Consider the following 71,485-nt stretch of genomic DNA (forward strand, 5'->3'; position numbering starts at 1 on the left):
TGCCAACACTTGTAAATCTCTCTCTTTCCCCCCTACAATTTTTTTTTTTTATAGTAGTCATCCTATGGATGTGGGGTGGTAGCTGATTATAGTTTTAATTTGCATTTCCTTAATTAGTAATGTTGAATATCTTTTCATATGCTTATTGGTCATTTGTAGATCTTTTTTGAAGAAATATTTATTAAATCCTTTGTCCATTTTTGAATCAGTTTTTTTGCTTGTGGTTGTTGTTTATAGGTGTTCTTTATATATTCTGGATTTTAATACCTGATCAGATATATGATTTACAAAGATTTGATCCTATTTTTATTTATTTTTTTAAAAAAGATTTTATTTATTTATTTATTTGACACAGAGAGAGAAAGACCACAAGTAGGCAGAGGCAGGCAGGGAAGAGGGGGGATGCAGGCTCCCTGCTGAGCAGAGAGCCTGATGCGGGGCTCGATCCCAGGACCCTGAGATCACGACCTGAGCCAAAGGCAGAGGCTTAACCCACTGAGCCACCCAGGCATCCCTGATCCCATTTTTTTAAAGGATTTTATTTATTTGAGAGAGAGCACAAGTGGGAGGAGGGGCAGAGGGAGAAGCACACTCCCCACTGAGCAGGGAAGCCTGATGTGGGGCTCCATCCCAGGACCCTGGGATCATGACCTGAGCCAAAGGCAACCATTTAATGGACTGAGCCACTGAGACACCCCAGACTAATAATTTTTTTTTTAATGCATTAGTCTCTTAAATTGTGTAGAAAGCAAAAAGCTAGAGTTACAAACCAAAGTTACAGTAAGTTTTAAGAATTAAATTATTATTTATTTATTTTTAGAATTCCAGTAGAGTTAACATACAGTGTTATACTAGTTTCAAGCAGACAATATAGTGATTCAACAAATCTATACATTACTCAATGCTTATATGGTAAATACACTCTTAATCCTCTTCATCTATTTTACCCATCCCTCTTCCCCTTGACTCCCTCTCTAGTAACCATCAGTTTATTCTCTATATTTAATAGTCTATTTCTTTTAAAAGATTTTATTTATTTGACGGACAGAGATCACAAGTAGGCAGAGAGGCAGGCAGAGCTAGAGGAGGAAGCAGGCTCCTTCCTGAGCAGAGAGCCCAATGTGGGGCTCAATCCCAGGACCCTGAGATCATGACCTGAGCCAAAGGCAGAAGCTTAACCCACTGAGCCACCGAGGCACCCTGTTTTTTGGTTTGTCTCTTTTTTTTCTTTGTTCATTTTTGTTTTGTTCCTTAAATTCCACATGAGTGAAATCTTACAGTATTTGATTTGTCGTTTTCTGACTCATTTCACTTTGTATTACATTCTCTAGACCCATCCATGTTGTTGCAAACGCTTACTTGCCATCTATATACTCTCCAGGGAAATATCTGTCAATGTCTTTTGCTCGTTTTCTAACTGGGTTATTTCTTTTTTTACTGTTTTGTTTTGGGAGTTAAAAAAATATATATGTATTCTAGCACAGTGACATCAACAAGATGGTGGAAAAGGAGTTTCCTTGTTCATCTTGCCCTTCAGCAGCAATAACTTGGCAGCCACTCATAGATAAAAATACTTTGTGGGAATCTGGAATCCAGGTAAGAGACTGTGAAACCTCAGTGGAGTCAAGACCAAGGAGGTCCATTTTGAGAATGTTGGTCCATGCCCAGTGGCTGACTCACCAAACATGGTCCTGTCTACACACCTGGTAACAGTTCTGCACCCCTGTTTGGCCTTGATTTTACAATCACACCATATATCAAGGAACCTGAGAGGAGTCATTTGTGCTTATGTCTCAGGCAACAGGCCCACAGACCTTGGCCCTAGTTGTGACCCTGAAGTGGCCTGTGACCCAGCTCTGGCCCCTCTCAGCCACAGCCTGGGAGCCCCTGGAGCAAAGCCTGTTAAACTTGTTCTGACACAGATCCTGAAATGGCTCTTAGCTCAAGCTCCTCCCCACAGCAGTCTGTAAGCAATCCCGGCAGCCCAGGGGTCCAGTGGGAAACAAGCCCCTCTGAACCCCAGGACATCCTGAAATGGCCCTGTAGTTTGGTTCTAGTTCCTCCCAACTTCAGTCCCTAGGATATCTTGCCAGCCTAGGGGCCCACTGGGAGAAATGTCTGTAAGTGCCCCCTGGAAACAGGGTAGTCAACTTTGGTATGACAGCAGATCCATGAAATGGCTCTGTGACTTGGTTATAGCCCATCCCAGTCAGAATTCAAGAGTAGTCCTGCCCACCCAGAGACCAACTAGAAGACACAGCCATCTGCCTTCAGAGCCAGGCTTGCAGACCTCAATCTTGGCTATGAACAACTGAAGCAGCCTTGGGAATCAGTTCCAGCCCTCTCAGCCATGGTCTGGGCCTAGTTCTGCCTGTCCAGGGCATACCCAGTATTCTGGCACAAGCCTTCTTAGAGGGACCTGGAGGGAGCCACACTCATCCATATACCTGGTAATCAGGCCTGTGGTCTGCTGACCCAGCTGTGGACCTGAAGTGGACACTTGTCTCCACAGCATCCCTACTGAACTAGGTCCCAAAGGCAAGCATGTCCATGCAGGGATCAGATAGAATCTATGCCTGTCCAGGTCTCTGACAACAGATCCAACAGTGAACCCTGCTGTGGACCTGGCAAAGGCCACATGACTCAGCTCCAACCCAGCTTGACTGTGATTCTGAAGGTAATCCCACCAGCCTGAGGAACCAACAAAGTCTTTACCTGCCAAAAACAGTCTGTAAAGAGTAGAAGAGGTGTTTGGTCCTTTAAATGCACAGACACCAACACAAGGCTATACACATTAAGAAGAATCAGGCAAACATGATACCAACAAAGGAAACTAATAATGTTCCAATAAGTGAGCCCAAAGAAATGGAGGTCTGCAATTGCCTTACAATTCAAAGAAATTACCTTAAAGACACTGAATGAGGGGCGCCTGGGTGATTCAGTCATTAAGCATCTGCCTTCTCCTCAGGTCATGATTTTGGGGTCCTGGGATCTAGCCCTGCATCGGGCTCCCTGCTGGGTGGGAAGCCTGCTTCTCCCTCTCCGGCTCCCCAGCTTGTGTTCCCTCTCTTGCTGTCTCTCTCTCTGTCAAATAAATAAATAAAATCTTAGAAAAAAAAAAAAAAAGGAAGTTGAATGAAACGCAAGAGAACACAAACAACTAGCCAAAATCAGGAAAACAATGAACAAAATCAGAAGTTTAGGAAATAGAAACCATAAAAAAGAAACAAACAAATCCTAGAGCTATGGAATACAATGGAAGACTGAAAATCTATAGAAAACTTCAACGGTAGACTTGATCACATGAAGAAAGAATCAGGGAACTCAAAGACAGTGGAGTTAGCCATTTAGAGAAACAAAGAGAAAAAAGGAATGAAAAAGACTGAAGAACGCCTATATGAAAAATAAAATTCCATTAACTAAACAAATATACACATCATAAAATTCCCAGAAAAAGAGAAGGGGAAGGGGCAAGAAGCTTATTTAAAGAAATAATAGCTGAAAACTCCCTTTATTTTGGGAGAGATATGGACATCAAGGTATCTGAAGCTCAAAAAACCCCAAGCAAGATCAATGCAAAAAATACTACTATGAGATACATTATAATCAAATTGTTAAAAGTCAAAGAAAGTGGCATCTGGGTGGCTCAGTTGGTTAAGTATCTGTCTTTGGTTCAGGTTATGATCTTAGGGTCCTGGGATTGAGCCCCACATCAGGCTCCCTACTCAGCAGGGAATCTGCTTCTCCTTTCCCTGTCTACTCTGCTTGTGCTCTCTCACATGCTCTCTCTCAAATAAATAAGTAAAATCTAAAAAAAAAAAAAAAAAAAAATCAAGTGGCTCCTGGGTGGCTCAGTCAGTTAAGCATCTGCCTTTGGCTTAGGTCATGATCTTAGGGTCCTGGGATTGAGCCCCACATCAGGCTTCTGGCTCAGCAGGGAGCCTGCTCCTTTCTTCTTCTCCTTCTCTTCCTCCCTCCTCCTCCTCCTTCTTCTTCTTTTTAAAGATTTTATTTATTGATTTGAGAGAGAGAGAGAGATCACAAGTAGTCAGAGAGGCAGGCAGGGGGTGGGTGGAAGCAGGCTCCCTGCTGAGCAGAAAGCCCAATGCTGGGCTTGATCCCAGGACCCCGGGATCATGACCTGAGCCAAAGGCAGAGGCTTTAACCCACGGAGCCACCCAGGCGCCCCCCTCCCTCTCCTTCTGCCTGCCTTCTTGTACTCTCTCTCTCTCTGTGTCAAAAAAATAATAAAAATCTTTTTTTTAAAGTCTAAGACAGAGAAAAATTTGAAAGCAACAGACTAAAAGCAACTTGTCACATAGAAGGGGACACCCCCTCCCCCCCCAAAAAAAAACCACAGACAAAGGTTATCAGTGGATATCTCAGCAAAAATCTTGCGGGTCAGGAAGGAATGGGATGATATTGTCAAAATGCTGAAAGAAAAAACTGCCAACCAAGAATACTACAACAATGATGTCCTTCAGATTAAAGGAGAGATCAAGGTGAGATAAAGAAAAGCTGAAGGACTTCATCACCACTAGATCAGCCTTACAAGAAATGCTAAAGGGAGTCTTCAAGTTGAAATGAAAGAACGCTAAGAAACAACGTGAAAACGTGGGGTGGGAAAACATTGAGACTGGGTGGCTCAACTGTTTGAGCATCTGACTCTTGATTTCAGCTCAGGTCATGATCTCAGGGTTATGAGATCTAACCCTGTGTCAATCTCCATTTTGCTTAAGATTCTCTCTCTTCCTCTCCCCCTGCCCACCGCACCCCCTGCCCCCCGCCTCCAAAACAACATGAGAACATATAAAAGTATACAACTCACTGGTAAAATTAAATACACAGTCAAAGTCAGAATATCCTAATCTTGTAATAGCGGTGTATAAATCAGTTTTAATTAAAAGATGGTTGCCAGAGGGGAGGGTGTGGGGATTAGAGGGATGGGCAAAATGGATGGAGGGGAATGGGAGATACAGGCTTCCAGTTATGGAATGATGAAGTCATGGGAATAAAAGGTACAAAATAGGGAATATAGTCAGGTGGTATTGTAATAGTGTTATACGGTAACAGATGGTAACTACACTTGTGGTGAACATAGCACAATGTAACTGTTGTTGAATAACTGTTGTGTACCTGAAACTAATGTAACATCATGTTTCAACTATATTCAATCTTATAAAAAACAAACAAGGGACTGTGGAAAAAAGACAATAGTGATAAAATATAGCTATAATAATTTGTTAATGGATGCACAATATAAAAAGATGTAAAATGTGATATAAAATGTGGGGGAAAGAAAAGTAGAAGCGTAGAGTTTTTGTATGCAATTGAAGGTAAGTTGTCAATATCCTAAAATAGATTGTTGTAAGTATAAGATGTTTTATGTAAGCCTCATTGTAACCACACAGACACACAAAAACCCTCTAATGGATACACAAAAAATAGAGAAATGAGTTAAAATATGCCATTACAGGGGTGCCTGGGTGGCTCAGTGGGTTAAAGCCTCTGCCTTCGGCTCGGGTCATGATCCCAGGGTCCTGGGATTGAGCCCCGCATTGGGCTCTCTGCTCGACAGGAAGCCTGCTTCCCTTCCTCTCTCTACCTGCCTCTCTGCCTATTTGTGATCTCTGTCTGTCAAATAAATAAAATCTTAAAAAAAAAAAAAGATTTAAAATATGTCATTACAAAAAATAAATCATAAAGACAGCAATAAAGAATTAAAGGAACCAAGGACTACAACGAAACAGTCAGAAAACAATTAACATAATGACAATAGTAAGTCCTTCTCTATGGACAATTATTTTAAATGTAAATGGACTCAATTCTCACTTCAAAAGGCACTCAGAAAGGATTTTTAAAAAGCAAGATCAAAATAAGCTGCCTACAAGAGATTCACTTAAGCTTTAAGAACACATATAGGCTGAAAGTGAAGAGATGTAAAAAGATAGTCCATGCAAATGATAACCCAAAAAAATCTAATGGGGCTATTTATTTTTAAATCAGAGAAAATACACTTTTATTCAAAATCAATCACAAGTGAGATGCCTAGGTGGCTCAGTCAGTTAGGTGTCTGACTCATTTTTTTTTTTTAAAGATTTTATTTATTTATTTATTTGACAGAGAGAGATCACAAGTAGGCAGAGAGGCAGGCAGAGAGAGAAGGAAGCAGGTTCCCTGCTGAGCAGAGAGCCTGATATGGGACTCTATCCCAGGACCCTGAGATCATGACGTGAGCCAAAGGCAGCAGCTTTAGCCACTGAGCCACCCAGGCACCCCAGGTGTCTGACTCTTGATCTCAGCTCAGGTCTTGATCTCAGGATCATGAGTTCAAATCCTACATTGTGGCTCCATGTCTCATGTTGGGCTCCATGTCTAGTTGTGGAGACTACTTTAAAAAATCAGTCACATGTTAAAGGTCACTATATAGAGGTAAAGGAGTCAATTCATCAAGAGGTTATAACATTTGTAAATTGATATATGCCAGGGCACCTAAATATTCAGAGCAAAAAATTTTTTTAAGATTTTATTTACTTGAGAGAGACAGACAGTGACAGAGATAGTGAGAGAGAGCACAAGTGGAGAGGAGAAAGAGAAGCAGGCTCCCACTGAGCAAGGAGCCCAATATGGGTCTTGACCCCAGGACCACAGGATCATGACCTGAGCTAAAGGTAGACATCTAACCAACTGATCCATCCAGGTGCCTCTAGAGCAAATCTTAACAGAGGTGAAAGGAGAATCAGATGGCAATACAATAAAAATAGAGGACTTCAAACTCCATTTTGAACAAAATATAGATCATCTAGACAAAAAACCAATAAGGAAATAATGGACTTGAATAACACTATAGATTAAATGGACTTAATAGATATATCCACAACATTCCATCCAATGACACCAGAAAAACATTCTTCTCAAGCACACATGAGACATTCTCCAGGATAGATCACATGTTAGGTCTCAAAAAAAAGTCTTGGAAATTTTAAGAAGATTGAGGCCATACAAAGTATCTTTTCTGACCACAATGGCATGATGCTAGAAATCAATAAAAAGAAGAAATTGAAAATTTCACAAGTATTAGAAATTAAACAACATGCTACTGAACAATCAATGGGCCAAAGAAATAAAAATGGAAATCAAAGTATCTTGAGACAAATAAAAATGAAAATACAACATACCAAAATTTGTGGGATGCAGCAAAAGCTGTTCTAAGAGGGAAGTTTATAGTGGAATGTCTACATTAAGAAAAAAAGAGAGCTCTCAAATAACCTAACTTTATACCTTAAAAAAAACAAGAAAAAGAAGAACAAAGGCCAAAGAGAGAAAATATATTAGAGCAGAAATAAATGAAATAGAGAATAGTATGATAATAGAAAAAAAATCAATTAACCCAGAGTTGTTGTTTTTTTTTAAGATTTTTATTTATTTGACAGACAGACCACAAGTAGGCAGAGAGGCAGGCAGAAAGAGAGAGGAGGAGGAGGCAGGCTCCCTGCTGAGCAGAGAGACCAATGTGAGGCTTGATCCCAGGACCCTGGGATCATGACCCGAGCCGAAGGCAGAGGCTTTAACCATTGAGCCACCCAGGCGTCCCCAGAGTTATTTTTTTTAAAAGATAAACAATTTTGACACACCTTTAGCTAGACTAAACGAGAAAAAGAGAGGCTTCAAATAAATAAAATTACAAAAGAGTGTATATTACAACTGATACTACAGAAAACCAGAGGATTGTAAGAGATTACTATAAACAGCTGTACATAAACTGATTGGATAGCTTTGAAAATGGGTAAGCTCCTAGAAACATACAACCTATTATGACTGAATCATGATGAAATAGAAAATCTCAGCAGATCAATGAGTGAGATTGAAGCAGTAATTCAAAAAAAATCTCCCCAAATAGAAAAGCCAAAACCATATACTTGATGAAACCATACACTTGATGGGTGAATTCTTTTTTCTTTTTTAAAAGATTTATTTATTTATTTATTTGACAGACAGAGACCACAAGTAGGCAGAGAGGCAGGCAGAGAGAGGAAGGGGAGCAGGGAGCTGATGCGGATGCTGGGCTCAATCCCAGGACCTTGGGATCATGACCCAAGCTGAAGGCAGAGGCTTTAACCCACTGAGCCCCCCAGGCACCCCTTGATGGGTGAATTCTACCAACCATTTAAAGCCAATTCTTTTCAATTGTTTCCAATCATTGCCAATACTAATGTCAAGCAGTTTTCCCTCCTATGCTTCCTTCTTGAAGTTTACAGTTTCAGGTCTTATGTTTAGGTCTTTAATCCATTTTGAGTTTATTTTTGTATATGGTATAAGATGAAAGTCCAATTTCATTCTTTTGCATGTGGATATCCAGTTTTCCCATTATTTATTGAAGACACCATTCTTTACCTATTGTGTATTCCTGGCTCCCTTGTCAAACATTGACCATACATGTGTGGGTTTATTACTGGGCTCTTTATTCTGTCCCATCAGTCTATGTGTCTGTTTTTATCTCAGTATCATATTTTTCTGAGAACTACTGTTTTGTAATATCAGTTGAAATTAGGAATATGATACCTCCAGTTTTGTTTTATTTTTTTCTCAAGATTACATTGGCTATTCAGGATTGTTCATGGCTAGATACAAATTTTAGATTGTATTTTCTATTTCTGTGAAAAAATCCCATTGGAATTATGATAGGGATTGCATTGACTCTATAGATCACTTTGTGTAGTGTGAACATTTTAATAATATTAACTCTTCTTTACCATGAACAGGACATAGGTTTCCATTTATTTGTCTCTTCTTCAGTTTCTTTCATCAGGAAGGTAAATAAGGCCTGCTTACAACAGCAGATGATAAATTGGTGGGTTCTGCTGCTACTGTTTCTGAGGACAACTTGGGCACTGCCGCTGGCCAATTTGGGTTGTGAAGAGGGTAGATAAGCCTGGGTTCCACTGCTATGGACAGATCATGCCTGCTGCTACCAGTGGGTATAGAGCATGGGATGGATTGACCCATCTGGGTACTGGTGTCATTACTGCAGTCAGTTTAGCCTGTCATTGCTATGACATATGGGTCTCCCTGCATAGTTTCTTCTGGGCTACCCTTCCTTTGGCCATAGCAGGATTTTCTTGTTTTTGTTTCGTTTTCCCTATACATGTTAGTGGTTCTTGATTGCAGATATTTCTGGTTTCCTGTCTGAGATATATGGTAGACAAAAAGATAACTGAGGGAATTCATCATGGTGTACATTTTAAAATCATGAGGTTTCTAGCTTATCCCCACTTTCTTCTTTCCATATTTAGAGTCCTTTTATGATTGTCTATTGAATTATTTTCAGACTATTTAGTTTGTATTTAGAGGGGAGGAGAAGGGAAAAGGGAGTTGACACCATCTTGTGCCAGAATGAGAAGCTCTTATATCTAGGTTTTTAACCAAAGAAAGTGCAAAACTTAGATTCACACAAGTATACATAGCAGATTCATTTGTAATCACCAAAAACTGCAAATAACTCCAAGATCCTTCAACGGTCAACCAAGAATACTATACCTAGGCAATGATGTCCTTTTAACATCCATACAGTGGATTGTTACCCAGCAATAAAAAAAAAAAAAATGAATACTTACAACACCATATAGAGTTCTCAAACCAGTTTCAAAAGGCAACAAACTATTATTAATTCTATATGAAATTCTGGAAAAGGTAAAATAATAGAGGCAGAGTAGAGATCTGTGGTTGCTAGGGTCTGGTGGTGGAGTAGTGGTTGATTACAATGGGGCACAGGGGAATTATGCTTTATGTATTTTGAAGCTCAGTTATAGGGTGCATATACATAGTCTACAGTATTAAGGTATTAGTGTGAATGTTGAAAGAAGTAATAGTGAGGTTATTATTTTTTTACAAAGTTCTCATTTATTAAATATATATTAAAGTATTTATGGAGTAAATTGTAAGATTTTTGTTGTTTGCCTTTTTACAAAAGTATGTATTCTAATAAGGAAGTAGTAGTTAACTTTGTAGCCTGATGTAGAGAGGATGCATAAGGTAAAAACAGAGAAAAAATCATTGGATTTGGCCAGCTGGAATATTGATAATGTTGATCAGTGCAGTCCCTGTGGAGTGAGAATGATAGAGAAGACTGGCTGGAAATGGTTGAAGAGAAAATAGTAGGAAGAGAAGTGGAAATGGCAACAACATAAAATATTAGGAAGAGAAGTGGAAATAGCAACATGTTTTGCTATGTATGAAGAGAAGCAAAAATCTGAATAGAAATTGACCAAGAGCATATTTGTTAAGGATGGAAGAGGTAGACACTGATAATTTAGATAGTGAGGTTTGGATGCAGGGTAAAATACCTTGAGATGGTAACAGGGTAGTGGAGGGGTTGAGCTTTGATGGGATCAAAGACCATTTATTTCAGCTGAAGGGAAGGCAACAATTATGGTCCAGATGGCGCTGGGATGGATAATGTGGTGGTGTGAAGATGGAGGTCCAGTCTGTTCTCATTTCTTCAGTTAAGTGTGTGGTGACATAATCAAGTTTAAGGGTAGAAAAAGTAGAGTTGGACATTTGGAAAGGAGGTGATATGGATATTCAACTCAGAAAATGGAAATGCAAGCAGGTCAGAGAAATGTATCAGGAAATTTGTCCAGTAGATATCTACAGTCATGCATATAAAATGATGCCATGCCTCAGGGTTGTTTGTTTTGCTCCAGTCATGCTCACTTTTCTGTAGGCACAGAGCAAGTAGATGGTTGAGTTCACCCCACATGCTGTTTGCACGGAGAGCACTAAGAGGACTCAAGTTGTGCAGGGCAGAGGTTACAATGATTACCCATAGAGTCTGAACTGGGTAAAGAAAGATGCAAGGACATGATGGGGATGATGGCTGTAAAAACTAAAAAAGTAGGGTTAATAGATTAGAAGACATTCTCACCTGAAGAAACATTCTATTGGGTGTATTTAAAGGGTTAACTGGAAGGATAGAATAAAGTAATCAGAAAATGGGACACTAGAAAAAGCAATTTGGGCCAGAGAAGAATTACTCGTACTGGTGAGGTCTAAAAACACACTGTCCAATGGAATAGCCATTACCCACATGTGCCCATTTAAACTTAGATTAAATTAAAGACTGAATTCTGGGGCACCTGGGTGGCTCAGTGGGTTAAGCCTCTGCCTTCGGCTCAGGTCATGGTCTCAGGGTCCTGGGATCGAGCCCCACATCGGGCTCTCTGCTCAGTGGGGAGCCTGCTTCCCCCCTCTCTCTCTGCCTGCCTTTGCCTACTTGTGATCTCTCTCGCTCTGTCAAATAAACAAATAAAATCTTAAAAAAAAAAAATTAAAGATTGAATTCTTTAAAGTTGCACCAGGCACATTTCAAGGGCTTCACAACCATATGTGGCTAGTGACTACCACATTGGGCTGCACAGATACAGCACTTCTATCATCACAGAAAGTTCTATTGAATCGTGTTGCTTTATATGACTATGGGAGTGAGTGGTTGAGGATGGGAGCAAAAATAATTAGAGGCAAGGAGATTGATAGGACCATCTGGCCACTGGTAAAATCACCAGTGGAGATCAGAGTAGGGATGGGATAATATCAGAGAGAGCTCTGTTTGTATCTCAGCCCTTAGAGAAAAGGATTCAGGTAAGGATATTGTGGAGATAGAGTTGTAGTACCATGAACTCCTGTTTTCCATTAACCCCCAGGGTCATACTGTTAGGTTCCATGATCAAAGGAAGAAGACTGATACAAAGCGAAGGTCAAGCAAAGCTTTATTTCGCGCCAAGCATCAAGAATCAAACTGACCGGTCAGGGCTGTCTCTTACGAAAAGGTGACGATGACGACCCCTGCAAGACCACTACCAACGTGGCCACTCTGGACAAGGCCGTTCCCTGACGGGGCTGCTCCAGACGAGGCCTCTCCCCAGACGATGCTGCTCCTGACTGGGCGGCTCACCGAGGAGGCCTCACGTTGAGGAAGCCACTCCCGAAATGAAGCTTCTCCCCGCAATGACACTGCTCCAGCAAGGCTGCTCAACGAGGCTGCGGCTTGGGTTGGTGGGGCCACTGGCTGCTCTCAGGGCTCTGACAGAGCTGTCAGCTCTGTGGGCTCTGACAGCTCTTACAGCCCTGGCGGCTCTGACGGCTCTGACGGCTCTCCCGGCTCTCCCGACTCTCCTAGTCCTCCAACGGCTCTCCTACTCCTCCTCCTCAGCCCGGCAAACGAACCTTTATAGGGGTGGTTGAGCCCTGCCCACACACAGGTGGCCAATGGGATTTAAACTCACCTCAGTAAATATATGCGTGCCCCACTGATTGGATGTCTTCACCTGGCCTGACCCACCCTTGTATCTAGGCTTTGCAAGTAAGTTCCTCTGGGAGGGGCAGGGCCAATCTAAGTTCACTGCATAGGGTCAATCTAAGTTCACTGCAACAAAATGGCTCCCTCTGGCCAACCAGGCCCTTACATTACCAGCTCATCAGCCTGCCCAGCCGTACCTATCACTAAGACCAGCTTCTTGTCCATCACCTGGAGCTGCACTGCAGTGTTCCAAAAGAGTCAGGCAAATGTTGGCATTTTCTCTAAGGGCTTGTCAAAAATAACTTGTCTGAGGTATCCCCACCAACCTCAACCCCAGGCAGACAGAGAACACTCTAAGGTCTCTACCATATGCAGAGGTACTCAGAATCTTCAGGAAGAAGCAGCCCAGCTATTTTCAGATTCCCAGGTGAGAAGAAAGGAATGGGGCTGGGAATAGGAACTGAGACTCCTGGCTCTGTCATATATCAGGACAGTCTAGGACCCAGTTTCTGTTTTGACAATTGAATAAATAGCATCTGGTCATCGTGAGTCCAGAATGGGGTTCATGGGCACACAGGGAAAACCTCACTGAAGTTCTTTCCCAGGAAGAAGAGGTGGTAGCATGGCCCAAGACCCAACATTTCCATTAGCTGGGGGAGACCATGAGACATACCAGAACCGATTAGATCTTTACTGGGAACAGGAGACCCAGTGCCCCTTCTTGCCAGCCCTTAGGGGTTGATGATCTCAATGTGGAACTGTAGGTGAGTGGCTGTGACTACACAGTGGCCCCGGAGGAGAGCACAGGTATAACAGTTTTGGCATTCCCAGTGGCATTGGATGACACGGATGGCATTGAGCACCTGACAGTATCGCCAATGGATACGCCACATACGGACCAAAGACTGGATCTTGACCACCGCTCTCACTGTATTTGCGTAGGTAACCAGGGCTTCCCTTCGTTTCTTCTGCAGCAGGTTCACCAAGGTCTGCCTCCACCAGCGCTGAATGATCCAGGCCCTGAGGGCTGCATGCAGCAATGTCCGGCGTACCAGGGTGCCACGCCACCAGGCCTGAATCTCTGTGGCTGCTTTTGTTTTTTTTTTTAAACTTTTCTAGGTGGAGATAAGAGAGACCACTCAGGGAACTTCCTGCCATCAACTTCCAAGATCTTCCTGGAAGGGGCCCAGATTCTCTTAACCATCATCGCTCCTTTGAAGTGTTTAGGGGAGTTAGGACACTGCCTGGGAGCCAGAAGACCTGGGTGGTGAGCCCTCCTCTGTCACTATGGGCAGATCACTCTGCTCTCAGAATTACACCATCCTCCTGATGGTCTCACAGTTGTATGGATAAAGGGAAAACCATTAGTAGCTAGAAGGGTGCATTATGAATATGAGGGACCTTGTTAGTCATTCTCTACCTCTTCAGTGCTTATTGGGTTTGGGAGGTTTGACCTCATAATGCCTTTGCCTGGTAGTCTTTGCTAATTCCAGTCCCAACCATCATTGATTGATTTCTCACTGCCACAACAATGTAGTTCAATACGGTGGTGGGTTTTCAGCACCCTCATTCCACTTTCGACTCCAGCCCATATTTTGAACATTATACTCTCTAATTCAGAGTCCTCACATTCTCATTTCCCAGATCCATTTGTTCCTTGATGGCTTTCATTCTCTCCATTCACTTTTCATGCCATAGTCTAACCGAGATCCAGAGAGTCCATGCAGAGAAGGGAGTGGAGGAAAAAATGAGCCAATATTGAGTTGACACCTGATTTTTTTAGACTCTGGATCCATAAAAAGCACATTTCCACACCCTCATGACACAGACATAAATGTGCTGGATATCTCCTAACTAAATGGCAATTTTACCCACCTCGAGGTTCTGCTTCTTCTTCCTCTTCAGTTCAATTACTTCATCAGCATCTTCAACTACAATTAGAACTAAATTGCCATGAGTCTGTCATCAGAATTAAATGGGAAATGAATGGATGAGTTAAGACTGTTGTTGACTCTTTATGGCTCTGTATTCAGATACCCCGTGCTTCAACATCCCTTCTTTTCCCAAGACCTGTGAAGTCCCTGGTGATTTCCACCCCCTTCTAGCTTGCCTAGTAAATCTGGCAACCGTCTCTTACACAAAATTGGATCCCCATGGCTTGTCTTTAGATGGTTCATTAGCCTTGATTTCTCTACTTCCCAAAGTCTGGCATGAGTAAAATGAGGGGGACAGCTGAGTTCACAACTGCATTATGACATAAGGATTAGGATATCTACCACAGAGTTGAGTCTTCTTCAGAACAAGCTCCGTGGGAATTTTTATTCCCTGTCTACTTTCCTCTTGTCACAGATGTACCAGGGCTCAGAATGGAAAGATATGGCAATTGAGAAACCAGGGCTCTCCTCCAGTGAGGCCCATCCACATCCCTCCTCATTATCAGCCACACAGGAGAGTAGGAGGGACCACTCTCCTGTATCTCCATATAGCTCTCTAGTGTCTTCTCAGACTTAGCATTTCCTGTCTTCCCCTGACTGAAATTTCAGTGCCTCAATATACCATAGGAAACTAGAAAGAAAGAGAACAGATGAATCTAGAAAGTGGTAAAGTAAAAACAAAAATGTAAATTAAATAGAAAACAAAAATGGGTGGTGGAAAGTAAATTTAAAAGGTGGTATTTTTGAAAAGACCAGTATTAAAGATAAATGCTCCATGAACTTAGGTAATGGATAAAGAGAACAAAAATGAAACAAGAAAGGCAAGACAATCACAAGGAGATTTAAATAAATATAAGAATATCATGGTAATAACGGGGCACCTGGGCAGCTCAGTAGGTTAAAGCCTCTGCCTTCAGCTCAGGTCATGATCTCATGGTCTCAGGGTCCTGGGATTGAGCCCCACATCAGGCTCTCTGCTCAGCAGGGAGCCTGCTTCCTCCTCTCTCTCTCCGCCTGCCTCTCTGCCTACTTGTGATCTCTCTCTGTCAAATAAATAAATAAATAAATATAATAATAACAACTTTGACAACTAAGAGGAAATGTTTTCCTAACAAAATGTAAATTAAGTTAATCGAAGAAATATGTAAAACTCGATAAATTGAGAAGGATATTAAAGATCCACCATAAACAAGTCCCTAAGGTCAGGTAGATTCATATCCAAACTCTAAAAAAAAACTTTACATATTCAGGTATTTCCAATGTGACAAATATTCAAGCCTATTGAACTGAGATTTCCAACAAACATTTCATAGTGTCAGTGTTAGTTCCCTGAAAAGTCCCACTAGGATTGTTGGTTTTGGGGAGAAAGGCTACCGTGTGATATTGAGTTCCTTCTAAGACCACGGATTATTCCTCTCTTTGCTTAAGAATTCTTTAATGTCTTAAAAAAAAGAATTATTTTATGTCTTTCTAGAAGGTTTCACAATTTTTCTCTTTAAAAGTCTTTTTTTAGAAGATTTTATTTTTGAGTAATCTCTACAACCAACGTGGGGCTCAAACTCACAACCTTGAGATTAAGAGTCACATGCTCCACTGACTGAGCCAGCCAGGCACCCCTGTAAAAGTCTTTTTTTTAAGATATAATTTATATTCTATAAAGCTCACTATTTAAAACTATACAATCCAGTAGTTTTTAATATATTCACAGAGTTGTGCAACTATCACTACTATATGATTTGAGAACACTTTCGTCAGCCCCCAAATAAGCCTCATACCCATTAGCAGTCAATCTCCATTCTTCCCTAACCCAATCTCTGAATTCCACTGTTCCAATATATGTCCTTATAAATTTGCCTATTTTGTATATTTCATATGGTTTGAATCACACAATAAGTGGCTTTCTTTGTCTGGTTTCTTTTGCTTAGTATAGTGTTTTCAAGGTCCACTTACATTGTAGCATGTCAGTATTTCGTTCCTTTCTTTCTTTTTTTTTTTTTAAAGATTTTATTTTTTTATTTATTTGACAGAGAGAAATCACAAGTAGATGGAGAGGCAGGCAGAGAGAGAGAGGGAAGCAGGCTCTCCGCTGAGCAGAGAGCCCGATGCGGGACTCGATCCCAGGACTCTAAGATCATGACCTGAGCCGAAGGCAGCGGCTTAACCCACTGAGCCACCCAGGCGCCCCAGTATTTCGTTCCTTTCTATGGTCATATAATATTCCTTTGCATGCATATATTACATTTTTTAATCCATTCATCAGTTAATGGACATTTGAGTCATTTCTACTTTTTGACTATTTTGAAAAATAAAGTTATAAATATTGATATATAAGTTTTTGTATGGGCATATGTTTTCAGTTCTCTAGGGTATATACTTAGGAGTGGAATTGTTAGGTCATATGGTAAGTTATTTTTTCCCTAAAAACAAAACAAAACACATGTATTTCTCCACCTCCCCTCACTGCCTCTTGCAACCATCAATCTGTTCTCTGTATCTATGAGCTTATGTTTTGTTTTGGTTTTGGTTTTAGATTCCATATAAGAGAAAGTATGTGGCATTTTTCTTTCTTTGTCTGACTTATTTCACTTAGTATAATGCCCTTGAGGTTCATCCATAGTGTTGCAAATAGCAAGATTTCATTATTTTTTTATGGTTGAGTAACATTCCATTGAATACACCACAATTTCTTTATCCATTCATCCATCGATGGACATTTAGGTTGTTTATATATCTTGGCTATTGCTGCAATGAATCTGGGGATGCATGTATCTTTTCAAATTAGTGTGTTTCCTTCAGATAAATACCCAGCAGTGGAATTGCCAGGTAGTATGAGAGTTCTATTTTTAATTTTTTTAGGAAACTCCATTCTGTTTTCCACAGTGACCAGCGCCAATTTACATGCCACCAACAGTAAATAAGTGTTCCCTTTTCTCTGCATCCTCATCAACTTCTTTCTTTCTTTTTTTTTTTTTTTTTTTTAAATCATAGCCATTCTAACCGGTGTGAAGTTATATCTCCCTGTGTGTGTGTGTGTGTGTGTGTGTGTGTGTGTTTAAAAGATTTTATTTATTTATTTATTTGAGAGGGGGATAGTGAGAGAGAGCCTGAGAAGGGAGAAGGTCTGAGGGAGAGGCAGACCCCCCGCTGAGCAGAGAGCCCGATGCAAGGCCTGGTCCCGGGACTCCAGGATCATGACCTGAGCCAAAGGCAGTTGCTTAACCAACTGAGCCACCCAGGCGCCCTCACTGTGTATTTTTTAAGTGATTTTATTTATTTATTCCAGAAAGAGAGTGAGCAAGCAAGCTGGGAGAGGAGCAGAGGGAGAAGGACAAGCAGACTCTGCATTGTGGAGGACCCTGAGATCAGGACTTGTGCCCAAACCAGAGTCTAACGTTTAACCAACTGAGCCACCTAGGCCCGACTCTTCTTGTGGTTTTGACTTACATTTTCCTGATGACTAATAATATTGAACATCTTTTCACGTACCTGTTGGCCATCTATATGTGTTCTTTGGAAAAATGTCTGTTAGGTCTTCCACCCGTTTTTAAGGATTGTTATTTTTGTTTTTGTTTTGCTATTGAGCTGTATGTGTTCTTTATATATTTTGGATATTAACCCCTTATCAGATATATGATTTGCAGTTATTTTTTCCCATTTGGTAGGTTGCCTTTTCATTTTATTGATGGTTTCCTTTGCTGTGCAGGCTTTAATTTTTAAGTAATCTCACTTATATATTTTTACTTTTGTTGCTTTTACTTTTGGTGTCATATTTTAAAAATCATCACTAAGGCCTATGTCAAGGAGGTTATCACCTATGTTTTCTTCTAGGAGCTTTATGATTTCCGGTTTTACATTCAAGTCTTTACATTTAACTCTTTGAGTTAATTTTTGTGCATGATATATAGATGGTGGGCCAGTATCATTCTTTTGTATGTGGCTAATTTTCCCAACATCATTTATTGAAGAGATTGTCCTTTCCACATCTTATAACCTTGACTCCTTTGTTGTAAATTGATTGACCATATGTATATGAGTTTATTTCTGAGATTTTTATTCTGGTACTTTGACCTTTGTGTCTCTTTTTATGACAACACCATACTGTTTTAATTACTATAGATTTGTAATATCATTTGAAATCGGCGAGTGTGATGCCTCTAGTTTTGTTCTTCTTTCTCATGACTACTTTGGCTTTTCAGAGTCTTTTGTGATTCTACACAAATTTTATGATGATTATTTTCTACTTCTGTGAAAAATACCATTGGAGTTTTGATAAGGATTGTATTGAAATCTTATATTGTTTTGGGTAGTATGGATGTTTTAAAAATATTAATTCTTCTAATCCATGGACATGAAATATATTTCCATTTATATAAATTTTCTTTATATAAGAAAATTTCTTTATATAAGAAAATTTATATAAAGAAAATTTATATTTATATATTTTCTTTATATAAAGAAAATTTCTTTCATTAATGTTGTGTAGTTTTCAATTTATAGGTCTTTCACCTCCTTGGTTAAATTTATTCCTAGGTATTTTATGTTTTTTGATACAATTGTAAATGGGATTATTTTCTTAATTTCCCTGATAGTTCATTATAAGTGTAAAGAAATACAACAGATTTTTGTATATTTATTTTGTATTCTTTAACTTTACTGAATTTGTTTATTCTAACAGTTTTTGATGGAATCCTTAGGGTTTCCTAATATAATATCATGCTATCTGTAAATAGTGATAGTTTTATTTCTTCCTTTCCAATTTTTGCTCTTTTTTTCTTTTTCTTACCTAATTTATCTGGCTAGGACTTCAGTATTCACTTTTATGGTGAATAAAAGTGGCAAGATTGGACATCCTTCTCTTGTTCTTGACCTTAGAGGAAATCTTTTAGGTTTTTACTATTAAGTACAATGCTACCTGTATTCTTGGCGTATATGGCGTTTATTATGGTTGAGGTACATTCCCTCTATAACCAATTTGTTGAGAGTTTTTATAATAAATGAACATTTAATTTTGTCAATTTTTTTTTCTGCATCTGTTGAGATGATATGATTTTTATCCTACATTTTGTTAATGTGGTATATCACATTGGCTGATTTTTGGATATTCAATCATCCTTGTATCCCTGGAATAAATCCCACTTGATCATGGTATATTATCCTTTTAATGTATTGTTGAATTCAGTTTGCTAATATTTTGTCGATGACTTCTGCAGTTACATTAATCAGGAATACTGACTTGTAATTTTCTTTTCTTACGGCATCCTTGTCTAGCTTTGGCATCAAGGTAATGTTGGCTTTATAAAATGAGTTTGAAAGAGTTTCCTTCCTCTTCTATTTTTTGAAGTTTGAGAGGGATTTGTATTAATCCTTCTTTGAATGTTTGGTAGAATTCACCAGTGAAGATGTCTGGTCCTAAACTTTTGTTTGCTGAGAGGTGGTTTTTTTTTTTTTTTTTTTTTAAGATTTATTTATTTATTTGAGAGATAGAGAGTGGGAAAGCAGGGAGAGAGGCAGAGGGAGAGTGAGAGGGGAAGCAGACTCCCTGCTGAGCATGGAGCTGGACACAGAACTTGATCTCCTGATCAGGAGATCATGACCTGAGTCAAAACCAAGAGTCAGTTGTTCAACTGATAGAGCCACCCAGGCACCCAAATAGGGTTTTTTTTTTTTTTTAAGATTTTATTTATTTATTTGACAAATAGAGATCACAAGTAGGCAGAGAGGCAGGTAGAGAGAGGAGGGGAGGAAGCAGGCTCCCTGCTGAGCAGAGAGCCCGATGCGGGGCTCGATCCCAGGACCCTGAGGTCATGACCTGAGCCTAAGGCAGAGGCTTTAACCCACTGAGCCACCCAGGCGCCCCCCAAATAGGTTTTTGACTACTAATTCAATCTCTGCTAACAATCAGTCTGTTCAGATTTTTTATTTCATCATGATCAGTCTCAGTAGGTTATATGTTTCCAGGAATTTATCAATTTCTTTCGTTTTTAAGATTATTTATTTATTTATTTGACAGAGAGGGAGATACAGCGAGAGAGGGAACACAAACAGGGGGAGTGGGAGAGGGAGAAGAAGGCTTCCCACAGAGCAGGGAGCCTGATGTGGCACTCGATCCCAGGACCCTGGGATCTTGACTTGAGCCAAAGGCAGACGCTTAACGACTGAGTTGCCCAAGCACCCTGAATTTACCAATTTCTTCAAGGTTGTATAACTGTTCAAAGTAGTTTCTTATAATCCTTTTTATTTCTGTGGTATCAGTTGTAACATCCCTTTTATTTCTGATTTTGAGTCCTTCTCACTTTTTTCTTCAGTGAATCTGGTTACGCTTATGAATTCTGTTTATTTTTTTTCAAAGAACCATCTCTCATTGATATTTTTGTTGTCTTTTTAGTCTCTATTTCATTATTTCTGCTCTTGTCTTTGTTATTTTTTTTTCTTCTACCAACTCTGGCCTCCTTTGTCCTTCTTTTTCTAGTTCACTGAGGTGCCAAGTTAAGTTCTTTATTTCATACTTTTCTTGTTTCCTGAAGTAGGCATTTATCACTATGAACTTTTTTCTTAGACCTACTGATACTGAATCTCATAAATTCTGGTATGTTATATTGTATTTTTTTCAAGGCATTTTTAAATTTCTTTTTTGATTTCTTTGGCACATTTGGGAATTTTCCAGTTTTCTTCATGTAATTAATTTCTATTAGAGTCAGAAAAGGTGCTTGATATGATATCAGTTCTCTTAAATTTATTAAGACTGGTTTTGTAGCCTAACATATGATCTATCTTGGAAAGTAGTCCATGTGCATTTGAAAAGAACATGTATTCTGTTGCTTTTGGATGGCATGAGGGATAAGAAGAGAGAACTACTGACCTAGGTTCTAGGAACAGCTCTGAACCCAGAGTCTTGCTCTCCTGGAGCTCACCCTCTACTGGGGGCAATAGAAAACAGAAAATGATGTGAGATAAGCTTGGGTAGCAACGGGGACTTTGAAAACAGGAAAGCAGGGTCAGGTACTAGAACATACAGTACAGGGTGGGGAAGTAATTTCAATAAGATGGTTGAAGAAGGTCTCCCTGAGGAGGGAGCATGGGGCAGAAACACACACGAGTGGAGGGATGCTCCACATGGAAAGTCCACCAAAGGAGAGGAGGCAGCAAGTGCAAAGTGCTGAGATGGGAATGTGGAGGCACGGGGGGGGGGGGGTGATCTGAAGAGCAGGTGGCCAGGAGGGACATGGAGAGGGTGACATGGTCAGGCCGGGACCATGCAGGCTTATGGAGACCCCAGGAGGGCTTCTGGACTTGTTCTAAATGTAATGGGAAGACAGTGAAGAATGAAGAACCCTCCGTGGGGCATAGCCACAGGGGGCACCATGTGCATGGACCGCACTGTGAAGGAGTCTCCCTGGAGTTGGCTGAGTGGGTGGCCCTGTGACCCCAACTCTCCTCCCCGTGGAATTGGGGAGGCTCATGGGTTCCAGGCCCCACCCTCTAGCACCAGAGGCTCAGAATCCTTCTCCACCAGGGACCCCAAAGGAACTCGGCCACATCCTTGGAGCAGACTGTGCCAGGCCTAGTCTCTGCCGCCATTTTCAGGGGCCGACCTGAAAGAGACCCGTTGACGCAGAGTTGGAGCAGACCTGATCCGTTCTTTATGGGAAAAGGATGCAGTCGGTAATCTGACACATCTGTGACCCCAGAGAGATCTCGAGTTCAAGTCCCAGATGGGATGCTGTGAGGTCGTAGGCGCACTGGAAAAAGCCACGGGAATGGCAGTTATGCCAGCATGAGTAGACCTGGTTGATGCAGACAGTGTGGAGCAAATTGCAGGAACGAAGGTGTATGCACCACATGTGGACGAAGGACTGCAGCTTGACCACTGCCCTTTCTTGCTGTGTTTAAGACTCTAGGGCTGTTTGTCATTTGTCCTCCAGCAGCTTGGTCAGCATCAGCTTCCACCAGTGCTGAATGACACATGCTCTGAGTGCCGCGTGCAGCAAGGTCCTGCGCACCAGGGTGCCCCGCCACCACGCCTGGATCTTTATGGCTTTCTGCTCTCGGTCAGGATGCTTCTTTTTTGGGGGGGAGAGAGGTGGCAAAGATAAACAAAGGATCCTCAGGGAACATTCCCCACCCACCTCAGCTCCAGGGCAGGCCAAGCAGGGCTTGCTCAGAAGTTCAGGAGCACTGGGCAGGGAGCCAGTAGACCAGATAGGTGTCTGGTCTCTGCGCCTCTCTCTCAATGGACCTCAGATTGCCCCCCGAGGCTCAGGCTCCTGGACTGTAGAATGGAACATTCTGGCACTAGCTATCCTGGCTGGCCTGTCTGGAAGAAGCACGCCATGCATCACGTTCCACCTGGGCCTGGGCCTGGCCACCTACCTGGGCTGCGTATTCCTTCCCCTCCACCCCACCCAGGTGGCTGGAGAAGTGGCAGTCTTTGTTTGCATTCATGCCTGACTCCATCCAGCTCAACCCACAACCTGCTGTGTCTCTCCATCAAGTCGCAGTAGTACAAGTTTCCCTGCTCCATGCAGTGTGGAGTCCTTCTCATTTATCTCTCACTTTCACTTCGTGGGGTTCTCACATCTTAAACGTCAGTTAGCACGCATACGTGCACACGTGTACACGCACACTCCCAGTTCTATACTCGGCTTTCCCTGCACGTGGCAATGCCTTCTCCAAACACAGCCTCACTGCCCCACTCCCCAGCTTGGCAGGGTCTGAGTCCCACTTGTCAGGGGTTCCCGTCCTTACGACCAAGTCTCTGTGCCTCCGTCACCCACCTTTCTCCGACCAAGAAGGAACTTGGAGGAGAGGATAACCAAGGATAAAGCGGAATGTCCCAAGCCAATCAGGATGAATGGTTGCCCTACTCATTCCAGCTCTGGGTAGGGCAACCGTTCATTTCAATTGGCCTGGACATTCTGGCTTATGCTTATTGTTCTCGAGGAATCATCAAAGCCCAACCTTGTACTCACACATGGAACCTGGTCCCGGTGACAGATTCCAGGATCATACCATGCTATGGGGCACAGAGAAGACAACCCAACACTCCTTGCAAATAAGAGTCACCCTCAACTTTGAAGGCCTCCATTGACCTGCCTTTGGTGGAGGGGATGGAGTTGGAAGTAGAGACTCTTCTTTCTCTATCTCTTTCTCTTTCTTTTTCTCTTTCCCTTTCCCTTTTTATTTTTCTTTCTCTTTCCCTTTCTCTTTTTCTTTCATCACTGTGGTTTCATCTGGGTCCTTCTTAATGATTTCATTCTTCTGTAATTAGAGTTTACAAGGGAAAAATATCAGTAAGTCTTCTCCATACAATTGTGTGGCAAGTCCACCACACACTACCGACTTGCCCAGAGATCCTAGATGTAGGACTTGCATCCTCAGTTAACTGTGGAAGTCCACCTTCCCCTGCTTGCAACTTTGGGTGGCTCTCTCTTATATGACATCCAATTCCCATGCCTTTGATATAGATGATTCATATACCTCAGGTCAGCAATCCCCTAAATTCCCCATAGTTAGGAGCTCAATTGTCCCATCGCTTTTAGGTCTGCACTCTACTTTGAGACCCATACAATTTGTTGCATGTATCAGTAGTCGGTTCCTTTTTACTGCTGAATAGTAGATGTACCACGGCTTGATTAACAATTCACCCATTTGGGTTAGGTCCACTTTTTTTTGGCTATTACTCTACTATGAAATTTTTGTAGTTGTTTTTATTTACGTTTTCAGTTTTCTTGGATATATACTTCAGAGTGGATTTGCTGGGTCTTATGGTAACTCTATATTTAGCTCTTGAGAAACCAACAGACTCTTTCCACGCCAGCCATTCCACTTTACATTCCCAAGATCAGTGTGTGTAAGGTCCAGTTTCTCCTATCTTACTATCTGCTATATTTCAGATATTACCATATTGCTGAGACACAGCCAACTGCATTTGCTGATGTAAATGGGAATGAACAGAGATAAGTAAAAGGGAGGGTTCAGAAAGGAATTTAAATCAAATAGATTTGATGGATGGTCAAGACACAAGGAGAACCAAATTTGTATAGAATCAAGAAGGTGGGGAATGAGAATCCTGTTTTTGTCACATTATCTTTGAAAGTACTGTATGTTATTTATACACAACTAATGAGTCATTGAACACTACATCAAAAACTGATGATGTGTTTTATATTGGCTAAATGAATTTAAATTAAAAAAACAAAAAGAAAGGAAAAAAAACCCATTAGACATAAAAACAATATGTCAAGTACGAAGCCATACCTTTGGTATAGAATTCAAAGGCCGTATCAGGGATAGCGATATAGATTTGAGTGTCATCAGGATATAACAGATATTTAAGACCATGTGACTGGATGATATTATCCAGGAGTACACATTAAGTGGAACTAAAAGAAGTTTTAAGACTGAACCTCTCATAGTTTAGTGGTTCATCAGCAAAGAAGCCATTGATAAAATTAAGAAGCAGCAGCCAGTGAAGAGCACCAGAAGAGTAAAGTGGAGGGGTGACTTGGGATGGGGCAAGGACAACTCATTTCTTTCTTTCTTTTTCTATTTCTTTAAGATTTTATTTATTTATTTTATTTTAGAGAGCAAGCCTAAGCGAGAGGGGGAGGGGCAGAGAGGGAGGGAGAGAATCTCAAACGGAGTCCATGCTGAGTGTGGAGCCCGACACAGGGCTCAATCTCAAGACCCTGAAATCATGCCCTGAGCTGAAACCAAGAGCCAGACACTTAACCAACTAACCTAGTTGATTAACTAGGTAGGTTAACCAACCAACCTAGGAGCCCCTATTATTCAGCTTTTAAAAGGAGGAAATTCTGACACACACTACAACGTGGATGAACCTTGGCAATATTATGCTCTGTGAAAGAAGCCAGTTACAAAATACTGAATACTGTATTGTGTCTACTTTTATGAGAAACCTAGAGTATCTACTTTCGGAGAGACAGAAAGCAGAAATGGGATTGCCGAGGGTGGTGCGGGGAGGTTTGGGAAGGTATGGAGAGATTGTTTAATGGGTGCAATGTGTCAGTTTGGGGAGACGAGAAAGTGCTTGAGACAGATAGTGATGATGGTCGTACAACAATTTGAATAGACTTAGTTACGAACCATACACTTAAACTTTAACACTTAAAATTAAAAACTAATCATTACAATGTAAGTTTCATGTTATATGTATCTTACTGCAATTTTCTTGTCCTTTACTTGTTTGTTTGTTTGTTTGTTTTTTAAAGATTTTATTTGTCAGAGAGAGAGTAAGCACAAGCAGGGGGAGAGGCAGGCAGAGGAGGCAGAGGGAGAAGCAGGCTCCCCGCCGAGCAAGGGGCCCCACGCAGGACTTGATCCCAGAACCCTGGATCATGACCTGAGCTGAAGGCAGTGGCTTACCCCATTGAGCCACCCAGATGTCCCATCCTTTTTTAAATTATTATTATTATTAATATATAATGTATTATTTGTTTGAGGGATACAGGTCTGTGATTCATTAGTCTTAGACAATTCACAGCACTCACCACAATACATACACTCCCCAGGGTCCATCACCCAGCCACCCCATCCCTCCCATGCCCTCAGTTTGTTTCCCGAGATTAAGAGACTCTTATGGTTTATCTCCCTCTCTGCTTTCTTCTTGTTTCATTTTTTCCTCTTTTCCCCTATGATCCTCTGTCTTGTTTCTCAAATTCCACATATCAGTGAGATCATATGATAATTGTCCTTCTCTGATTGACTTACTTTACTTAGCATAATAACCTCTAGTTCCATCCACATTATTGCAAATGGCAAGATTTCGTTTTTTGATGGCTGCATAATATTCCATCGTGTATATACATCACATCTTTTTTTTTTTTAAGATTTTATTTATTTATTTGAGAGAGAGAGAGAACATGAGAGGGGAGAAGGTCAGAGGTAGAAGCACACTCGCCATGGAGCTGGGAATCTGATGCGGGACTCGATCCTGAGACTCTGGACTCATGACCTGAGCTGAAAGCAGTGGCTTAACCAACTGAGACACCCAGGTGCCCCACACATCACATCTTCTTATCCATTCATCAAAGACAACTCATTTTAATTCAAGGAGAGTGCGATGTTCTGAAGTCAAAGAGAGAGTGTTTCAAGTAAGATAGAGTGGTCAACCTGTAGTCTGATGCAGAGAGAGGGAAGAGGGAAGAAAACTCACCATTGTCACGCAAGCAAGTTAGCTGGTGATTTTAGATGGTGTAGTTTTTGTTGTTTAACCAACCACCCAAAACATAAAGGCTTAAAACAATAACCATTTACATAGCTCATAGTTCTGTGGAGTGACAATGGGTTAGGCTCATCTGCGTGATTCTTTTTTTTTTTTTTATGATTTTATTTATTTATTTGACACAGAGAGAGATCACAAGTAGGCAGAGAAGTAGGCGAGAGGGAGGGAGGGAAGCAGCTCCCTGCTGAGCAGAGAGCCCGATGCGGGACTCGATCCCAGGACCCTGAGATCATGACCTGAGCTGAAGGCAGAGGCTTAACCCTCTGAGCCACCCAGGCACCCCTCATCTGGGTGTTTCTTTTCTCAGCTGGGCCCACTCAAAAATATGTGGTCAGTTGGCAGGTGTGATAGAAGCTAGTGGTGTAAGATTGGCCTTATCAGAGATGGCTCGTCTCTGTCCCATGTGGTGTCTCATGCTACAGCAGTAGTCTCCTTGTTTACATGGTGGATGGTTTTTCAAGACCTCTTGAAGTCTAGGCTTGCAACTGGCACAATATTGCTTTCACTGCATACTAGTGACCAAAGAAAGTCACAGGGAAGCCTAGATACAAAAGGAGGTTTCTTTTTTTTTTTTTAAGTATTTTATTTTATTTTATTTATTTATTTGACAGAGAGAAATCACAAGTACACTGAGAGGCAGGCAGAGAGAGAGTGGGGGAAGCAGGCTCCCTGCTGAGCAGAGAGCCCGATGCGGGACTCGATCCCAGGACCCTGAGATCATGACCTGAGCTGAAGGCAGCGGCTTAACCCACTGAACCACCCAAGCGCCCCACAAAAGGAGGTTTCTTAATTGCTAAACTCTGTTTCTTAATTGATAAAGCTACAAAATCATGCTGCAAAGGGGTATGGATACAAGAAGGGCAGTAACGTTGGTCATTTTTGCAGTCTCTCTCTCGGTCAACAATTTTGACTGGTGTAGATTCTGTGGGGGTGGGGGGAAGGGAAGTACAACTGAAGTGAGTTCAGGAGAGAATGGAGGAGTGAAAGGAGAGACAGTGAAAACATGTTTTGCTATGAGGAGATGCAAAGAACCAGAATAGGAGGTAGTCAAGAATGGTGTTTTGTTTTGTTGTTGTTGTTTTTTAAAAGATTTTATTTATTTATAGAGAGAGAGATCACAAGTGGGCAGAGAGGCAGGCAGGAAGAGGGGAAAGCAGGCTCCTCGCTGAGCAGAGAGCCCAATGTGGGGCTTGATCCCAGGACCCTGAGATCATGACCTGAGCGGAAAGCAGAGGCTCAACCCACTGAGCCACCCAGGCGCTCCAAGAATGGTGTTTTTAATGGTGGGGGACACTGTATGCTGATGGAAATGATTTGGTGAAAAGGTAGAAACTGATTTAGAGTAACAAATGAAATTACACAAAGACATCATTGCAAAGGCAAGAGTTGATAGTGGGCAAAAGGAAAAGAAGAGAACCAGAAGAATAATGTGTTGGGGTGGCTTTGGGTGGTGCAAAGACAACTCATTTCAACTCAAGGAAGGTAACAAGTGTGATAGGGATGGCACGGAGATGGGGGATGAGATGGTAAGGAGATGGGGAGGCCAGTCCATGGCCATTTTCTCAGTTAAGTGTGTAATAACATCATCATTTGAGGTCAGAAGGAAAAGAGGAAGAACTGCCCATTTGGGGAGAAAAGAAAGAGCGTGAAGTCTTCAGGTCAAAAAGCAAATTTACAGAGAATTCTGTCCATCTGTGGTCGTGACTATGAACCCCAACCATGCAATATAGTGATTTGTTCTTCATCAATGAAATTCAGCTCTTTTGGTTCAGGATGAAGTAGGTGAAGAAGGGTCGGGTTCATACAGAGCTAGAGAGAGGGCCAACGGCGGTAAAAATTGTAAGAGAATCCTCAACAAAGAATGGCATCCAAGCTGGGCACAAGGGGAGCAAAACGCTGGTAAGGTCAATCTTTGCAAAGTCCTGATTAGAACTGAAGAAACATTTGCAACGATGCAAAAGAATCAATGATTGTAGCACAGAGGTTGACAAATACTCTCTGTAAAGGGCCAGATAGTATTGTAGGATTGATGTCAATACAGTCCCTGTCACGACCACTCAACTTTAGGCCATAGTTTTCTGACTTCTGCCCTAAAGCATCGAAAGCAAAAGTTAGGGACCAAGGTGATAAAAATCAGCACTATTGTCACTGTGGTCAGTTATGACAAGAACCATGGCAATGCCACCGGAACTACGGTGAGCATTTATTACCACCAAGATTAGGTACAAAAATTGAGATGAAGCACTTAGAAATTTGTATATCAAGTTGAAATAGCAGTTTGATGTATGTTCAATCTAACCACTAAAAACAAGCTGTATACTCATATGTACACCTTTTCCATTTATTTTTCTCAGAATTCACTTTTCTTGTTTTACAGAAGAATTGGTCTATGATGGATTGAACATTTTAATAATAATGCTACTTCCTTACAGGCAGTTTGAGAAGCAGTAATACCTGGTGCAGTTAGGAGAGAGTGATTCAGGTAGGATGGAAGTGAAAATCACTGGAGGTGAGAGGCAGAGGGCTTGGGATGTCATAGACAACGTTCACGTCACTAAGAATGGTAGCCCACAGAAGGTGGCACAGAAGGAAAGCCTTGGGAGCCCTATTTGTGTTTCAGCACCCTGCAGAGGCTGGTCCTGAGGATGGAGGCAGGGATGAGGTTCCTCATCATCACGATATATGCTATTTTCCAATGAAAACAGCATCCAGATTAGCACAAAACTTGCAAAACGGCCATCACTAAGGCCAACCAGCTTTCTGTGCATTCTCCGGGCTGTCTGGCTCCCAAGAGAGCCAACCAAAGGTCTGACTTCAGTCTGGGGGCTTGCCAAATAGAGAGCCAATATCTGGGGCGTCTGGGTGGCTCAGTCGGTTAAGAGGCTGCCTTCGGCTCAGGTCATGATCCTGGGGTCCTCAGATCGAGTCCCACATCAGATCACGTTCCTAGCTGGGTGGAGAGCCTGCTTCTCCCTCTCCCTCTGCCTGCCTGCAGCTCTCCCTGCTTGTGTGCGCGCGTTCTCTCTCTGTGTCAAATAAATAAAATATTTTTTTAAAAATAGAGGGAGGGGGCACCTGGGTGTCTCAGTGGGTTAAGCCTCTGCCTTCCGCTCAGGTCATGATCTCAGGGTCCTGGGATCGAGCCCCGCTTTGAGCTCTCTGCTCAGCAGGGAGTCTGCTTTCCTCTCTCTCTGCCTGCTTCTCTATTTGTGATATCTCTCTCTCTCTCTCTCTCTCTCTCTGTCAAATAAATAAATAAATAAAGTCTTTTTAAAAAATGGAGGGAGAGAGAGCCAATGGCTGTGAGCCCCAGCTGGCCCACAATGCCAGGCTGAGAGAGCACAGATCGAGAGGCCACTCTCATAAGAGGAGGTGTCCAGAGTCTTTGGGATTATAACCCCCCCCCCCCAAAAAGCCAGCTGCAAGTTCAGGAGACAAGGATGGTTCCAGGGTGAGGAACTGGAGACTTGGCTCTGGATGTGTGACAACAGCCTCAGGTGCCAGCTTCAGATGTGGACAGAGTCAGTGGCATTCGGGCACAGTCAGCCCAAAGCAGGGGCAACAGGCACTAAAGGGTGGGAGTCGGGGGACAGACAGCTGTCTCCCTCCGCAGAAGAGGGACAGCAGGACCCTTGGGGGCTTCGTGGTGTGCGAGTCACTGAGACACACAAAACCTGGTCAGACATTTATTGGGGTGGTGGAGCCGGTTCTCCACCCTGCAGTACTTTTAGACTGATAGGATTTCGATGTGGAACTCGGGCTGCCCAGGAGGGACGTCGTACTGGTCCTGTAGATGGTCATCGGTCTGTAAGGCGAAGCAGCTTTTTGGGACCTGGAGGATGCAGAGGGCGTGCCATATGTGGCAGTAACGTCGGTGGCACTGCCACATGCGAACCCAGGACTGGAGCCTGACGGCTGCCTTCTCCTGGATGACGTAGATCTTCAGCAGGTCCTGCCGCCGCTGAAGAACCCGCCTGCACAGCACCGCCCTCCACCAGTTCTGGATCACCCAGGCCCAGAGGGCGGCCGCCAGCAGGGTGCGGCGCACCAGGGTGCCACGCCACCAGGCCTGGATTTTCCTGGCCGCCTTGATCCGGGCCTTGATCCGGGCCTTGATCCGGGCTCTGTGGCGTTTCTCGCGAAGCCGCTGACCAAGCAAAGCAGAGGACTCTGCGTGAATGCGTTGTGAAAGCCCACTAGGCTGGCGTCTGCCACGGAGGAGCTCTCATCTTCTCTCTTAGCAACCAGGCTTCCCCCTGGTGGTTCTGGGGACCCAGGAGTCCCGGGTGGGGTTTTGCCTCTACTGTCTTGTCTGTGGCCACAGACACATGGGCTCGTCCTCTGAGTCTCGGGGTCCTCATCTACACAAGGGGGAGATGCTTCCTCTCTGGTCTTCCCAGGTTCATGGAATCAGTGGAAACACTTTCTGATCCAGAAGCCCTGGCATGGGTGTGAGGGACTGAAAGTTCCTCTGACGATGACCCTTTCTGTGTTTATGGCCTGCAGCTCAGCCCCAATCCCCGCCTGGGATATCGCCTCCTGACGCTTCCACGCCATGCCATGACCTTTTGAGATCTCGCTCTTACCTCACTTCTCTTAATTTCCATTACTACCTCTCGGTCACCCCCATATCCTTCCAGCTTTCCAGTGCCCTCTGCCGTGCCCCAGCTGCCCCACCTTGCTGCTGTCTCTTCAAGCTTCACACAGCTCACGTACAACAGGGAGGGAATTTATGGGGACAAGAGAGACACACTGAAGTGACTCCTTAGCTGTGGGACCAGAGATGGCTCCTCCCCTTTTCCGGGGGCTCTGTGGCCAGATGATCAGTGATCTGTGGTTCTCTCGTACTCCTGGGCGCCACCTACCTTCAGTCTTTCTTCCTCTAGTGCATCCTCATCTGGACCAGACTTCTGCAATCAGAATATAGGGAGAAAGCATGAGTGGGGACCAGCTTCTGGGCGGAGTCCTCAAAGCCCTACCTCCCCATTTTTTCTGAGTCCTTTGAAGTCATCTGGTGTGTCCTTCTGCCATGGGCCGGCTCCCCATCCCCAGGGAGGGGGGGTGCCTGACTGTCTTACGCAGCACTTATTGCCCATGGTTTGGGGCAGTCTTTCTGGTGTTCACACCCCCTCTGGTTGCCGCTCCATTGGTCCTGCCAGAGGCAGAAAGGGTGGAAGAGGGGGAGATGACCATGATGTCACAAGGGCAACTATGACCCAGGGACCAGGTGGCCTTCTTCAGGCTCAAAGTTGTTGGATAAAGAGGAAACATCTGCCCATTTCCCTCCTGCCAGGGATGGGCTAATGTTCTTTGTGAAACCACAGCCCCCGTGAGTCTGTCCTTTCCCAAGGGTGACTTCTATTCAGCCCACCCACAGGACCTTCCTGTCATCAACCACTGAGGACAGCAGCTCACCCAATGCTGAGAAAGGCATATGGGCTCAGGCTGCTCTCTGCGTCCTGCCTTCTCTGCCACTGTGCCCTTCCTCAATGTGTGGGAATGAGGATCACTGTGAATATGGAGGCTGAACTGAAGGGGCCAAGGAAGGGTTAGGATGGAGGTACCTCAGCCAATTTCTACACCCTCCCAACTGCTGTAACCCTCTGTTCTTTTGCTGTTTGGTGCCTAATAAGCCAATATATGATTTTTTTCTTTTTTTAAAAAAATATTTTATTTATTTATTTGATAGTGTGAGACACAGGGAGAGATGGAACACCAGCAGGGAGAATGGGAGAGGGAGAAGCAGGCTTCCCACCTAGTAAGGAGCCCAATGCAGGGCTTGATGCCAGGACCCTGGAATCATGACTGAGCCAAAGGCAGATGCCCAGGCAACCCATGTTAGAAGAATCTTTAAACAGTGATGTCACTAATGTGTTCTACTCTGAGAATCCTGGTATATAATTAATCTCTGAGCTAACCATCCCATATCCCTTGTACCCAATAGGTATGTTGTTCTCAGCCTCTCTGAGATCATTGTATGAGGCATGTTAGTTTATAAAATTTGTATGACCCAACTCTGGGAAGCCTTACTGTATTGGTGTCTAAAAAATAATTTCTACCAGGATGCCCAGTTGGCTCAGTCAGTTAAGTGTCTGCCTCCAGTTCAGATCATGATCCCAAGGTTCTGGGTTGGAGCTCCACATGGGCTCCCTGCTCAATGGGGAGCCTGCTTCTCCCTCTCCCTCTGTTGCTTCCCCTGTTTATGCTATCTTGCTCTTCTTCTCTGTCAAATAAGTCAATAAAAATCTTTAAAAAAATAATAAAAGAAATAATTTTTACCTTTTAATTTTCTCAATTTAATACTTATAGAAATCCTACTAGTTCATTATTGATCGATTCTCTTATTTTCCAATATATTCTACACAATTTTGTTTTATTTATTTATTTATTTATTTATTTTTGAGAGAGAGCATGAGCAGGGGAGGAGCAGAGGGAGAGGGACAAGCAGACTCCATGCTTAGCAGGGATCCTGATGTGGGGCTTGACCCCATGACCCTGAGATCATGACCTGAGCTGAAATCAAGAGTAGCACATTTAACCAACTGTGCCTCCCAGGCACCCCTATGCTATTTTCTAACTCTGTTTTTTTGTTCTACTTTCTGGAAGATTTTCTCCATTTTTAAAAGAGTCTTAACTTTCAAGAGCTCGTTCTTGTCCTCAGACTATTCTCCTTTTGTAGCACACTATTCTTGTTTCATTGGTTTGTTATCTTTTACTAGGAATATTAGTTTTAATTGTTTGTTTGGTTTTTTAAAACTTTTTCTTGTTTCCCATATTGTCTCTATTTAATTTAATTCCCCTTTTTTCTGTTTTTGTTTTTATCTCCGTCTCTCATGTTTATAATCCTTGGTTGTCTCTTCATGTGTATAAGCATGGCACTGGAATGCCAAAGGGAAGCTCAGTGTGCATTGGTGGGGCTTACTAATTGGCGCCACTCAGTATAGGTTAATAAGGCAGAGTTGGGTTTTGTTTCAGTGGGGTGGTGGGCCAAATACCACTATTCACTTGTTTTATTCTTTGGAACTTGTGATAGATTGCTTTAATCATCCTAGGTGCATATATTTTCCTATAGAACTTTGTGCTTTCTTCCCATAAGGGGAAAGAGCTATCGTCCTGTGCCTTGGGTTTAACAGTGCAACATGCTCTGGCCCGAGAGTAAAGTGGAATGATGAAAGGCAAATTTGACTTTGGCTTCAGAAGTCTTTGCCAATTTATGTTTGCCCTCTTGCACTTCTACCATTGCCAACAAGGAAGTGACGGGTAGCCTACTGGTATGAAAAGGAGGATGAGAGACATGTGGAGCAGAGCTTCCCCCACTGAAACACTGCCCAGGGCAACATGCTTACTGTGGTATACCACTGAGGCTGTGGCAGTTTGCTATGCAGCATTTGTGTGGCAATAATTAACTGATGCCCCAGAGGGGAATCCCGGAACACTGAGTCAGAGAGTAGAATGAAGCCTGAGCACAAGCCTACAGGCAGGTGATCCAGCAGAGAGGGCTGGAGGCCTTGCTGTTTGGCCTGTGAAGTTTCAGTTAATCCCTCCATTTTGGTACGGAGCTTCACCTCTGCCTTCAGCCAAGACTGAAATCCCAGAGTCTAGATGCTCTCTGGTTCAGCTTATGCAGAAAATAAAACTTCTCTTCTGCTAGGGTGGAAGAGGGTTATTGTCCCGCTATACACATGAAGGAGGAGAATGGGGTGAAGGGGAAATACAACAAATTCTTTTTATTTGTTTATTTTTTTTAAATTAATTCTAGCGAAATAAGTCAAGCAGAGAAAGACAACTATCATATGATCTCCCTGATATGAGGAAGTGGAGATACAACATGGGGGGGTTAAGTGGGTAGGAGATGAATAAATGAAACAAGATGGGATTGGGAGGGAGACGAACCATAAGTGACTCTTAATCTCACAAAACAAACAGGGTTGCTGGGGGGAGGGAGGTTGGGAGAAGGGGGTGGGGTTATGGACATTGGGGAGGGTATGTGCTATGGTGAGTGCTATGAAGTGTGTAAACCTGGCGATTCACATACCTGTACCCCGGGGGTTAAAATATATTATATGTTTATAAAAAAATTAAAAATTAAAAAAAATTTAATTCTATATTTTTCAGTGTTCCAAGATTCATTGTTTATGCACCACAGCCAGAGCTCCATGCAATACGTGCCCTCCTTAATCCCCACCACCAGGCTCTCCCAACTTTGGAAAACAAATTCTTTTAAATGTTTATTCCTCGGGGTGCCTGGGTGGCTCAGTGGGTTAAGGCTCTGCCTTTGGCTCAGGTCATGGTCTCAGGGTCCTGGGATCGAGCCTCGCATTGGGCTCTCTGCTCAACAGGGAGCTTGCTCCCCCCCGCCCCCACCCCCTGCCTGCCCCTCTGCCTACTTGTGATCTCTCTCTCTGTCAAATAAATAAATAAAATCTTTAAAAAAATAAATGTTTATTCCTCATCTCAGATTCTTAGTGGTTGGTGCCTCAATTACATACTGTTGTTATTATATTCTTGTGGTACATTTTAATGTGACTTATGGTATTCCCACCTCCTAGTCTCTTTTTTTTTAAATTGTCTTGACTAATTATGGACACTTATTCAATGTGATTTTTTTTTTTTGTATAGGTTTGTCAAGTTCCCAAAAAGTCTTCATGAGATATTTATAGGAATTGAATTTAACTTATAAATTTGGAGATAACTGACAACTTTACAATGGTAACTCATTCTATCAATAATATATGGTATATTTCTCCTTTTATTTAGTCTTCTTTTGTAGCCTTTGAGTTATGGACAGAAGTGGCATGTGTAAGGGTGATGGGTATTAAGGAGGGCACGTGTTGCAATGGGCACTGCAAACAAGGAAACATGGAAGACTGTATCAAAAGGTAACGAAGTACTGTATGGTGACTAACATAATAAAAAAAAGTATTTGTAAAAAAAAAAAAAAGAGAGAGAGAGAGAAAAGAAGTGGTATGTGTAACTTCAAGGATATGCCCTAAAAGAGAAGGAGTATGACTTTCTCTTCCTCTTTTCTCCTTGCTGGCTAGACTGGATGGGAATATTGAAATTGAAGTAGCTGCGGTGTCTGGGTGGCTCAGTCAGTTAAGCTCTGACTCTTGATCTCAGCGCAGGTCTTGATCTCAAGGTCGTGAGTTTGGGCCCCAGGTTGGGCTCCAATAGTGTGGCGCCTCCTTAAAAAACAAAACAACAATAACAAAAAGAGGGGCGCCTGGGTGGCTCAGTGGAGTAAAGCCTCTGCCTTCAGCTCAGGTCATGATCTCATCATGGTCTCATGATCTCAGGGCCCCCTTCCCTGCCTGCCTCTCTGCCTACCTGTGATCTCTGCCTGTCAAATAAATAAAATCTTAAAAAAAAAAAAAAAAAAAAAAACAGTAACCAAAAGAAACCTCAGGAGCCATTCAGGATCATGAAGTGACCTTGGGCTAGAGATTATATATAGCCAAGTAGCAAGTTAGAAGGGGCAGGATTCCTCCCCCTGTGAAGTTCCAACTGGGCCTGGGCACCTATTTCTGAACTTCTTTGGGAAAGAGAAATAAACTTCCAATTTATTTGAAGTTTGTTACTTTGGTTGTGTTGGCATTCACAGTGACCACATAGTTACGCTCCACCCCAGTGGTGCTCAAAGTGGTCTCTAGAACAGAAGTCATAGCATCACCTGGAAACTTATTAGGGATACCCGTTCTTGGGACCCTCTACTGAATCAGAAGTGCTGGGTGGATCCCAGGGATCTTTTTTAATGAGCTCTCTACGTGGTTGTAACATATGCTACTGTTTGAAAAGCATTGGTCTATTTCTCTCCTAGGTCCAACACATATAATAGGATTTCCATGGGACGACTGCCTACTCTTTTTAGGAGGTAGAGCTCAGAGGTTATCCTGGAAGTGAAGGCTGCCACACATATGCTTTGTGTAAGCTGAGTAGAGGGCAAGGGAAGGATGGGACAATTTTATTTATTCCTAATACAGTTGTTTCATAAATGGCTGATAGTTGCCCATGGCTCCCTCCTGCTGACTTGTTGAACTAGGCTAATTAAAGACTCCACATTTGGCTCATAGGTGACCAATCCATGATTAGATTAATATTCTGGCCATTCTGATTCTAGATAATTGGAAGAATTACCCATTAATCCACAACACTTTTCCATTTCACCACGCTACACAGCATTACAAGAATGCTTTGGTCCTTTGGGCACATTAAATGAGAGATAATTCCACACTTACTGTCAAGAATTCCCTAAGCACACCTTCTGCCAAGTTTCTAATTAAAAAACTAATTTTTGAAAACCACTTTCTGAAAACCAGCTCACATAAAATTCAATCTAAGTGTTTATTAATCTATTGAGATCTCCTATTCTTTTGCTATCTGTCTCAGCAAACTGACTTAAGTGAAAATGAAGGTTGATTGTCTCACAAAATGAATTCCCATAGTATAGGTAGTGGTAGCTTCAGGCATGGCTGGATCCAGAGGCCCAAAGCAATCCTCAGAGCTTCCTTTCTCTCCTGGCACCTGTTGGATCTACTTTCCTCTGTGTTAACTCCATTCTCAGCTATTTCCATGTGGTGTCTATAGCAGCTCTGGTTTCATAATCTTTATAGTTGGCAATTCTAAGAGTTCCAAAACCATACCAGAATGGAGACTCACTGGCCTGACTTGCGCCATGTGCTCATCCCTGAACCATAGGCATAAAATATTCTGACATTCCTCTAAGTACTTGCACATATCCTAGGCTGATCCATGATGGATGATGGATGATGGATGATGCCTCCATCATCCAGGAGCAACCATGCTGGTGCCCTCCATGAGACCTGTCCCTCTCATCTTTGTGGAGTTCTTAGGGATAAGGAGTAAGCAGGGTCTAGAAGAGCAGAACTGTGTCTGAGAATTGGCAGGTTAACTATTAACGATCTCTATCAGAAACATACAGATCCAGAAAATCCAGCAAATTGAAACGACAGAGACAAGGAGACATGACATTATGAAATGTGTAGAGAAGAAGGTCTGGCCCGAAGGAGAAAGATACTGAGGAACATAAACAGATAATTATATAGTGAAAGATGAAATTATGAGAGATAGACAGAGACACATAGGCAGATGAAAAGCAACGGGGAAGGATCTGTAGCTGAAATGAAGAGACAACAGTAGATCCCCCCTCCACCACCTGGTACACACACACACACACACACACTCACACATATGGGAACGTTATCAGGGAGGGATAATAACTCAAGAAGCCCTAGAATAATGTGTCTATTGGGCATGACGGTTCGAAGATGGTTGTCGAAGCGATTCATTCAGGGATGGTAGGACATGTGTTTCTAGAAAGTAGGGTGTGAACCATAGTGAAACCACAAATCCATGGTCTGGTAGGATCATGTACTCATTCATTACATAAGTATTTACTGAAACCACCAAAGAAAGCCACAACCTAATGAAAAGTCTCTTTTCAAAACTTGAACAGATGTTCCTCCAAAGGTATGCAAATGGCCAAAAAGCATGAGAAGATACCTAACATCATTCATCACAAAGGAAGTGCAAATAATACTGCAGTGAGATACCACTTCCCACTAAGTTGGCAAGAATTTGAAAAAAAGACAATAACAAGTGTCAACAAGAGTGTAGGGAAATTGGAGCCTGTACATCGTTGGTGGGAATGTGAAATGGTGTAAATGCTAAGTATTCGTAGTGGCATCATTCACAGCAGCCAAAAGGTGCACCCAATCCAAATGTCTATCAAAAGATGAGTGGATAAACAAAAGCTGGTATAGCCAGACAAAACATACCAATCACCCATAAAGAGTAACAAAGAGGGGCACGTGGGTGGCTCAGTGGGTTAAGCCTCTGCCTTCGGCTCAGGTCATGATCCCAAGGTCCTGGGATCAAGCCATGTTGGGCTCCTTGCTCAGCAGGAGCCTGCTTCTCCTTCTCCTTCTGTCTGCCACTTCCTTGTGCTCTTGCTCTGTCAAATAAATAAAATCTTCCAAATAAAAAAGCAACCAAGAACAAGAGGCACCTGGGTTGCTCAGTAAGGTTAAGCATCTGACTCTTGATTTTGGCTCAGATCATGATCTTATGGTTATGAGATCCAGACCCACACTGGGCTCCATGCTCAGTGGGGCATCTGCTTGAGATTCTCTCTCTCAGTCCCTCTAAAATAATAAATCTTTTTAAAAAAGTAATGAAGTACTGATGCATGCTACAGGGTGATGAGCCTCCGAAACGTGTTAAGTAAAACCAGACACAAAATATTTTATGATTTCATTTATACCGAAAGTGTCCCATAGGGAAATCTCTGGAGACAGGCTGCAGACTGGTGGTTGCCATTGGCTGGAGGAAGGGGTGCTGAAAAGTGATTGTTTCAGGGGCACAAGGTTTTCATTTAGGATGGTGAAAATGTTTTAGAACTTGGTACAGATGATAGTCGTTGCTTAACACCATGAAGGTACTAAATGCCACTGAATTGTTAGTCTTACGTTAATGGTTAAGGTTATGTGGTGAATCTAGAAATGGTTACGTGAAATGTACTTAAATTAGATTCATGTTCTGTGTCCTTTTATGTGATGGTCTGTCAGGTGCAACCATAACAGAATAGAAGCACAAGAACACAAAATCTGTTATACTCTGACGTCTGAAAGAGGAGGTCACCCCATGTCATGCAGGGTCACGGGGGAGGCATCAGGTGTGGTCGGGCGGCAGAAGACAGGACTGAGAAAACAGCTTTTCCCATGGCTTTTGTTGGAGTGGGAAAGGCAAGGCAGGATAGGGTGAACAGTGTAGGATTGACTGGTTTGAGTATTTTCTGTGGCCATGAAGTTATACAGATGCTTGGTACACCTGGTTTAGGACGATTAAAGCAGAGGACTATGGCCCCCTGGGGTGTACAGGACAAAGAAAGAGGAGGTATGGCCCTGCACTGGTTCCTTTGCGGATGAAAAGCATGCTCTGGGATGAGTCCTTTGCTATCTCTAAGGACTGGCTGGCCCTAGGAAGGGCAGTCTCTCCCAAACCCAAAAGGGATTTTTTTTTAAGGATGAAAAAATGGCTTATTATGTAGAATATGTAGAATAGCATATATATGTGTGTGTGTGTGTATACATATATATATGTTATTTGTCCCATATATATGTGTGTGTGTGTGTGTGTGTGTGTTTATTTATTTATGGAAGAGAGAGGGAGAAGAAGAGAGAACTACTGACCTAGGTTCCGGGAACAGCACTGAACCCAGAGTCTTGCTCTCCTGGAGCTCACCCTCTACTGGGGGCAATAAAAAACAGAAAATGATGTAAGATAATCTTGGGTAGCAACGAGGACTTTGAAAGCAGGAAAGCAGGGTCAGGGACTAGAACGTACAGTACAGGGTGGGGAAGTCATTTCAATAAGATGGTCGAAGGAGGTCTCCCTGAGGAGGGAGCATGGGGCAGAGACACACGTGAGTGGAGGGGATGCCCCACCTGGAAAGGCTATCTAAGGAGAGGAAGCAGCAAGTGCAAAGTGCTGAGATGAAAATGTGGAGGTGCGGGGGCGATCTGAAAGGCAGGGGGCCAGGAAGACATGGCCAGGCCGGGACCATGCAGGCTTATGGAGACCCCAGGAGGGTTTTTGGACTTGTTCTAAATGTGATGGGAAGACAGTGAAGAATGAAGAACCCTCCATGGGGCACAGTCACAGGGGGCGCCATGTGCATGGACCACACTGTGAAGGAGTCTCCCTTGAGTTGGCTGAGTGGGTGGCCCTGCGACCCCAAGTCTCCTCCCCCAGTGTCAGACGGGGAGGCTCCCGGGTTTCAGGCCCCACCCTCCAGCACCAGATGCTCAGACTCCTGGGCCCCTCCTTGAGCAGACTGTGCCAGGCCTAGTCTCTGCAGCCATTTTCCCTGACCCTCTGCTGACACATGGCCCTCCGGGGGCCGGCCTGAAAGAGACCCGTTGACGCAGAGGTGGAGCAGACCTGATCAGTTCTTTATTGGGAAGGGGATGCAGTCTGTAATCCGACAAATCTGTGAGCCCAAAAAAATCTCAAGTTCAAGACCCAGATGGGATGCCGTGAGGTCGTAGGTACCCTGGAAAAAGCCACGGGAACGGCAGTTATGCCAGCGCCAGTAGACCTGGATGATGCGGGCAGCGTGGAGCAAACGGCAGTAGCGCTGGCGGACGCGCCACATGCGGACCCAGGATTGCAGCTGGACCACTGCCCATTCTCGTCGCGAGAAGGACTCGAGGGCTGCTCTCTTTCTCCTCTCCAGCAGCTTGGTCAGCATCAGCTTCCACCAGTGCTGAATGACACATGCTCTGAGTGCCGCGTGCAGCAAGGTCCTGCGCACCAGGGTGCCCCGCCACCACGCCTGGATCTTTATGGCTTTCTGCTCTCGGTCAGGATGCTTCTTTTTTGGGGGGGAGAGAGGTGGCAAAGATAAACAAAGGATCCTCAGGGAACATTCCCCACCCACCTCAGCTCCAGGGCAGGCCAAGCAGGGCTTGCTCAGAAGTTCAGGAGCACTGGGCAGGGAGCCAGTAGACCAGATAGGTGTCTGGTCTCTGCGCCTCTCTCTCAATGGACCTCAGATTGCCCCCCGGGGCTCAGGCTCCTGGACTGTAGAATGGAACATTCTGGCACTAGCTATCCTGGCTGGCCTGTCTGGAAGAAGCACGCCATGCGTCACGTTCCACCTGGGCCTGGGCCTGGCCACCTACCTGGGCTGCGTATTCCTTCCCCTCCACCCCACCCAGGTGGCTGGAGAAGTGGCAGTCTTTGTTTGCATTCATGCCTGACTCCATCCAGCTCAACCCACAACCTGCTGTGTCTCTCCATCAAGTCGCAGTAGTACAAGTTTCCCTGCTCCATGCAGTGTGGAGTCCTTCTCATTTATCTCTCACTTTCACTTCGTGGGGTTCTCACATCTTAAACGTCAGTTAGCACGCATACGTGCACACGTGTACACGCACACTCCCAGTTCTATACTCGGCTTTCCCTGCACGTGGCAATGCCTTCTCCAAACACAGCCTCACTGCCCCACTCCCCAGCTTGGCAGGGTCTGAGTCCCACTTGTCAGGGGTTCCTGTCCTTACGACCAAGTCTCTGTGCCTCCGTCACCCACCTTTCTCTGACCAAGAAGGAACTTGGAGGAGAGGATAACCAAGGATAAAGCGGAATGTCCCAAGCCAATCAGGATGAATGGTTGCCCTACTCATTCCAGCTCTGGGTAGGGCAACCGTTCATTTCAATTGGCCTGGGACATTCTGGCTTATGCTTATTGTTCTCGAGGAATCATCAAAGCCCAACCTTGTACTCACACATGGAACCTGGTCCCGGTGACAGATTCTAGGATCATGCCATGCTATGGGGCACAGAGAAGACAACCCAACACTCCTTGCAAATAAGAGTCACCCTCAACTTTGAGGGCCTCCACTGACCTACCTTTGCTGGTGGGGGTGGGGGAGGTGGAGGTGGAGGTGGAGGGGGTGGGGGTGGGGGTGGAGTCTCTTTCTTTTTCTTCTTTTTCTCTTTTTTTTCTTCCTCTTTCTCTTCCACTTTTTCTTCCACTTTCTCTTCCTCTTCCTCTTTCCTCAAAGTGGTTTCCTCAATATCTTCTATCACGATTTCACAAACATTGCCATCCTTCTGTAATCAGAGTTCAGAGAACGCTATCATTAGAACTGTGTACAACTTCATGCTAAGTCCACCACATACTCAACCTCCTGCCTGGCCCAGAGCCCCTCGATGTAGAACTCGCATCCTGAGTTTTTTTTTTTTTTTTAAGATTTTATTTATTTGACAGACAGAGATCACAAGCAGGCAGAGAGGCAGCAGAGAGAGAGGAGGAAGCAGGCTCCCTGCTGAGCAGAGAGCCCGATGTGGGGCTCGATCCCAGGACCCCAGGACCACGACCCGAGCCGAAAGCAGAGGCTTTAACCCACTGAGCCACCCCAGGTGCCCCTCACATCCTGAGTTAACTGTGGAAATCCACCTTCCCCTGACTGCAACTTTGGGTGGCTCTCTCTTACACAAAACTGAATGCCCATGACTTGGATATGGATGGTTCAAAGTCCCTCAGGTCTATAATCCCCTAAATTCCCCATGATAGGAGCATGATGGTTCCATTGCTCCCAGGTCTGTACTCTCCCCGCCGCAGCCTGGCAGGAAGAGGGGAGGAAGAGACAGAGATGTGATGTCATAAGGGCACCTGTGACTCGGGCTCCAGGATGGTTCCAGACAGTTGAGTTCTTTTCTGGTGAAAATATGGAAGTCCTTGCCCACTCTTTCTTACCATTAAGTGCCCAAAAGTTGGCAAAAAAGGCAGCACGCAGAAAATACCGCCCATGGACACAAAAGTTTATAGACACAGTCATTTCAGGCTGGTGGAGAAAACCACAAATTTGAGACAATTTAAATATTAAGAGAGAATTCAACTAGATGCGTTTCATTTCAATCAGACAATGGAACCAAATAATGATTAGAAAGAATGAGTTGGCAACAAAATCTTAAATAAGCAGTTCCCTAAAGATTTATGAATGGCTAGGAAGCACATGAAAAGTTCCCCAACATCATCAGTCATGAGGAAAAGGAAAATCAAGACCACAATAAGATCCCCCCCACCGAACACGTTAGAGAAAGGCTAACACAAAAAATACCGACAACACCAAATATTGGCAAAGACATACAACAGCTGAATCCTCATGACACTCCTGGCAGGAAGGTAAGGGACAGTTTCTACTGAAGTTCAGCATCTATCCACCCTAGAGCTCAGTGGGTCTGTGCCTAGATATTTACACACAAGGGGCGCCTGGGTGGCTCAGTGGGTTAAGGCCTCTGCCTTCGGCTCAGGACGTGGTCCCAGGGTCCTGGGATCGAGCCCCGTGTTGGGCAGAGAGCCTCAGTAGGGAGCCTGATTTCTCCTCTCTCTCTGCCTGCCTGTCTGTCTACTTGTGATCTCTGTCTGTCAAATAAATAAAAAGAAATTTTAAAAAAGAATGAAAACACATGTCTGCAAAAGAGTTGTGCATGCCTGTTCACAGCAAATTTATTCAAAGAGGTCAATGCTGGAAATAATTCAAATGTGCATCAACCGGTGACTAGGCAAAGAAATTGTGGTATATTCATTTAAGGAAATAATAAAAAGTAATAAAAATGGACAAACGTCTGACACCCACAATAACACAGGTGAACCTCAAAAACATGCTAAATGAAAGAAGCCAGACATCCAAGAGCATTTACACGATGATTCCACTTATAAAAAGTTAGAAAACCGACAAAATGAAACTATTGGTAAGATAATTCCAAATGGACTTTACACCTGGGGTAAGGTATAAGAGGTTTTGCCAGCAAACAGCATAAAAAAAAAAAAAAAGAGAGAGAGAGAGAGAAATTTGCTACATCTTGTTTTGGGTGGTGGCTACCTGGGAAAACAGAATCATGAAAACTCATCAAACACCATAAAGCAGCACTTGATAAAGTCATAGTGAGGGGGTATGCAGAGAGGGGGAGGCCATTTAAGGTTGGAGGGTGTTAGTGTAAAGGTAGTGAAGTGAGGGGAAGGGAAGACAATGGTTGGCTAGAAGAGGCAGGAAGAGGTTGGCACACACGGAAGAGGGCAGGCAGGGAAGCATCTGTTCGGAGACGTAGGTGTTGGACCATCCCAAATGCAAGGCTTGCGTCTCCGGATCTCTTTCTTAGCTTAGATCTCAGCCCAGAAGTGTTTTTTGTTTGTTTCTTTTTACTATATTGTTATTTTTCAATTCATTCAAGCAGAAATTTATTTTTTTTAAAGATTTTATTTACTTATTTATTTGAGAGCGAGACAGAGAGCATGAGTCAGGGGGGTGCAGAGAGAGAGGGAGAAGCAGGCTCCCCGATGAGCAGGGAGCCCAATTCGGGGCTTGATCTCAGGACCCTGGGATCATGACCTGAGCCGAAGGCAGATGCTTAACCAACTGAACCACCCAGGAGCCCCATTCAAGCAAAAATTAAAAAAAAATATTTTGATCAGTTTTCCAGTTCTTCTCAGCAAAAGGATTAATTCTAATGATTCGGCACACCATCATCTGAAGTGGAAATGTCTCCAGATTATATGCGCTTCTTTCAAATTGAATCACAGTTAACACACGGGTTACGTTCATTTCGGGTGTACAACACAGCGACTGGACACGTTTAACTCCTGCTCTATGTTCATCCACCGCCTTATTCTCAACTTCTCATCACGTTTTGTTAACAAAATACAGGTGTCTTCCCCCTCCCCCAGCATTCTTATATTTATTCAAATTAAAAATCAGAATTTGATTCTTATACCGCTAGGGTAAACAGAGCACATACAATCATAGTGTAGAGCAAACCCACCCCCGTCCCCCTCCCACGCCGCCCTGGGAACCTTCTAGAATAACAATCACCCTGAAAGAACGCTGAAGACCAAGAGCCTCTAATGAAGGAAACTGTTAAAGCTACCCTTCTTCCAGGATGCGGGGCCGGGCTTCAGGTCACTCTCGTCCAGCTCAGCCCGCCAGCCATCTCCGAACTGTCCTGACCGGAACAGCTTCTTATGCTTTCATACCCTCCTCCCTCTGGACAGTTCTGGGGATCTTGGTTTCTGTGTGTGTGTACGCTGGAAAAGTGACAGCACCACGAGGCACGTGGTGCCATCAGCGCAGGAGCGCGCCTTCCCCAGGAAAGTGACAAACCCGCGTGGGTTGGGGAGGAGGGGTACCAGCTTGCCAAAAATACCCTTTGGGTAACACCATGTCTCTCTCTCTCTCTCTTTTTTTTAAAAACAGTATTAAATTCAATATGCTGGCTAACTGAACATAATAAAAAAAACAGTATTAAATTCAGATGCACACAGAACTACAAAAATATTAATCCATTATGTTTTAGTATGAGCACATCTTGGATCCTTACCTCCTTACCCTGCCCTTTTGCCAAGGGTATTACCATTTTGGAAACATCTAAACAACAGACCTGTCAATCAAAATAACTCTGCAGAACCTTTCCGAAATGACCCAGAGAAGAATATGAAATGGTGTTCCCGGGTTCCAGGGTACAGAGTCTCTGCATCCTCCTGGAATTCTAGAAATCTCCAGCATAGCCATATGCTAAGGGGATCAATGCAGAATGTTCAGCAGGTTTCCCCCTGTATCTCAGACAGCTTTCGGCATTTGTGTAAAAGAACTGCTTTTACGTCCCAGAAAAGACCCAATGCAGAGTCAGATCTTGAGGGGGAAAGTTCAGGGCAGCAGACAAAAGCACCGAGCCATCAGTGAGTCCCAGGGAGCAGCATCTGGAAAGAGAAGAACCAGAGCAGGTATGCTGCCGCCTGCTGATGACCCTTCTTCGTATGCCCAGGGTCAGTGCGATCCTGGCCCCTGTGAAAGAATCGCACTGTGATGATTCATCTGGGCCCTCACCGCCTCAGCTGGGGGTCCACCCATCTGCTCCTTGGTCAGCTCAAAGCACCCGCAGGCCACCTGCTGCTGCCTGGCCTCCTCACTCCCTGGCAGCTCCCAGAGAGATATATGCCCGTGGCCTGATCGTCCTGGAGGACTCTCTCCACATCTTTGTATGCTTTTGTGCACTTGAACTTAACAATGAGTTCCCACCTGGTGGTGAACCTCTGCCTCCTGCTGGGGGAGGTGGTATGTTGGTCAAATTGAGATTTTGCAGAGTTGGAGGGGGGCATTTCAGTCTTCTGCTTCAAAAGATGCTCCCTCCAGAAGCAAGACAAGCTGGTCTGGGAGGAGCTTTTCAAACTCTTCAGTCTCCCTTTGTTTCTGTTCTCAGGGTCTCTAGCCACTCGTATTCAGTTCTCCCCCATGTGAGACTGGTGCTCCCTCTGCAGTAGCTCAGCCCCAGAAGGGGAGGGTGGGAACGGGCGGGCTGGCTCGTGGGAGCGCAGGAGGAGTGCTCCCCGCCCCCCCAACACTTAAGGCACAGCGTGGGAGGTGGGCGGGAGGAGTGACAAAATGCAGGTGTCTATATTTTTGCTAGATGAATGTGACAGATTCACATTTATCATGATTTCTAATATGACTGATGTTACGGTGCTACTGTTTCAAGGCTTCCATGCCTGGTTTTCCCAGGAAGCAGGCAGCAGAAGAGAGGAACGCTTCGTGTCGTGGACCCTGGGGAGGGAGGCGGCAGGCAGCTGCTCCTCAGCTCCTGGCCTGGTCTTCCCAGCTGGCTTCTCTGTTCTCCTACCCTGAGTGGAGGGGATGCCTGGACAGGAGATGCAGAAGAGTAAAGCCCAAGACCCATACTCCTTGGGGACAGGTGTTAGACCAGGTTCCCTGTCCCTACTGGCATCCCAGTGAGCCTGAACCCTAGGGTCTAGTTTAGAGAGGAGATTTTCCAGCTCTGTCATCAAGAGCAGGGGCAGCAGGTGGCCTTGACCCAGAACCCCCCTTCTATGTCACGGATTTCCATTAAGTGGCCATCAGGTTGAGTAGGCTGTGGCACCCTATGTCATGGCCTCCTCTATTTCAAGCTCCATCTGGCTTTGCAGACCATACCGACTTAACAGGAATCAAGAAAGGACCTGGTAACACTGTCTGGGGGCCAGCCAGTGGCTCCTGAAAAAAAGAAAAATTGGACTCCAAAAGATAACCATGTCAAATCCCTAGAACCTGGGAAGGTTATCTCCTGCTATGAAAGATGGGATTAAGTGAGGGGTCAGGAGCTTATCCCGGATTATCTAGGGAAGACCTCCACCATCACACACATGCCTCATCAGAGAGAGGCTGAGAGGGTTTTGAGAGAGATACAGAAGGAAAGGTGACGTAAAGATGGAAGCAGAGATCACAGCAGAAGCTGGAAGTGGCAGGGAAGGAATTTTCTAGAACTTCGTGGTGGTGGTGTTTGGTGGGGGGATCTGGCTCTCCTGATGCCTCGATTTCAGGCTCCAGCCTACAGAATTGCAAGAGAACACATTTCTATTGTTTTAAGCTCCCACGTTTGTGGTAATTTGTTCCAGCAGCCACATAAACTAATACACCCCCTACATTTTAAGTAGGGCAATGAAGTCTCTTTTTCGCTTAAGCCAAGTCAGTTTTCTATCATTCGCAACTGAAAGAGTCCTAATTCAGACAGGACTTTAAGAGAGAGAGGCAAAGGAATAGAGTGTTACCTGATCTTAACAGAGGAGGGGAAGCTGAAGGCTGGGGAAAGGGCTGGGGGAAGGAACTCTACCGGTGCGGCTGGATAAGCCAAATTCCAATACCTAATAAAGCAACACTGGGACGTGTCTGTTTTATGCAAAGACATAAAAATCTTGGCCACATACTAAGAAAGAGTCAAGACAATACGAGGTTGGGGACAGGGGCTAGAAAAACCAGAACTTGCCTGAGGAAGAAGAAAAAAGGAGGGAAGGGGTCCCTTCTCAAATCCGTGATATTGCTAAATGTGCAGACACCCTTTATTGGTACAAGCAAGGGCAGACCAAGCCATGGGAGATGCCCAGCCATGAGGGGGAATGTCTACACCTCCTACTGGTAGCAGGTGCAGCCATAGGGAGATGTCTATACATTGGGAGAATGTCTAGCTATGGTGGGGATGTCTCTAGCCTTAATGAAGATGTTCAGTCATGGTTGGGATGGATGTGTAAGGACCTATTTAGCCAGAGCGCTTCCATCCAGTTAAACAATAACATTGCTGTTTAAAACTTAAACTGTCCCTGTCCCCCCTTCTCCCTGGCGACTTACTTAAAAACAAGTCCTGGAAACCAGTCCTACAAAGCCCAAATACAAGGGTGGGTCAGGACAGGTGGAGACATTCGATCAGGAGGGGGATGCATACTGTCTCCCTAGTTACCAAGCAGTATGGGCCCCGCCCTTTGGCCACCTTTAGGGCAACAATTCCAACCAAGGTGATAAGCTGGTTCAAATATCTACTAGGGTAAATTGTAATTCAATTGGTCACTTATGTGTGACCCAACATGATTGTGCAGCTTTCTCTGTGTGTTACAATTTCATTGGCCACCTGTGCATGGCCAGGCCCAACCACATGGCCTTTGCCCTTAGAAGCTAGTCTGTGAAGCAGAACCAAACCGAACGTTCAGTTTGATTCTTGATGCTTGGCACAAAATAAAGCTTTGCTTGACCTTTGCTTTGTATCAGTCTTGCTCCTTTAATCATGGACCCATTATTGGGGGACCTTACAGGATGTCCAGTCATGGTTGGGCTGTCCAGTCATGGTTGGGGTGTCCAGTCATGGAAAGAGGTCCTGCCATGGGTCCATGCTCAGTTGATTAGGAATGTTCAACCAATAAAGATATCTCTCAGAAGCTCAGCTGAACTAGAAAGAGTTCAGAGCTGGCGGTTATTACAGTAGATGTCCTGACCGTGACCTTGAGGCCCTCAGGGGAAGAGAAGGACAGGAGAGTACTTGAGCCTGAGATGGGTGCCCTGGTTGGTCTCTGAGGCTTCATTGTTTTTTTGACCTGTGTGGGATCTGTTTCCAATCCTTTGAGGTATATACCCAGAAGTAGGATTGCTGGATGTTATTTTTAATTTATTTAATTTGTTTGTTCTAGTTTTAATTTTTTGAGGGTCCACCATACTGTTCACTAGCGTGACTGCACCATTCTACATTCCTAGCAACAACGCATGAAGGCTCTGATTTCTCCACATTCTCACCCACATTTGTTATTTGCTGTTTTTTTTTCCTTAATTAGTATCCACTCTCATGAGTGTGAGATGTGTCTCACTGTCGTTTTGATTTGTACTTCCCCCATGACCAGTCATGTTGAGTCCATCTTTACATGGACTGTCTTTTCCAGGTCCTTCGCTCATTTTTAAATTGGGTTGTTTCTTATTGTTGCTGAATTTTAGGAGTTCTCCATATATTCTAGATATTAATCTCTTACTAGATACATGATTTCAAATATTTTCTCACATTCTGGGGGGTGCCTTTTTACCTGATGATAGTATCTTTTGATGCTCAAAACCGTAATCGAATTGGTCTATATTTTTCTTGTTTCCTGTGCCTTTGGTGCCATTTCTTGGATATGGCCAAGCCCATGGTACAGCTTTTGCCCTATGTTTTCTCCTGAGAGTTTAAGAGAGTTTTAGGTCTTACATTTAGGTGTTTGATCCACTTTGAATTAATTTTTTATATGGTGCTCAGTAAGGGTTCCAATTCCTTCTTTTCTGCATCTAGAAAAGCAGTTTTCCTGGCCCCATTTTTTTTTTTTTTTTGAAAGCACCGTCCTTTCCCTATTGTGTGGTCTTGGCATCCTTGTCAAAAACCAGTTGACCATACATATGAGGACCGTATATGTGGGCTATCTGTTCTAGTCTGTTGGTCTGTCTTTATGCCAGTACCACAATGCTTTGATTACTTTAAAGAAAAACTTTGGTAGTAATTTTTGAAATCAGGAATCAAGCATGTGTGAGTCCTTCAGCTTTGTTCATTCTCAAGACTGTCGTGGCTGTTCAGAGTTCTTTGAGATCCCATATGAATTTTATGTTTATATTTATTTATTTATTTATTTATTTATTATTTTTATTTTATTTATTTTTTATTTATTTTTCAAACAACAAGTCTCACATATTTGTTACTGAACCAACCCACCAGTGCATAAACATAGCAACAGAGAAATATCATTTCCCCAATAAAGCACATCTGATGTTCAGGCAGTAGTGATGCTTATTCATGACCTTCATTCAGCATGAATATATGTGTGCCCTCTCAAGTGTGATCCCTTACGCACCTAACTTCATTCTTCTCCAGTACCTCCTCAGTTGTCGCTGAGGAGCCTGATGTAGGCTGTTGTGGACTGGTTTATATTCCACAGCTCTATCTGGGGGTGCAGAGTTGGGCAGAGAGCTCTGCTCCTCATCAGAACCCAGAACCCAAATGTCTCGTAATAGCCTTCCAGGGAAGACAGCAGCTCCCACAAGCCCCCCATCCTCTCCTGTTCCAGAAGGATCCCAAGGCATCTAGCCAAGACTAGATTCGCTGGGGTTCAAGACTTTGCCTTTGTAACCTATGTGGGTAGGCGCAAGCCTGCCATGGCGAGATCATCCCTCTACGGCTCCATCCCTGGAAATTCCTGGGTCCACTAAGATGTCTCAGGGGCCCGGGCCACCCCACTGGATACCCTCATTGGTGGTGCAGATTGGGGCCGGAGCCCTATTCATCTTAAGGCAGCATTGGCTGAGCGACCATACTGTGACCCCAGGCGGGTGATCAGGCCCTCTGAGGGCACTGGACCATAGCCAGGCTCCCCACCTGGAGCCGAGCCAGCTGAAAATGTCATTCATCCAGGGGCAGCAGAGGCCCAAACTCTTCTAGCCAGCAGAGTCCGGAGCAATGGCAATGTCTATCACCAATCTCACTAGGAAGTTTAGCACGATGAGCAGTCTGTGAAAAGGTATTAAAAAAGTCCAACAAAACCAGGATGAAGTTGCAGGGAATCATACCAGGGTCCAGAAAGTCCATTATCTCAAAGGGAAGCCATTCCTTTCTGGATTCAGCAGATGCTGACGGGTTCTGAGCGTTTTCATTTCCAAGTTCTCATTGGTCAGTGAGGGTGGTGGAGGCCGCCTGGGTGATGTTGACCAGATGCCCAGCGGACGAGAGCTGAAAGAGAGAGTAATGGTCCCTCCAGCCATGGAGGGACCATTACTTCGGGGGCTAAGATGTTCTCTCTTTTTTAAGGGGGGAGGGGCAAAGGTAGAGGGAGAATCTTAAGCAGACCCCACAGGCAGTGAAGAGCCAGTGTGGGTCTCGATCTCACTACCGTGAGATCAAGATCTGAGCTAAAATCAAGAGTTGGATGTTTAACTGACTGAGCCACCCAGGCGCCCCTAAGGTGCTCTCTTCTTAATTCAGCTTGGTTCAGCAAGAACCTGGTTCTGCGGTCTTCCTTAAGTGCATTGTGCCATCCCAGCATGCCTCCCATCTCCTGACATCTGGGCCACATCATCACCTTAAGAGTGGTCACCTCATGGTCATGATCAGAATTTTTGCAAGGAAAGCATCTGACAAGGCAGCCTGGAAGCCATCTTTGGAAGTAGAGATGTCTGTGGGAAAAGCCCAGCCCCACTTCCGCCCTTGACTCACAGGGTCCTTCCTCATTGCTGGAAAATTCTCAACCATCTTCCCTAGGCATTTCACATCTCTGTGGCACGTCTCCTGAATTTATCTTTCTGACTTTGTCCTCCTCCCCCTCCCCATCTCTTGCTCCGCTTCTGCCACACCAGCCTCATTGATGTCTCTCAAGCATGCCAGGCACATTCCTGCTTCAGCGTCTTGACATCTCTCCATCCCCGAGGTATCTACAAAGCTCCTCCTCCCCGCCTCATTAACCCGGAAGTGACTTCCCCCACTCTCTGACCATCATATAAAAGAGAGACCTCCTTTCCACCCAGCATGTTCTGTCTTCCCCTGCTTGACTTTTCCCCATAATGAACACTACTGTCCAAATACTCTCTCCATAACTGTCCCAGAAGTACAAGAGTCTTGCCTGCTTTTTTTCACTGTTGGAGCCCTGGCCTCAACAACACTCTGTGGCAGAGAGTGGATGCTCAGTAACTAAGTGTTGAGTGAATACATTGGTCTAAACCAGTTAAATAAATCCCACCGCAGAGCAGCTGGGTAGTTCAGTGGGTTAAGCCTATGCTTTCGGCTCAAGTCATGATCTCAGGGTCCTGGGATAGAGCCCTGTACGGGGCTCTCTGCTCAGTGGGGAACCTGCTTCCCCCTCTCTCTCTGCCTGCCTCTCTGCCTACTTGTGATCTCTGTCTGTCAAATAAACAAATAAAATCTTTAATCAACAATCAATCAATCCACCCCACCAAACACAGGCCACTCAGCCATGGGTCACGGACAAGTGCCTTCCCTGGGCCTCAGGACCTAGTCAAGGATTCCCAGCAACACTAAGCAAAGAACTTTTGTTCAAAGATTCACTCATTTATCCATGTAACAATTATTGAGCCCCTACTATGTGCCACGTAATATTATAGGTATTTGTTAAAGCAAAGAGTCAGGCAGAGAGGAAGTCCCCACTTGCCTAGAGGTCTCATTCCAGGGAGGGAAAAAAAACAACAAATAAATGTGCTTTCAATGAATTGGGACAGATGGCTATTTGTGACTGGTGTGCCCTAAGGGGTTTAGGGATCATACTGCCTAGTTTTGACAACGCTAACTCTCACCAACCAGGGCAAGGCCGTTAGAAAGTTTTCTGCAAAAAAAAAAAAACCCTCACAGAAATGTTACTAACTCACAAGCCCAAGCCACCAAATGAAACTCTGGTGCTGAAATTTTTCTGGCCTCTGGAGGGAGCTCCTCCATTAGCCAAAATAAGATGCCTTGGAAAATGTTTTTGGAAAACGGATGTTTTGAAACATTTCCTTTTATGTGATTTTGTTGCCAAAAAGTTCACTCGCAAAAACTCTTAGAGCTGAACACTTAAGACTTTGAAAATACAATTTCCTCATCTATGTATCACTGACAATCTCCCATCTCCATCCCCCTCAAATTGTCTTAGTTGTCAGTGTTCTGGACAGAAGAAGTAACTAACTGTTAGAAGTATGAAAGGCAGGAGAATACGATCATTATTGTAAGTGGTTTCGACATCAGTAGCCAAAACTAAGGGCATGGGGGGAACTGAGTAATAATAACAAACAAAATTCATGAGACTCATGTAGAACTTTAGATTTTTTCAAATGGAGTAATCATTTATTTCATACATCCATAGAATATTTACAAAGGAGTGGCACACACTTGGCCCACTAGAAAAGCTTCATTTACAAGTATAATCAGTGATCATGTCTAGTTATCTCAGAAACAAATCAGTTAAAAATTTTTTGAAGTCTCATCTCATTGAAAATTAAGGAAAACCTTCGATGGAAGGCAAAACCAAAATAGAATTGCAAACTACCAAAAGAGCAAAAAGAAAAAGAAGACTACTTCTTTTTTTATGCTGAAAAGAGATTACTTCCTAACAAAGCCTGAGTTGGAGGGACTGCCATAGTCTTGAATCCCTCCAATTATCAAGGAAGAAAGACCAAAAATATGGAAACCCAGCTCTCATCCCTCAAAAGAAAACAGAAACAAAAAACAGAATTCAAAAGAAATGAGAGGACAAAGAAGATAATAATATGGTTTTTTAAAATTAACATATAACATATTATTTGTTTCAGGGGTGCAGGTCTGTGATTCATCAGTCTTACACAATTCACAGCACTCACCATAGCACATACCCTCCCCAGTGTCCATCACCCAGCCACCCCATCACTCCTACCACCCTCTCCTCCAGCTACCCTCAGTTTGTTTCCTGAGATTAAGAGTCTCTTATGGTTTGTCTCCCTCTCTGGTTTTGTCTTGTTTCATTTTTCCCTCCCTTCCCCTATGATCCTCTCTCTTGTTTCTCAAATTCCTCATATCAGTAAGGTCATATGATAATTATATTTCTTTGATTGACTTATTTTGCTTAGCATAATAGCCTCTAGTTCTAACCATGTCATTGCCAATGGCAAGATTTTGGTTTTTTGATGGCTGCATAGTATTCCAGTGTGTGTGTGTGTGTGTGTGTGTGTGTGTAGATATAGATATATGTCACATCTTTAAAAAGATAAAAATAAAAAGTTCAAATTACTGAAACAGGAACCCTCCCCTTAAAAAAAAAAACACAGGAAAGATAAATGAGCTTAAAAACCATTATTTGAAAAAGACTAATAAAATAGATGAATTTTATGAGCCAGATTTTTTTTAAGAGCGAGGGTATAAATATAGAAGATAGGAAATGAGAGCTGAGGACATGACTACAGGTGTAGGGAAAATTAAAATTATTTGGAGAGAATATTCTGTGCAATTTTATGGCTAACCAACTTTGAAACTATTGAGGAAATGGATGATTTCCTAGCAAAATATAAATTACCAAAATCAACCCAGGAAAAGTTGGAAACTTGAACAGCTCAATTACCACAGAAGATTATATTTATTATGTATTAAATATTGCCTGGGAACCAGATGGTTTCATGGCTGAGTCTTATTTAACATTTACAAAGGCGACAATTTCAGATCTATTTAAATGACTCCACATAACAGAAAAAAAGAGGGAAAAGTCTCCAATTCATTTCATGAAGCCAACTTAGCATTAACACCAAATCTGATAAAGATAGGCCCCATAAAGAAAGCTAGATAGACCAGGGTTGGCAAACTTTCCCTGTAAAGAGCCAAATCGTCTATATTTAAGGTTTGCAGTCCATACGGTGTCTGTGGCAACTACTCAGCTCTGTGTTGGAGCTCAAAGGCAGTCACAGACATTATGTAAATAGATGAGTGCAGTAGTGTTCCAATAAACCTTTATTATGGACACTAAAATTTGAATTTGATATAGTTTTCAAGTGTCACAAAATATTCTTCTTCTTCCGGTTGTTTTTTTTTTTCCCCCCCCTCAACCATTTAAAAAACGTGAAAACCATTATTGGGTTGTGGGTTGTTCCAAAATGGGCACTGGGCCAGACTTAGTCTGGTCATGGGGCATGGGGTGGGGGAAGCAGTAGTTTGCTCACCCAGGGCCAATGTAATAGCCCAATCTCACTCATCATTATAGATGTAAAAATGTAAAATAAAACATTACTGGGGCACCTGGGTGGCTCAGTCAGTTAAGCGTCTGCCTTCGGCTCAGGTCATGATCCCAGAGTCCTGGGATAAAGCCCCACATCCGGCTCCCTGCTTGGTGGAGAGCCTGCTTCTCCCTCTCCCTCTGCTGCTTCCCCTGCTTGTGCTTGCTCTCTCTCTCTCTCTCTCTCTCGTCAAATGAATAAATAAAATCTTTTAAAAATTACCAATAGAATCCAGCAATATGTCAAAAGAATACTACAATAAGATGAAACAAAGTTTATTCTAGGAATGTCTCAATCATCAGGAAGAATTAGCATATGTCCTTAGTGAACAATTTAAAGGAAGAAGGAACAGCCTTTTGATCAAATCAGCATATGCTAAAAGGATGCTTATTAAGTTCCGCAGCTGATCTTAATAACACTCTGGGTAAAACTGGAATAGGAAGAAACTAGTTAAAATTGATGAAAACTTATTTTGTTTTGTTTGAGGCGAAGAGCATTCCAAATGGTGGGGGGGAAGAAAACCATGACCAATAAAATCAGGAATCTAACAGGGATGCCTTCTATCATTCCTATTATACATGGTGTTTTGGTATTAGCAAACGCATAGATTGGGAAGATCAGTATAAAGTTTGAAAGGGAAATAAAAATTATTTCTTTCTGGTGCCAATACGATCATATACCTAGAAATTCCAAGAAAATCCAATGAGAAAAAGCAATAGATGAGAAGTAATAGAAAATTTGGGGGTGCCTGGGTGGCTCCGTGGGTTGAGCCTCTGCCTTTGGCTTGGGTCATGATCGAGTCCTGATTGGGCTCTCTGCTCAGCGGAGAGCCTGCTTCCTCCTCTCTCTCTGCCTGCTTCTCTACCTACTTGTGATTTCTCTCTGTGTGTGTCAAATAAATAAATAAAATCTTTAAAAAAAAAAAAAGAAAATTTTGTATGTAAAATAAATATATAGAAAACTGATATAAAATAAATACATAGAAATCAGTGATGTTTCTTCATTTTAAGAGTAATCAAATGGAAATTGGGTTGGATAAAACTTTCCATCCACAGCAATAACAACAAACTATTAAATATTTAAGAATAAATTAAAGTGTAAATAATGTAAAATTATTTTTACATTACACAAAAAAGTGTAAAATAAAGTTTTTGTCATTAAAGTGACAAAAACAACATAAGATAGGGTGGGGCGATATAGGACCAAAGTTTTTATATACTATTGAAACTAAACTGTATTAATTTGACTAGGTTGCTGTAATTTAAGATGCTCATTGTAATCCTCAGAGTGACACTAATAAAAAATTTAAAAATATATAGTAAAGGAAATAAGAAAGAAATCAAAATGGTAAACTAGAAAATCTAACACAAAAGAGAGCAATAAGGGAGGGATTTAAAAAAAACAAGGATATGACATATAGAAAACAAACAGCAAAATGGCAGAAGGACGTTTTCTTATCCATGATTACATTAAAGAGATTAAACTCCCCAATCAGAAAGCAGAGGACAACAGAATAGATTCAAAAATGAAACAAAAGAGGGTGCCTGGGGGCTCAGTTGGTTAAGTGTCCAAGGTTCAATTTTGGCTCAAATCATGATCTCAGCGTTGTGAGTTCAAGTCCCACATCAGGCTCTGCACTGGGCATGGAGCCTGCTTAAGGTTCTCTCCCTCTCCTTCTGTCCCTCCCCCATTCTCCCTCTCTAAAATTAAAAACAGAAAAGCACACAGTCTAACTATATTGTGTCTACAAGACATTCTCTTTGCATCCAAGAACACAAGTTGAAAGTGGAAGGATGGAAAAAGATATCCCAGGCAAACCATATCCCAAAAGAGATTTGGGTAGGTATACTAACATCGGACACAGTAGACTTTAAGACAAAAATTGTACAAGAGACAAAAAAGACACTATATAGTGATACAAGGATCAATCTATCAAGAATATGTAATAATTATAAATATATATGCACGTAACAAGAGTCCCAAAATACAGGAAGCAAAAAATGACAGAAACCATGGGAGAAATGGAAAGTTCAACAATCATAGTTGGAGACTAATCAATAAGTCAATCAGACGAAAGATGGACAAGGAAATGGAAGATGTGGACATCACTAAATAGCCATCAGACCTGGCAGACCTCTACAGAACACTCCACCGAGCAACAGCAGAACCCACATTCTCCTCGAGGGCACAGACCATATGTAAGGCCACAAAACAAGTCTCCATAAATTGAGAAAGACTGAAATCACATAGAGTATCTTCTTTGGCCAGAGCAGAGTGATAATAGAAATATACAGGAATAGCAGAATACTAATAAAAATTAATCATTCATAATAGAAGGAAATCTAGAAAATTTACCACTTTGTGGAAATCAAAAACACTTTAAGGGTGTCTGGGTGTCTCAGTCAGTTAAGCATCAGACTCTTGATTTTGGCTCAGGTCATGATCTCAGGGTCATGAGATCAAGCCCTGTAAAGGGCTTGGTACTCAGCTCAGAGTCTGCTTGAGTTTCTTTCTCTCTCCCTCTGCCCCTCCCTCAGCTCACGCACATGCACGCTCTCTCTAAATAAACAAATAAAATCTTTAAGAAAAAAAAAAAACACTCTTCGGGGCGCCTGGGTGGCTCAGTGGGTTAAAGCCTGTGCCTTCAGCTCAGGTCATGATACCAGGGTCCTGGGATGGAGCCCTGCATCAGGCTCTCTGCTCAGCGGGGAGCCTGCTTCCCTTCCTGAGATGAACAAAATAGAAAATAGAAAAACAACAGGGGTGCCAGGGTGGCTCAGCCGGTTAAGCATCTGACTCTTGCTTTTGGCTTGAGTTATAAACTCAGGGTCGTGAGATCAAGCCCGGAGTTGGGCTCCATGTTCAGCATGAAGTCAGCTTGGGATTCTCTCTCCCTTTCAAGAGTCTCTGCCCCTCCCGCTCATGCTCTTTCTCTTAAATAAGTAAATAAATCTTAAAAAAAAAAAAAACAGATCAATAAAAACAAAAGTTGATTCTCTAAAAAGACCAACAGAATTGAAAAACCCTTTGCTAGACTGAACGAGTGAAAAGAGAAAAGACTTGGTTTACTAAGATCAGGAATGAAAAATAGGGACCTTATAAAATAAAAAAGATCATAAGAGAATCTTATAAACAACTGTATGCCAGCAAATTAGATAGCCATGGTGAAATAGGCAGATTCCTAGACACACACAAAGAACCAAAACTGAAGGAATAAGAAACAGAAAATCTGAAAAGGCCTATCACAAGGAAAGAGATTAAAGCAGTAATTTAAATATTTCCAATAAAGAGAAGTCCAGGACTAGTCAACTTCATGGGTGAATTTTATCAAACATTAAAGAACTGATACCATTCATTCTAACATGTTTCCCAAAAAGTGAAGAGAAGGGAATGCCTCCTAATTCATTCTTTGAGGCCAGTATTGCCCTAAGACACTGCCAGACAAAGAAACCATAAGACCATACCAAAAAACCCCAAAAAACTAAAGACCAATAATAATTATAAGTGCAATGCAAAAAGTTTAGCAAAATACTAGGAATCAAATCCAAGAGCATATTTAAAGGATTATATGCTGTGACCTAAGGGGATTTATCCCAGGAATGCAAGCAAGGTAGATGCAACATGTGAAAATTTATGTAAATAGAATACAAGGCTACCAAGAGTCAGGGGAAATAATTGATACAGAAAAAGAATTTGACAAAACTGGGCACCTGGGTGGCTCAGTGGGTTAAGCCACTGCCTTCGGCTCAGGTCATGATCTCAGGGTCCTGGGATCGAGTCCCGCATCGGGCTCTCTGCTGGGCGAGGAGCCTGCTTCCTCCTCTCTCTCTCTCTGCCTGCCTCTCTGCCTACTTGTGAAGTCTCTCTGTCAAATAAATAAATAAATAATCTTAAAATATATATATATATATAATAGCCTTTCATGGTTAAAAAAAAAGGGGGAAGAAAGAAAATTCAATAAGCTAGGAGTAGAAGGAAGTTTCTCAACCTGATAAAGGGCGGCTATGAAAAACCCACAACTGACATCATACTTAATGGTGAAAGACGTTTTTTTTCTCTAAGATGAGGAAAGGACAAAGATATCTGCTTTCATCATTGCTATTCAACACTGTATCAGAAGTTTTAGCCAAGGCAATTGAGAACCAAAATGCATCCCAAATGGAAAAGTAGAAGCAAAATGATCCCTACTTGCAGTTCACATGATCTTACATATAGAAGATGCGAGAGAATCCACAAAAAAATTATTACAGTTAATAAACTAATTCAGCAAAGTTGTGACATACAAAATAAACACACACACAAACCATTTGTATTTCTATGCACCAGCAATGGAAAATTCAGAAATGAAATTAAGGAAACAATTGTAGTTATAGTAACATCAAAAGGAATAAAAATCCCTAGGAATAAATTTAACCAAGCAGGTGCAAGACTTGTACACTTAAAACCATAAAATATCGTTTAAAGAAATCAAAGGAGACCTAAATACATGGCAAAATATTCTGTGTTCGTGGGTCAGAAGACTTAATATTCCCTACATTGATTTACGGAGTCAACACTATGCCTCTCATTCCCACTGCCTTTTTTTTTTTTTTTTTAATGGAAGTGGAAAGCTAATCTTCAAGTTCATATGGAATTGCAAAGGTCTCGGAATAACCAAAAAAAACCTTGAAAAAGATAAAGTTGGAGGACACAAACTTCTTAATTTGAAAACTTATTGCTAAGCCACAATAATCAAGATGGTGTGGTACTGGTATAAAGACAGACATGTAGGTCAATGGATTAGAATTGAAAGACCAGAAATAAACCAACAGCTCTATGTTCAACTGATTTTCAACAAGGCTACCAAGAGTCAGGGGAAATAATAATCTTTTCAAAGAATGGTCCTTGGACAACAGGGTAACCCCCTGCAAAGGCATGGCATTGGATTCTTATCTCAGAGCATATACGCATATTAACTCACAGCCGAAGTCCTAAAGGTGAGAAATAAAACTATAAAACTCTTAGAAGAAAACATGGAAGTAATCCTCATGACCTTTGGATTTGGCAGTGGATTCTTAGCTGTGACACCAGAGCACAAACAACAGAAGAAAAATAGATAAATTGGACATCATCAAAATTAGGAACTGTCGTGCATCAAAAGACATTAATGAGGGAAGTGAAAAGACAACCTGAAAAATGGGTGAAAATATTTTCAAATCATATATCTGATAAGGTCCCAGTGTCCAGAATATATAAAGAACTCTTACAACTCAACAACAACAAGACAAAGAAGCCAATTAAATAAGTGGTCAACGGACTTGAACAGACATTTCTCCAAAAATATACAAATGCCCATGAAAAGGTGTTCAACTCAGAACACTCAGTTCAGGTCGTGATCTCAGGGCCCTGGGATTGAGCCCCATGTCAGGCTCTCTGCTCAGCAGGAAGTCTGCTTCCCTTCCTCTCTCTGCCTGCCTCTCTGCCTACTTGTGATTTCTGTCTGTCAAATAAATAAATAAAACCTGAAAAAAAGAGAAAAGAAAAGGTGTTCAATGTCATTTATCGTGGGGAAATGCAAACCATAACCCCAAATGAGATGCTATAATTTTTAAAAATGGGCAATAACGAGTCTCCACATATTGGCAAGCATGTGGAGACAGGTGGGAATGCAAAATGGCCCGGCTGCTGTGGAAAACAGTCGGGCGGTTCCTCAAAGGGTTAAACACAGAATTCCCGCATGGCCCCGCAATTCTGCTCTTGGGAGTATAAATAAAAGCACTGAAAACAGGTGTTCAAACTCATACTCATACACAAGAGGTCACAGCAATGGTATTCATAATCACCAAAGAGGTTAAACCACTCAGTTACCTGCCAGTTGATGAATGGACACACAATGCATGGTCTATCCACTCAGTGGAACAGTATTCAGCCGTAGAAAGGAATGGAGGCCTGACACATGCCATGTATACCATGATGAACCTGGAACACACGCGAAGTGAAAGAAGCCAGGCGTGTGGTCTAGGATTCCATTTATACGCAACATCTGAAATAGAGTCTAAAAGCAGATTCTCAGTCACCAGGGCCTGGGGTGACAGAAGGGTAATGGGGATTGACTCTGTAATGGCTACATGGTTTCTGTCTGGGGGATGAAATTAGAATTAAAACATGTGGAAGACAGAAACTGGAAGTAGATAGTTGTACGGCACCGTGTGGGTACTAAAAGCCACTCGATTATACACTTTAAAATGGGTAAAATGGTCAATGTTGTGTTCTATGATTTTTGTTATCTCAACCAACTTAAAAAGATACTTAAAAACACCCAAAACCAGTCTTACATTTCCTTTAGGTACATGGATGTAATGCATCTATAAATCATCATTCAGGATGCCCTTCAAGCGGGGAGCGGTAATAATGTAAAAAAGGATTGCTGAGGGAAATTTCAGCTTCAAATGTATGAGTTAAAAATAAATTATTTTGGGGGTGCCTGGGTGGCTCAGTGGGTTAAACCTCTGCCTTTGGCTCAGGTCATGATCCCAGGGTCCTGGGATCGAGCCCCGCACCGGGCTCCCTGCTCAGCAGGGAGCCTGCTTCTCCCTCTCCCTCTGCCTCTCTACCTCCCATGTGCATTCTCTCTCACGCTCTCTCAAATAAATAAGTAAAATCTTAAGAATAAATAAATATTTTTAAATAGAAAATTTCAGCTCATCTGTGCATGGTATAAATTCCGGAGGACGAGCTTTGGGGACAGATTTCATGGAACATTCGCTTTCCCCCTTATATGTTTCTGCATTATTTGAAATTCAAGCAACAGGTAAACCATACTTATAATCAGCGCAAGAATTCAGGCAGAAGAGAGCCGGCAGCTGGGAAGGAGAGAACTGATGAAACAGAGGCCAAGTCTCGTGCTCTGTGATCTGACCCCTCAGCCCCACCAGCTGCCACTTTGTGAATATCTATCTGCAGAAGCGTGAACATAAAAGCGATGAGCAGGTTCTTCCAGGGACTTCTAAGCAGGAGACAAAGCCAGAATATTCTTGCAACAACCCAACCAGGCCAGAGTTGGAGTAAGGGAGAGATCTACAAGGAATAGTGGGATCTGGCAACCTGGACCAGATGGACTGAGCCTCAGAACACTGGCCTCAGCCCCAGCCTGGCAGACTGGGCTGGGAGTGAATGGATGTCTGATGCCATCAGTGCAGCGATGGGGGCCTTTGAGAGACTGATACCAGCGCTCTGCTCACCCAGACTGACGGTCATTAAAGGAAGCAATAGGGTCTTCTGCCTATTTGACTTTTTTTTTTTTAAGATATACATTTATTTATTTATTTATTCGACAGACAGATCACAAGTGGGCAGAGAGGCAGGCAGAAGAGGGAAGGGGAAGCCGGCTCCCCACTGAGCAGAGAGCCCAAGGCGGGGCTCGATTCGGGGCTCAATGCAGGGCTCGATCCCAGGACCCTGGGATCATGACCTGAGCTAAAGGCAGAGGCTTTAACCCACTGAGCCACCCAGGTGCCCCCTGCCTATTGGACTTTTTTTTTTTTTTAAGATTTTATTTATTTATTTGACAGAGAGAGAGATCAGAAGTAGGCAGAGAGGCAGGCAGAGAGAGAAGGGGAAGCAGGCTCCCGGCTGAGCAGAGAGCCCGATGGGGGGCTCAATTCCAGGACCCTAAGATCATGACCGAGCTGAGGCAGAGCTTAACCTACTGAGCCACCCAGGCGCCCCTTGCCTATTGGACTTTTAACATGAGGCAAAAGTGGCTGGGTGGTTGACAATAGGGTCAGAACCTGTGAGACACCCCAATAGCCAGTGCCATGGCCATGAGGACAAGTGAGCAGGTGAGGCTTCAAATACACAAAAACAGGAGCTGCAGACTGTGCACAGGCCAACAGTAAACCGTGGGCCCCCAGCAAACCCACATGCAGAAAAATGAATGCTGGGACACATGCTGAAGCCAGAGCCAGAATGGCCTTCCAAACCCCGAAGGACTCCCAGCATCTCTGCATCACCTGCGTCTGCACTTCCGGTCCTAACTCTGAATCCTAGAAACACAGCTTTCCCTGAGCTCCCAGGAGACCGGGCTGCACAAGGCAGGGCAGAGCCAGGTTTTGTGGGACCTGAGGCTTATATAATTTGGAAGGCCTACTTTAAGAAAAAGGATGCAAAATTACAGGCTTAAAATTAGGCAAGTGAATATGTAGGACAAATAAAGAAATCGCAACCAATCGTAAATTTTCGAAAGTCGGCAAATACCAAAGCACTACACAGCGTTTATATCAAACCACTGTTCCACATCTATCATGGTTTTCCAACATTTTTTTGCAGCATAACCTGTGAGTACTTCTTCATATGACGATTTCGCAATGTCATTTTTGATAAAAGTGTGTTTATTTTGGATGGACCGGATGCGTAAAGTGCGATTTCTCATGCTGCCTTCCACACTGTTCATAGCAGCTCCCCTAGCTGATGCCCTGAAATCACAAGAATTCTGATCAATTCTCTTTCACCAAATTCACACCAAAATAAGAAAGAAGTATGGTATGCTTTATAATTGTCTCACTGTGTTATCAAGTATATTCCCAATAAGACAGAACTTCAGTTTTAATCAGGCGTCAGTGAGAACAGCATCTTCCATTTATGGTTTTACATATCTGATAACAAGAACTTTCTACAGACTGGCTCTTGTCTCCACACTTTTCAAACCTCCCTTTTCCTCCCCTGCCCAGCTACTTCTGGTGCCAAGCACTGACTGGGGGACACGTTCATATCTGTCCTATCACTGTAGCACCCTGTGTCCCCCCAAATTCATTCCATGGCACGGTAACAGGTAGGAAACCTCTAGGAAGCCATCTCTAATGAAATGGCTAGCAAGGACATGTCTATTCCCAGGGGTGACTGTGAAACCCATAAATCTGCCTCATTAAACCCAAAGTAAGCAGGCATATCCGTGGTCATGTCCCAAAAGAGGCTGCAGCCCATTCCACACCACCCAATATAGAAGGGTGACAGGAGGCACCAGAGAGGTGGAGACAGAGGCCCTCTCTAGTTGCAGCTAAGGGACCTTGCTTCCCCAAATTTTGCATGAAATCATACTTGCCCGCAAACACAGTGCTTGGAGGCCATCCCACGGGCTCTGCCACTTGAGCTTCTGGAAATCCAAACCTGCTATGGATTAGAGTTGTGTGCCTCTCTCTTTGCTCCCACCAGCAGGAGCAGAAAGACGTGACCGGAAGGCATAGGAAGATCAGGACTCAGGATGCCACTGGGGTCTGAGAAATATACCACAAGCAAGAAATATACCACAAGGCGCCCCCAGATGACAGGAACCACCAAATGAGGGGATTGGCCAATCCGCAAGAAGACACGAGCAAGAGGCGAGAGGAGAGAGATGTGACAAAAATGTGTAGGGTCAGGACCTGATGAGGGGGAACCTTGTGTGTAGGTGGGCGGGGTCTCATGAGGGGCGTGACTAACAGTTGAGGGTGGGGCTAAAGACTCAGGTGTCCTAACTGACAGATGAGTGAACTCTTTAGACCGGGGCCATGGACACACAAAATGTGAGTAAGGCCCACCTGGCAGGGGCCTGCCCCGCGGATGATGAGCCTTGACTTCCAATGAGTGGGAGACTGGAAATCAGACGGATGGGCCTGGAAATGAAGGGGCAGGGCCACTTAGGCCGGGACCCCTTTCTTCCCAGCCCCACAGACGGGGACCGCAAGGGGAGGGCGTCCCACTGAGCATGTCCGTGTTCTTCCCTCCCCCGATCAGTCGGAGAAGGCAGCCATAAAGATTCAGTCATGGTGGCGTGGCATCATGGTGCGCCGGTCGCTACTGCATACAGCCCTCAGGGCCTGGGTCATCCAGTGCTGGTGGAGGTCGGTGCAGGCCAAGATGCTGGAGCAGAGACGGCGCCTGGCACTAAGACTCTACACCTGCCAGGAGTGGGCCGTGGTGAAGGTGCAGGCGCAGGTCCGAATGTGGCAGGCCCGCAGACGGTTTCTCCAGGCGCGCCAGGCGGCCTGCGTCATCCAGTCTCACTGGCGCTGGCACACCAGTCAAACCCGGGGCCTGATCCGGGGCCGCTATGAGGTCAAAGCCAGCCGGCTGGAGCTTGACATCGAAATCCTCTTGACCTAGGGACGTAGCAGAGCCAAGGAGACTGGATCTCTCTTCCAATAAAGACACTTACTGACCACAGTCGTGCCCTTTGGAAATCAGACCCATAAAAGAGGGATCCACTCCAAAGTCATGGTCTGGAGCCCGTCCCAGGGCATGCCACCCTAGACCCTGGCACCTACTGCAAACCTGAGTCTTCTTGCACCCCAAAGAGACCCCCACAGCCCAGGATGGGCTCTGACACCTCAGTTAGCCTGGCTCAGCCAGGCTCTGCGCTGGGTCTAATTTTTTGGCAGCCCCTCCCCTGGATTCTCCATTCAGGGTAGGACACCAGAGAGGCTGCAGCCAGAGCCAGCTGGGAAAGCCAGGATTCCACAGTCCTGTGCCGGGCAGGGCCCTCGGGGCCAGTACAGGCTTGGCGGGGAGCCGGGAGGACAGGGCACCCAGCTGAGCAACAGCCCGCCAGGCTCTGTGCCTTCCTGGGGGCTAGTCAGCCAGAGCCATCCCTGGGGGAAGGCCAGGCCAGGACTGAGGAGCAGCAGCTGTGCAGGCTGCTTCGCCCCCAGGGGCTGAGACGAGGCTTCCCTCCCCTCCGCTGGCCATTTCTGGGGAGAACCAGAAGCGGAGGGGGAGGGGAGAGAAAGCCCCAGAAGGTGCGGCTGAGGAAACAGGCAGAGGGAGTCTGGGGTGGGCAGGGGGAAGGACTGTCCCTAGACCGCTGGAAGTCATTGGTTTGGGGATCATCCTCTAAGTCTTACCACATCCTCAGAAGCAGCTGTCCTGGAGTCCCCCCAAGATCCCCTGTATTGGCCCCAGTCCTTCCACAGACTGCCACAGCCTCCGCAAGGTCGGCCTCAAGGGGGTGTCAAGGGGCCTCTGAGGGCTGAGTCTGCTGCGAACAGGCGGCGTCTAGGTTCAGTTCTCCGTGTACCAGTCTCTCACAGCCTCTGCTCTGACGTTCAGGGTCCCTCAGATGTTTGTCTTGGAAGCTGCCTCCCAGAAGCCTGAGGCTCGTGACCCTCCCTAGGGGTCCGTGATGGGTGGCCTTGCCCAAGGGGTGGGAGGACCAGCTGGGGAGGTCCTCATGGGCCTGGCAAGTGGGTAAGGATTTCCTCCTCTTCAGGACTGTGTGTGTTTTGGGGTGCTTGCGTGTGTTTGGGGCTCAGGGCAGTGTCTCCGGTACAGCTGTGGCAGGTATGGGGATTCAGAATCAGTCGGACACCGGCCTTCAGTAGCTGCAGGTGGCCATGGCGCAGCCGGATATCTGCTCTTCCAGAGGAGCCCCTTCAGGAGTTTTGGGCACGGCTCTCACCTGCCCGCCTTGCAGGAGCGAGTGGTAGGAGGCTAGTTAGGTCTGCATCCTAGCAGGACAGAATTCTGCCTGACTGTGCCTGCAGCCACCACCGCTGCGGTGAGAGGTGGTTAAACCGAGGCTGGCAAGGCTCGAAGTGTCTGATTCTTAACCTGCATTGGATACTGGAATCCTCTGGGACACAAAACACACCAACGCCTGGGCCCGCCCACAGATTCTGTTTAAGTGGTCTGGGGAGAGGCCTGGGCATGATTTGGAAACTGCTGAGTTTTTGTTTTGTTTTGTTTGGTTTAAGATTATATTTGCCTATTTGACTGCGAGAGAGAGAGAGAGAGAAAGAACAAGCAGGCAGAGCAGCAGGCAGAGGGAGAGGGAGAAGCAGGCTCCCTGCCGAGCAGGGAGCCTGATGTGGGGCTCGATACCAGGACCCTGGGATCACGACCTGAGCCAAAGGCAGCCTCGTAACCGACTGAGGCCTTCCCAGCCGCAGGCAGAGGAAGTGAACAGGATGTTGGATGGGAGTCCACAGACAGGACCCCCGTTAGCACCCAGGTCCACCAGAGGTGAGGCGGCAGGCAGGGCCTTCAGAGGCAGACACCCTCCTGGAACATCACAGAGCCTCCCTTCTCTTCCCTGCTGCCATTGAGAATTGGGCTGCCAAGAAACTCTCCCTGAGAATATACTGCAACCCCAGAAGTGAGGATGGGGTGGGGGGCAGTGATGCTGGCAGCCTTGGGGCAGCCTGAGGGGACTCTGAGGAATTCTGTATCCCCATTCTTGCTCCTCCCCCAGACGACAAAGTGTCCCCAAGAGATAGGTGCCCTAGGCCTGATCAACAAAGAAATTTATTGACCCTCAGACTGGTCTGCATACTGGGCTCCTAAGAAGACAGTTCAGGCAGTGAGGGTTCATCCCCTTCTGGTCCCTTCCAGTCCTGAAATAGGATTCCCAGGTGGCATTTCATCTCCTTACTCCCAGGATGCCTACCCCGTGCTCTCAGGCCCCTCACACGACTGACCCGTCTCCAGCCTCAGCTCTGATCCCACCGTTCAGGTCTCCATCCTGATTTGTGTTTTGCTTCTCTCTGTCCCACATGGCAAACCCAGAATGAGATGGCACTGAGCCATTTCAAGATTTACAGTAGAGCTACAGTAATCAAGACAATACGGTACTATTGAAAGAACAGACAAGTAGATCAATGGAACCGAAGAGAGAGCCCAGAAATAGGCCCACACAGATACAGTCAACTGAACTTGGAAAAATGACCAAAGGCAATTCAATGGAGAACGAATGATGTAAAAAAAAAAAAAAAAAAAAAAAAAGTGACTCTAGACATAGATCTTACACCCGTCACAAAAATTAACTCAAAATGGACCACAAAAGTACAATACTCCCAGAGCCACGAAAGAAATAACCAGCAAGCTAGACTTCATTAAAATAAAAAATTCTGTTTTGCAGAAGACACTGGTGAGGGCGCCTGGGTGGCTCAGTTGGTTAAGCGACTGCCTTCGGCTCAGGTCGTAATCCCGGAGTCCTGGGATCAAGTCCCACATCAGGCTGCCAGCTCCATGGGGAGTCTGCCTCTCCCTCTGTCCTCCCCCTCATGCTCTTACTATCTCTCTCTCAAATAAATAAAGTTAAAAAAAAAAAAAGAAGAAGACGACACTGGTGAGAGAATGAGATGATAAGCCTCAGACTAGAAGAAAATTCTTGCAAAAGACACATCTGATAAAGACTGGTTATCTTAAAAAGACAAAGGACCCTGAAAACTCAACCCTAAGCAAATGAACAACTCATTAAAAATTAAGAAAATTATGAGCAGACAATGTAGAGATGGCAAATAGGCCTATGAAAAGATGTGTCACAACATATGTTATTAAAAAATTGAACATTAAAAATTAAATTTAAAAATTTTAAATTAAATTTTAAATTTTAAAAATGAAATCACCCTATACATCTATAATTAGGAAGTCTAAAGTCCAAAACACTGATAATACCAGAACACTGATAGCACCAAATATGGAGAAACAGGAACTCTCATTCAGTGCTGGTGGGAAGGCAAAATGCAAAAAAAGAAAAAAAAATACACTCTGGGAGACACTATAGTTTAATACAAAACTGAAGTAGGCTTCCCCATAGGATCCAGCAACTGAGCTCCTTTGAATTTACTCAAGTGAGTTGAATGTCTACACAAAATCTGCGTATGAATGTTTACAACAGTTGTATTCATGATTGTCAAGTTGAAAGCAACCAAGAAGTCCTTCCCTTGGGTGAACTGAGAGACCTCCTGCTGTGCATCCACACCACAATGGAATATTTAGTGAGAAAAAGAAATGAGCTCTCAGGGACACCTGGGTGGCTCAGTTGGTTAAGCAGCTGCCTTCGGCTCAGGTCATGATCCCAGCTGATTCTAAAACCCATGTTGAAATGCAAAGGACCTAGAACAACCAAGACAATCTCGAAAAAAAAATAAAATAAAATTGAAGGGCTTATCTGATCTGACCTCATTTACTATAAGCTACAGTAATTAAGACAGTGTGGTGTTCGTTAGGGTAAAAAACACATCCAATGAGACAAAACAGAATCCAGAAATAGTCCCACTCATTTATGGTCAACTGATTTTTTTTTTCATATGGTCAAGTAATTTTTTAAAAGAGTGTCAATATAATTCAGTGAGGGAAGTAGGGTCTTTTTAACAAATGATGCTGAAGCAACTACTTGGGGGGAAAGATTATAGTTGAAGCATACAAGAGTGCTAAAGGCCTCAGAGGAAAATCTGGGGATAGTTTCACTCAGAAATTAGGGCATTCAAAGTGCCTGGGTATACTAGGAAATTTAAAAAGCTGTGCTCATGACCAGGGCAAGATTCATGCCCTGAAAACACCTGCAAAGACCTGAAGCTTTCACCTCTCTTTGATCTCTAAGCTAAGAGCAAATAGGAAGGGAAGGCTAAGGGAGAGTTCTACATGGCTCGGCTAAGTGTTGAAAGAGTGTCCCAGTGCAGAAACACTTTGCAAAAACCAGGAGAGTCCCTTTTCTTTCTTTGTTTCTTCTCTCTTCTGGCATTTAAGAAATTTTCCAATAAATCATTAACTGAACACAGCTAAAGGAAGCTAGACTTCAGAGACCACATACTAAGAACACTGACTTAAAAAAATAATTTAGAAAAGTCAATAACCAAACAACTATAGCCCACAGCAAGCCATAAAAAGATAACTTAGGGAGAGAGAAAATTCCAATTTCCAGAGTTACCACATTATAAACAAAATGTTCAGTTTTCAGCAAAAGAGTTACAGAACATGCAAAGAAACAGGAAAGTATGACCCATTCACAGAAAAAAATGAACATAAATTGTCCCTGAGGAAGCAGAGACACTGAACCAATCAGACAAAGGCTCTAAATCAACTGTCTTAAATATTCTCAAAGAGCAATTGGACACCATGGACAAAGAGCTAACAGAAACTGGGACAATGTATGAACAAATAAAGAATATTAACAAAGAGAAAGAAATTATAGAAAGGAACCAAATAATAATTCTGGAGTTGAAATGTACAGTAACAAAAACAAAAATTACAAGAGGGCTTCAATAGCAGATTTGAGCAGGCAGAAGAAATAATCAGCGAACTTGAAGATAGGTCATCTGAAATCATTCAGTCTGAGGAGAAGAGATAAAAAGAGAACAGAAGGAAAATGAATAAAGCTTAAGAGAATGAGATACCATCAAAAGTACTAAAATATGCATAACAGGAATCCCAGATTAAGAGGAGAGAGAAAAATGGGCAAAAAGAATATCTGAAGACACGGTGGCCGAAAACTTCCCAAATTTAATAAAATAAAATAATCTAAATCTCCTAGAAGCTCAATAAACTCCAAGAAAGATGAACATGAAGAAATCCACTCTGAGACACTTTATAATTAAATTGTCTAAGGCCAATGACAAAAAGAGAATCTTGAAATTAGCAAAAGAAAAATTCATCATGCATAAAAGACCCTTAGTAAAATGAACAGATTTCTCATCAGAAACCAGGGAGACCAGAAGGGAGTGGGATGATAGTTTTGTTTTGTTTTTTAAAGGGAAAGCCTTCTCTTTTTCTTTCTTTCTTTTTTTTTTTTTTTAAGATTTTTACTTATTTATTGAGAGAGAGGCAGTGAGAGAGAGCATTCGTGAGGAGAAAGTCAGAGGGAGAAGCAGACTCCCCATGGAGCTGGGAGCCTGATGCGGCACTCGATCCCTGGACTCCGGGATCATGACCTGAGCCAAAGGCAGCCATCCAACCAACTGAGCCACCCAGGGGTCCCGTGGGATGATAGTTTTAAAGGGCCGAAAGAAAAATCTGTCAACCAAAAATTCCATATTCAGCAAAACTGTCTTTCAAAAGTGAAGGAGAAATTAAGACATTCCCAGAAAGTTGAACATGTACACCATAAATAGACTGCCCTTAAAAAATACTAACAGGTCAGGGCACCTGGGTGGCTTAGTTGGTTAAGCATCTGCCTTTGGCTCAGGTCATGACTCTATAGAGTCCTGGGATTGAGCCCAGCATTGGGCTCCCTGCTTAGCAGGAAGCCTGCTTCTCCCTCTCCTTCCACCTCTGCTTGGGTCCCCTCTCTTTCAGCCCCTCTCTCTGTCAAATAAATAACATCTTAAAAAAAAAAAAAAGAATCTGTGGCAATAACAACTTTGGGGGAATGGAGCTTTTTGCAGAATTTTGTGTGTTACTGAAGCTACATTGGTATCAATTCAAATCAGATTGTTATAAATTTAGGATGTTAACAGTAATTCCCTCATAACCACTAAGAAAATGTCTTCTTAAAAATACATAAAAACACTGGGGTACCTGTGTGGCTCAGTCAGCTAAGTATTTGCCTTCAACTTAGGTCATGATCCCAAAGTCCTGGGATATAGTCCCACATTGGGCTCCCTACTTGGCGGGAAATCTGCTTCTCCCTCTCCTGCTCCCCCTGCTTGTGCTCTCTCTTTCTCTCTGTCAAATAAATAAATAAAATATTTTATCAATAATAAAAAAAAGAGCTGCA

At 43.7% G+C, this 71,485-nt stretch overlaps 3 protein-coding genes and 1 long non-coding RNA gene across 5 annotated transcripts; 1 reads left to right on the top strand and 3 right to left on the bottom strand.

The window, feature by feature from the left end:
* Positions 1–12,977: 12,977 nt before the first annotated feature.
* IQCF2 (IQ motif containing F2) lies at positions 12,978–14,517 on the bottom strand. Of its 2 annotated transcripts, none has more exons than XM_004780100.2 (3): positions 14,433–14,517; positions 14,171–14,254; positions 12,978–13,410 (listed from the first exon to the last, which is right to left on the bottom strand). In XM_004780100.2, exons 1-3 carry the CDS (start codon positions 14,448–14,450, stop codon positions 13,027–13,029), a joined length of 486 nt encoding a protein of 161 aa, XP_004780157.1. In that variant the 5' UTR covers positions 14,451–14,517; the 3' UTR covers positions 12,978–13,026. The 2 variants fall into 2 exon arrangements, with proteins under 2 accessions (XP_004780157.1, XP_012905198.1); XM_013049744.2 differs by having other exon boundaries at positions 14,171–14,226; positions 14,433–14,480.
* A 15,634-nt stretch (positions 14,518–30,151) lies between these two features.
* Positions 30,152–31,657, bottom strand: IQCF3 (IQ motif containing F3). The gene is made up of 3 exons (XM_004780102.3): positions 31,552–31,657; positions 31,339–31,383; positions 30,152–30,620 (listed from the first exon to the last, which is right to left on the bottom strand). Exons 1-3 carry the CDS (start codon positions 31,567–31,569, stop codon positions 30,201–30,203), a joined length of 483 nt encoding a protein of 160 aa, XP_004780159.1. The 5' UTR covers positions 31,570–31,657; the 3' UTR covers positions 30,152–30,200.
* A 10,350-nt stretch (positions 31,658–42,007) lies between these two features.
* On the bottom strand, positions 42,008–42,701 carry LOC123394415. The gene is made up of 2 exons (XR_006609158.1): positions 42,487–42,701; positions 42,008–42,103 (listed from the first exon to the last, which is right to left on the bottom strand). It is a non-coding gene; the product is annotated as an uncharacterized LOC123394415 (long non-coding RNA).
* Positions 42,702–64,487: 21,786 nt separating this feature from the next.
* IQCF6 (IQ motif containing F6) lies at positions 64,488–65,234 on the top strand. Its single transcript, XM_004780104.3, has 2 exons — positions 64,488–64,577; positions 64,789–65,234. Exons 1-2 carry the CDS (start codon positions 64,563–64,565, stop codon positions 65,155–65,157), a joined length of 384 nt encoding a protein of 127 aa, XP_004780161.1. The 5' UTR covers positions 64,488–64,562; the 3' UTR covers positions 65,158–65,234.
* The last annotated feature ends 6,251 nt before the right edge of the window (positions 65,235–71,485 follow it).

Source organism: Mustela putorius, unplaced genomic scaffold (genome assembly GCF_011764305.1).
Source record: "Mustela putorius furo isolate JIRA1106 unplaced genomic scaffold, ASM1176430v1.1 tig00000095_pilon_pilon_pilon, whole genome shotgun sequence".
Classification (NCBI taxonomy): Eukaryota; Metazoa; Chordata; class Mammalia; order Carnivora; family Mustelidae; genus Mustela; species Mustela putorius.

Excerpts from the sequence above, each read along its gene's own strand:
- IQCF2 (XM_004780100.2), bottom strand. Across the intron at positions 13,411-14,170 it reads AGAAGAAGCAGAACCTCGAG|AAAAGTTTAAAAAAAAAAAC; the intron begins GTGGGTAAAATT and ends ATCTCCACCTAG.
- IQCF3 (XM_004780102.3), bottom strand. Across the intron at positions 30,621-31,338 it reads TAGAGGAAGAAAGACTGAAG|CGGCTTCGCGAGAAACGCCA; the intron begins GTAGGTGGCGCC and ends TTGCTTGGTCAG.